General features: G+C 41.6%; 1 protein-coding gene across 1 annotated transcript; it reads left to right on the top strand.

The window, feature by feature from the left end:
- Positions 1-10,153: 10,153 nt before the first annotated feature.
- NES (nestin) lies at positions 10,154-41,807 on the top strand. The gene is made up of 4 exons (XM_069727665.1): positions 10,154-11,086; positions 22,615-22,739; positions 27,848-27,921; positions 28,976-41,807. The coding sequence occupies exons 1-4, from the start codon at positions 10,274-10,276 to the stop codon at positions 39,460-39,462; spliced, it is 11,499 nt and encodes a 3,832-aa protein (XP_069583766.1). The 5' UTR covers positions 10,154-10,273; the 3' UTR covers positions 39,463-41,807.
- The last annotated feature ends 30,282 nt before the right edge of the window (positions 41,808-72,089 follow it).

Genomic DNA, 72,089 nt, shown 5'->3' on the forward strand with positions numbered 1-72,089 from the left:
AGAGGATCCAGTGGGAAGAGTGGAAGAACTCATTAGCGGCACTCTCCAACCTGCATGTGCCAAGACCATACACCCCTGTGCCATCTACTGAGATAAAGAGCCAAAGACTGTACGTATTTGCAGATGCTTCTGTCAAAGCAATTGCCGCTGTTGCCTACCTCAAAACTGTAGACTCCAAATGTCAGTGCCACATTGGTTTCGTCATGGGAAAGGCCAAACTCGCACCACAACCAGAGCACACTATACCCAGGTTAGAGCTTTGTGCCGCAGTCTTAGCCGTTGAGTTAGCGGAGTTCATCGCATCCGAAATGGATATCGACCTGAAACAGGCCAAGTTCTACTCAGACAGCAAAGTAGTCCTGGGATATATCCACAACGAAACCAGGCGATTCTACGTTTATGTCAATAACAGAGTGCTACGAATCAGGAGATCAGTTCATCCAAAGCAGTGGCATTACATACCCACAGACAGAATCCCGCAGATCATGCAACTAGAGCAGTTGACGCAAGTCGACTAAGAAGCACAATGTGGCTCTCGGGACCAAAACTATTGTACATTGAGGAATGTTTTCCAGACACCTTTGAACTAGTAGGAGAGGACTCAGATGCTGAAATCCGCCCTCAGGTGTCTACCCTTCATACAGTGACCTCTGTTATCCAGCTTGGATCTTGCAGGTTCGACAGATTCTCAAGTTGGAAGTCACTTACTCGAGCCATTACCTGCCTGACTCATATAGCTCGCTCATTCAGGACCACCAGAACTTGTGGCACAGAAAAATGTAAAGTAACATAACATAGTAACATAGTTAGTAAGGCCGAAAAAAGACATTTGTCCATCCAGTTCAGCCTATATTCCATCATAATAAATCCCCAGATCTACGTCCTTCTACAGAACCTAATAATTGTATGATACAATATTGTTCTGCTCCAGGAAGACATCCAGGCCTCTCTTGAACCCCTCGACTGAGTTCGCCATCACCACCTCCTCAGGCAAGCAATTCCAGATTCTCACTGCCCTAACAGTAAAGAATCCTCTTCTATGTTGGTGGAAAAACCTTCTCTCCTCCAGACGCAAAGAATGCCCCCTTGTGCCCGTCACCTTCCTTGGTATAAACAGATCCTCAGCGAGATATTTGTATTGTCCCCTTATATACTTATACATGGTTATTAGATCGCCCCTCAGTCGTCTTTTTTCTAGACTAAATAATCCTAATTTCGCTAATCTATCTGGGTATTGTAGTTCTCCCATCCCCTTTATTAATTTTGTTGCCCTCCTTTGTACTCTCTCTAGTTCCATTATATCCTTCCTGAGCACCGGTGCCCAAAACTGGACACAGTACTCCATGTGCGGTCTAACTAGGGATTTGTACAGAGGCAGTATAATGCTCTCATCATGTGTATCCAGACCTCTTTTAATGCACCCCATGATCCTGTTTGCCTTGGCAGCTGCTGCCTGGCACTGGCTGCTCCAGGTAAGTTTATCATTAACTAGGATCCCCAAGTCCTTCTCCCTGTCAGATTTACCCAGTGGTTTCCCGTTCAGTGTGTAATGGTGATATTGATTCCCTCTTCCCATGTGTATAACCTTACATTTATCATTGTTAAACCTCATCTGCCACCTTTCAGACCAAGTTTCCAACTTATCCAGATCCATCTGTAGCAGAATACTATCTTCTCTTGTATTAACTGCTTTACATAGTTTTGTATCATCTGCAAATATCGATATTTTACTGTGTAAACCTTCTACCAGATCATTAATGAATATGTTGAAGAGAACAGGTCCCAATACTGACCCCTGCGGTACCCCACTGGTCACAGCGACCCAGTTAGAGACTATACCATTTATAACCACCCTCTGCTTTCTATCACTAAGCCAGTTACTAACCCATTTACACACATTTTCCCCCAGACCAAGCATTCTCATTTTGTGTACCAACCTCTTGTGCGGCACGGTATCAAACGCTTTGGAAAAATCGAGATATACCACGTCCAATGACTCACCGTGGTCCAGTCTATAGCTTACCTCTTCATAAAAACTGATTAGATTGGTTTGACAGGAGCGATTTCTCATAAACCCATGCTGATATGGAGTTAAACAGTTATTCTCATTGAGATAATCCAGAATAACATCCCTCAGAAACCCTTCAAATATTTTACCAACAATAGAGGTTAGACTTACTGGCCTATAATTTCCAGGTTCACTTTTAGAGCCCTTTTTGAATATTGGCACCACATTTGCTATGCGCCAGTCCTGCGGAACAGACCCTGTCGCTATAGAGTCACTAAAAATAAGAAATAATGGTTTATCTATTACATTACTTAGTTCTCTTAGTACTCGTGGGTGTATGCCATCCGGACCTGGAGATTTATCTATTTTAATCTTATTTAGCCGGTTTCGCACCTCTTCTTGGGTTAGATTGGTGACTCTTAATATAGGGTTTTCATTGTTTCTTGGGATTTCACCTAGCATTTCATTTTCCACCGTGAATACCGTGGAGAAGAAGGTGTTTAATATGTTAGCTTTTTCCTCGTCATCTACAACCATTCTTTCCTCACTATTTTTTAAGGGGCCTACATTTTCAGTTTTTATTCTTTTACTATTGATATAGTTGAAGAACAGTTTGGGATTAGTTTTACTCTCCTTAGCAATGTGCTTCTCTGTTTCCTTTTTGGCAGCTTTAATTAGTTTTTTAGATAAAGTATTTTTCTCCCTATAGTTTTTTAGAGCTTCAGTGGTGCCATCCTGCTTTAGTAGTGCAAATGCTTTCTTTTTACTGTTAATTGCCTGCCTTACTTCTTTGTTTAGCCACATTGGGTTTTTCCTATTTCTAGTCCTTTTATTCCCACAAGGTATAAACCGCTTACACTGCCTATTTAGGATGTTCTTAAACATTTCCCATTTATTATCTGTATTCTCATTTCTGAGGATATTGTCCCAGTCTACCAGATTAAGGGCATCTCTAAGCTGTTCAAACTTTGCCTTCCTAAAGTTCAATGTTTTTGTGACTCCCTGACAAGTCCCCCTAGTGAAAGACAGGTGAAACTGCACAATATTGTGGTCACTATTTCCTAAATGCCCAACCACCTGCAGATTTGTTATTCTGTCAGGTCTATTAGATAGTATTAGGTCTAAAAGTGCTGCTCCTCTGGTTGGATTCTGCACCAATTGTGAAAGATAATTTTTCTTGGTTATTAGCAGAAACCTGTTGCCTTTATGGGTTTCACAGGTTTCTGTTTCCCAGTTAATATCCGGGTAGTTAAAGTCCCCCATAACCAGGACCTCATTATGGGTTGCAGCTTCATCTATCTGCTTTAGAAGTAGACTTTCCATGCTTTCTGTTATATTTGGGGGTTTGTAACAGACCCCAATGAGAATTTTGTTACCATTTTTCCCTCCATGAATTTCCACCCATATGGACTCGACATCCTCATTCCCTTCGCTAATATCCTCCCTTAAAGTGGACTTTAGACAAGACTTTACATAGAGACAAACCCCTCCTCCTCTCCGATTTTTACGATCCTTTCTAAACAGACTGTAACCCTGTAAGTTAACTGCCCAGTCATAGCTTTCATCTAACCATGTCTCGGTTATTCCCACTATGTCAAAGTTACCTGTAGATATTTCTGCTTCTAGTTCTTCCATCTTGTTTGTCAGGCTTCTGGCGTTTGCGAGCATGCAGTTTAGAGGATTTTGTTTTGTTCCAATCTCCTCACTGTGGATTGTTTTAGAAATGTTCTTACCTCCCTTCTGAGTATGTTTTCCTGGGTCGTCTTTGTTCGAGTCTAATGTTTTTCTTCCCGTCCCCTCTTCTTCTAGTTTAACGCCCTCCTGATGAGTGTAGCGAGTCTTCTGGCGAATGTGTGTTTCCCAGGTTTGTTGAGGTGTAGTCCGTCTCTGGCGAGGAGTCCATCGTACAAGTAATTCACACCGTGGTCCAGGAATCCGAATCCTTGTTGTCTGCACCATCGTCTTAGCCAGTTGTTTGCATCAAGGATCCTGTTCCATCTCCTGGTGCCATGCCCATCTACTGGAAGGATAGAAGAAAAAACTACCTGTGCATCCAGTTCCTTTACTTTCTTCCCCAACTCTTCAAAGTCCTTGCAGATTGTCGGTAGGTCCTTCCTTGCCGTGTCATTGGTGCCAACATGTATCAGAAGAAATGGGTGGACGTCCTTGGAGCTGAAGAGCTTTGGTATCCTATCGGTCACATCCTTGATCATCGCACCTGGAAGGCAGCATACTTCTCTTGCAGTTATGTCCGGTCTGCAGATGGCTGCTTCTGTGCCTCTCAGTAGTGAGTCTCCCACCATCACCACTCTTCGTTGCTTCTTGGCTGTACTTTTTGCTGTCACTTGTTGCTGTGTGCCCTTTTCTTTTTTGCTTGCTGGTATTGCTTCATTCTTAGGTGTGCCATCTTCATCCTCTACAAAGATTTGATATCGGTTCTTCAGTTGTGTGGTTGGTGATTTCTCCATGGTCTTCTTGCTTCTTTTGGTCACATGCTTCCACTCATCTGCTTTTGGAGGTTCTCTGACACTTTTTGCACCTTCTGTGACCAGTAGAGATGCTTCTGTTCTGTCTAGAAAGTCTTCATTCTCTTTGATGAGTTTCAAAGTTGCTATTCTTTCTTCCAGACCCCGCACCTTTTCTTCTAAAAGGGCCACTAGTCTACACTTCTGACAGGTGAAATTGGATTCTTCTTCTGGTCGATCTGTGAACATGTAGCACATGCTGCAGCTCACCATGTAGGTTGTCACATCTGCCATGTTGCTCCTAGATCCTGCTGACTTGCTGTGTGTTTTCCTTCTTGTGTAATCTACTCAGCCAAGCTCTCTTGCAATAATGTCCTACAGGCTTAAATTCGCGCGCCGTAAGGCGTGCGGTTTGGTGATGCTTTCGAAGCAGCTGGTCCCGGCTGTACCCAACGATCTTCTAGCTTAGGGAGACTTCGCTTCTCCCAGAAGGCACCTGGAATATGCAAATTAGCCTCCTGAAGCTTGAATCCCTGGTTTGGTGATGCTTTCGAAGCAGCTGGTCCCGGCTGTACCCAACGATCTTCTAGCTTAGGGAGACTTCGCTTCTCCCAGAAGGCACCTGGAATATGCAAATTAGCCTCCTGAAGCTTGAATCCCTGGTTTGGTGATGCTTTCGAAGCAGCTGGTCCCGGCTGTACCCAACGATCTTCTAGCTTAGGGAGACTTCGCTTCTCCCAGAAGGCACCTGGAATATGCAAATTAGCCTCCTGAAGCTTGAATCCCTGGTTTTGAGGGATCTCAAAACCAGGTTGGCATTTAAAGGTTGGCATCTTTGTAAAAATACCTACGTTACCTCCGACTTAGAGTTCTCTAGAAATCACATCATCCTCACTGTTCAAAGAGAAACCTACTTTGCAGAAATCCAATGTCTTATTAACAAAGCTCCAATACCAGCGAGCAGCGTATTGAGAAAACTCGACCCATTCATCGACAACAGCGGCCTACTGAGAGTAGGAGGCCGACTCAAAGAGGCTGAGATGGAGTTTGTGGAGAAATTCCCTCTTATACTTCCCGGAAAATGTCATGTTGCCTACCTAATCGTACAACATTACCACAATCTGGTCAAGCACCAAGGAAGACTATTTACAGAAGGAGCCATCAGATCTGCTGGCGTGTGGATCATCGGTGCAAAAAGACTCATCAGTAGTGTCATCTACAAATGTGTTACCTGCCGTAAGCTTCGTGGTTCAACTCAAACCCAAAAGATGGCTGGTAGGATGGCTCCTTTTACTAGCGTTGGTCTCGATGTGTTTGGGCCTTGATCAGTTCTTACACGTCGTACGAGAGGTGGCCAAGCCAATAGTAAACGTTGGGCAGTCATGTTCACTTGCATGTCAATCAGAGCCGTCCACATAGAGGTCATCGAGTCCCTTGACACGTCAAGCTTCATCAATGCCTTAAGACGTTTTATGGCCATCCGTGGTCCTATCAAGCACATACTGTACGTTCAGACAGAGGTACTAACTTCGTTGGTGCAGCAAAGGAATTAGGAATACCCTCAAATCTAAACTATAAAACTCTCGAGAGGTTCCTCAGTGACCAAGGCTGCACATGGTCATTCAACCCACCTCACTCTTCACATATGGGAGGATCTTGGGAACGAATGATTGGTCTAGTACGGAGAATTCTTGACTCCACTCTTCTTCAAGAAGGAGCAGCGAGGCTCACCCACGAAAGTCTCATCACCTTCATGGCTGAAGCTGCAGCTATAATTAACGCAAGACCCCTGGTTCCAGTTCCTAACGACCCTGAGGAGCCTTTGTTATTGACTCCAGCTACTTTACTTACCCAGAAAACAGGACTGTCCAGTGCCCCTCCAGGAGGATTCGACGCTAAGGACCTCTACAAGCGCCAATGGAGACAGGTACAAAGTCTTGCAAATACTTTCTGGGACAGGTGGCGCAAACAATATTTGTCTACCCTGCAGCCACGGACGAAGTGGCAATCTACTAAACCTAATCTGAACATAGGTGACCTTGTTCTTGTGAAAGACTGTCAGATTCATCGGAACCAGTGGCCACTTGGCCTAGTTACCGCAACGTTCCCGAGCAAGGACGGCAACGTCCGAAAAGTTAAGCTAAGGATGACCAAAGGGAATGAACCTAAGACATTTTCCAGACCGGTATCTGAACTGGTCCTATTGTTGCCTTCGGAAGAAAGGAGTAGTGACATCCGTTGATGCCAGACGGGGAGTGTTCTGTCTCCGCCATCTAATATTGTTACCCTGATTATCTGTTTGCGTAATTACAGGTTTCTCAGTATGGATGTTCATATCTTTATTTGTTTTTAGTGCTTTGGCTCCCTCTAGCGGTCAGAGTTATGTTGACAGTTCAATCTTCTGTGTTTGTATTATCCATGTCTGATTCTCCTCCTCCTTTGCAATGCATTATGGTAGCTCAGCCTCCATTTCCCTCCATTTTTCCTTTCACTTTCTTCAGTTTGCCTTCAAGGAAAGATGCTTCACTTCATCCCCCTTGCGATTGCATTGCCGGTATGTCTTTATGCTTTCTCTAGATAATCCCTGCTCTATATTAGCCTAGCTTAACCAGTTGTACTTCTAGTTCAGTTACTAGCCTTCTAAATGTTATGCATAATGTACATCATGTGTAGTATGTATCTGTTCTATACCATGCACTGATTCTATGTATATCATTGTTCACAGTTTCACCGCATCAATATACCACTACGTTTAATAAAGCACAGACTCAACCACAGTCTCCTTATTGGACCCCGGTATAGCGGTTTAGCTGACTGTATAGCTACGTATGAGCCTTCCTCAGCTAGTGAGGACAGAACATTTTGTTTTTCTACCTCCCAACCTGGAATCTCACATTTTTTTGAGGGCTTGCATCAGTTCATGTAAAGAACATGCTTACAACTGTGAACATTTGGTTTTCTTTTTATTGTGAAGCAAACAATACATAGGACAAAATTACTGAAAACTTCAGTGCGCATAACTATTTACCCCCCTAAAGTCAGTACTTTGTAGAGCTTCCTTTTTTGGCAGTTACAGCTGAACGTCACTTTGGATAAATCTCTATGAGCTTTCCACATCTTGACACTGGGATTTTTGCACATTCCTCAAGGAAAAACTGCTCCATCTCCTTCAAGTCTGACAACAGGTTCTCAATTGGATTAAGGTCTGGGCATTGACTACGTCACTCCAAAACAATTACATGTTTCCATTTAAACGACTCGAATGTTGCTTTACCAGTATGCTTTGTGTCATTGTCTTGTTGGAAGTTGAACCTCGGTCCCAGTCTCAGATCACTTACAGACTTAAACAGTTTTGCTCAACAATATCCGTGTATTTCGCTCCATCCATCTTCCCTCCCGTCAACTCTGACCATATTCCATGTCCCTGCTGCTGCAAAGCATTCTCAAAGCATGATGGTACCACCACCATAGTTTACTGTGGGGATGGTGTTCTTGGGTTGATGAGCTATGTTGGTTTGGCGCCAGACATAGCGTTTATCTTGGTGGCCAAAAAGTTCTATTTTGGTCTCTTCTGACTACAGCATTTTCCTCCCAACATTTAAGGAGCATCCCACATGTCTTTTGAATGAGCCTTGCAACTTTTGTGTGTAAGTAAGGGTTTTTTTCTGCCCACTTTTCCATAAAGACCACCTCTATGGAGTGCATGGATTATTGTGGTCATAAGGACAGATATTCCAGTCTCTGCTTGGGAACTCTAAAGCTCCTTCAGGCTTACCATTCGTCTCTGTGATCTCTCTCTTATTAATGCCCTCCTTGCCCTGGGTAAGAGTTTTGGTGGTCAGACTTCTCTTGGCAAGTTTGTTGTGGCACCATGTTCTTTCCATCCGATGATAATGGATGTGATGGTGCTCCCGGGACTCATCAGATATTGAGATTTTTTTTGTAACCCAATTCTGACTTGTACTTCTCAACAACTTTGTCCCCGACTTGTTTGGAGATCTCCTTGGTCTTCATGATGTTGTTTGGAGATCTCCTTGGTCTTCATGATGTTGTTTGGAGATCTTGGTGTTCATGGTGTTGTTTGGAGATCTCCTTGGGTTTCATGGTGTTGTCTGGAGATCTCCTTGGTCTTCATGGTGTTTGGTTGGTGGTGACTTTTGTTAATGGTGTTACAGTCTCTGTGGCCTTTCAGAAAAGGTAAAGTGTATATACTGACAGACATGTGACACTTAGATTGTACACAGGGGACGTTCTGTCACTAAGCATGGGACTTATGAAGGGAATTGCATTCATCAGCAATTTTTAGAGGCTTCATTGCAAAAGGGGTGAATACATATGCACATGCCATTTTTTAGTAATTTATGACTATAAGTTTCTTACTTCACCAATTTAGACTATTTAGTGCAGATACATCATACACAAATAAGATTACACAAATATTTAAAATACAGGTTGTAATGTAACAAAATAGGTAAAAAGCCAAAGGGGCTGAATACTTTCTCAAGCCACTGTTCCTTTATGATCATATATGAGAGACCTTGATTCAGGAGGTGGTGGAATGCATTTCCATTGTACATAGCCTCGTGTTTGGTATTCTTCAGAGCTCATCACATCATAGTGGCCCTAGATGTGTTAATATTCTGTAAAATGTTTTACAAGTGTAGAACTCTTTTACAATGCTATAGCCGAAAATTAATGCCTAATTGAAAGAGTTTATATACCATTCCCAAGGTAGGTTCAGTGCCCATGTAGAATGGTGTGGTTCTAGCTTACGTTGGCCCCACCCTCGTCCCCATTAGTAGTGTGAACCTGTGGAGAGCTAAATCATCACCTATAGGTGGTGGTATACTGATCCAAGGTTCATAATGAATGGGTCATGATGAAAAAAATAACAGCAGAAACGGAAAATACTACGGTATATAAATATCGCACGCAGTCAAATCAATAGGCCACTAGATGGCAGAATAATACATGCACTGTTTAGCAGACTTGGGAGAGACTATTCGACTGCGTAGAAGAGATTTAATTCCTTTCATTTTTTTGTCTTTGAGATTGTCTTTTGGTGCAATTCAATAAGAATTTTACTTTACCGTATCCTAACAAAAAATAATCGCCATTCAACATAATAAAGTGATCTTTCCCTAAAAAAAAAATAGCTAACAACTAAGCTTTTATTTTTATTTTTTGTCATCCGTCCTATCCAGACTCCTGATTTCACTACTTATCAGCTTTCTGTTCTCTTGTCAGTGCAAATTAGCTGTTCAGGACTCCAAGGAAGCTGGGTGACATACGTCATGGAGCTACAATGATGACCAAATTAGTTGTCTTCATGCGTTTTTAAAAGTAAGAATATTTTACAACTTGATGGAAGATGATAACTGAAGGAACCACTCTTGATTTTAGTAGATATTTGGCTTTAAGTTTTGCAAAAAAGCTAAAGATCTCAAGAGAAAATGTGAGGTATTAGATAAGTCACTATGTAATTAGGATAGGAAGCGTCATGAATGAAAATTTGACGACTTGTGTTCACATGGAAGGAAATAGCTTTCTAAGGTATTTGGGAGAATGTATATGTTATAGTCGGAAGTGTTTGTGTATATGACAGTGTCATGGAGCAGAACTTCCTCTGAAGGGTTAATCACAGCCTTATAATGGGACACTCCCCTCCCCAGCCAGATGCAATGTATGAATAGCTTTGGGTCTGCTCCTCCAGAGCCATTCTCTCACTCACTGAGTATTCAGCATCACACTCCCACAGGCTGGTAGAAAAGTATTCTTGAAGAAGACTTAGAGCATATCGATGAGCAGAATGGAAACTTATCCGACATCTATATCTGTTGACGAAGAGTCTGCACAAATGTGGAGCCTCAACAAACGTCTTGAAGCTTATCTCTCCCGTGTCAAAGCCCTAGAAGAAGAGAATAATCTCCTCAGGGCGGAGATCCATCATCTCAAGAACACCAGGTCTGATAAATCCTTTATAAGAAAGTACCATGATGAAATTATGACATTGAGGGACGCCTTAGATGATGGACACCGGGAGATGGTCCAGATGGAAACAGACAGAGACTCCATCTATCAAGAGATAGAATATGTGAAGGAACTGTGCCTCCAAGAGAAGCAAGCCCAAGAAGATGTAAAGAGAGAACTGTCTGAGAGCAAGAGACTGCTGGAAGAGGAGAAAAGAGCCCAAATATGGTTGAAAGAAAGACTTTTTCAACTGGAGCAAGAGATGGAAGACATCTTCAATGCTCATGAAGAAGAGAAGGTTCTGATGGAAAAGGAGATTTCCAGTTACTCTCAAAGACTGGAGAACTTCAAAATTGCCCCCATAAACTTCAAACCAGTCAATGTGGAAGACTATGCAAATCAGCTGTCACAGATATGGCAGGGAGCTGTTGAGGAGTACAAGAATAAAGTGTCAACTCTGGAGTCAAATTTGTCCCAGGCCAAAGAAAACTTGAAGAAGGTGGTGGATGAGAACAAACAAAGTCAACTGCAACTGCAGAATCTAGATGGAGATTTGGAGAGTCTTAAGAACCGGAAGGAGATGCTGGAAGAACTTCTGACCAAGCAGTGGCTGGAACAAGAAGACGAAGAAGGTAGACTGCAGGTGTGTATCCAATCCCTAACCATGTACATGTAATTATTCACTTACCCCAATTTACAAATTAAATAATAAGTCAAAAGCATGTATTACATTTCTTTGAAGGTTCTCAGAGTTGAAAATATGTGATAGAAAGTCGCAATTATAGGGGCAGGGATAATATAATAATTAATAATAATAATTTTTATTTATATAGCGCCAACATATTCCGCAGCGCTTTACAAATTATAGAGGGGACTTGTACAGACAATAGACATTACAGCATAACAGAAATACAGTTCAAAACAGATACCAGGAGGAGTGAGGGCCCTGCTCGCAAGCTTACAAACTATGGGGAAAAGGGGAGACACGCGAGGTGGATGTTTTGGGATCATTGTTTATACTTGCTCACTTTGATGGCTTCAGTTCACTTAGGTTGGCTACTGACAATTATTGTTTGCTAATTTGGGGGAAGAATGTGAAGCTGTAATATGGTCGATTTAATAAAAGGTAAAAAGAAAACACATATCCTACTTCTGGCAGTCATGGAGAGGTAGGCTTCATCTGCTTCCGGGCATCAATTCTTCAGATCTGAATGCCATCCTTCTCCATACAAAGACCAAGTAATACCACCATCCAGTGGCTAAGTAGTTCCACCGTAATTCACCACTGTGCCTTTTACATGGTTTATGATCAGTAAAACCACTCATGAGCTCTTGTTCTGGCAATCATCATCCCATGTAAAAGGTTCTTACAAGGGTCATTATAAGAGTGATAAGAAGCCAATTGGGTCAGGAAGTTGATAGATTGCTTGGCAGTGTCTGGTATTGGACTGGGCTGACAACTCTCGAGTAATCTCTGGCAGGAGCTTAATGATGATCTATATATAGATCTATCTATGTATCCAAGCAGGGCCGGACTGGGACTCAAATTCAGCCCTGGCATTTGAAGGTACACAGGCCCACTTGTTGCATGGTGACTGTATAATATCTTTGTACACTTGTAGGTTACAAGAAGTGAGGGGAGTGTAACACGACTATATAACATATAATCACAGCTGTATCCAGCATTACAGCTCAGTCCTATTTATTGCTTTTAGTTTCAGTACCAAGAAAAGCTGCTACCTCACCTACATAACTGGATCTCGTAGATAATGAAGGGATTGAGACGACCAAAGGCTATGGAACCTCATTCTGATGCTCCATAAACTTTGCCTACAGCTACTTTTGGTTCCGCTGCGCAGCACGAGACCCGGTGACTCTGACGAGCGGTGACATCAGTAACGTCACAGCTCTTCAGATATTCCGGGTCTTGCGCTGAGCTCGGCAACTGTGAAGAGCGATATTGTTACTACCGTCACCGCTCTTCAGAGTCGCTGGATCTCGCCAGGTCTGAGCTAGTAGTGGGGGTGTCTGATAGACACCTCTCCATGATTTATACCAGGGATTGATAGCAGCTGACATTACGCAGCTGACATCAACCCTAAAAATCATTACACATACCAGAATTAAATGCTCTGGCGGCTGAGAAAAGCAACAGCGTTAGCACTATTCCCAGGCGCCAACTACAACTGTCATCATCCTTGCCTGGTCTCCCTGCGAAGCATTTCTGCTGTATTTACATGCGCTGATCTCAGGCCACTAAACGAGTGTGATCGACAATACTGAAGTCGTTCGCTTGTTTCCCGGCCTCTTTACACCAACTGAGAAAGAATGAAGGGAACAGAATAATCACAATTAGATCAATCTGTCCCCATACAGTATCATGCTATCAGCAGCACATCTACAGTTTACACCGGCGATGTGCTGCTGAGAACAAGGATTTCTGTTCCCACATAAACAATCCAATCACTCGATGAATAGGCAGCATTTTGCTTGTTTAGTATAATACACTGAATGAAGTCTACACGTCGGGTTCAGACAAGGTCCCGTGCACCTGCGGCTGGAAGTGGTGAGCTGGCTAGGGCTTTTATGCCCGAATCATGTTTTCTATTTAGTATAATACACCCCAAAGTCCTCCATATATTATAATGTGCACCTCAGTCCTCCATATAGTATAATACACACCTCACTCCTCCATATAGTATCATACACTCCTCAGTCCTCCATATAGTATAATACACTCCTCAATCCTCCATATATTATCATACACTCCTCTGTCCTCCATATAGTATCATACACTCCTCAGTCCTCCATATAGTATAATACACTCCCCATAGTCCTCCATATAGTATAATGCACTCCTCATAGTCCTCCATATATTAAAATACACTCCTCAGTCCTCCATATAGAATAATGTACTGCCACAGTCCTCCATATAATATAATACACTCCTCAGTCCTCCAAATAGTATAAATCATTCCTCATAGTGCCCCATATAGTATAATGCACCATCATAGTCATCCACATAGTACAATTCACTTCCCATAGTATAATGCACCCCATAGTTCTTCATATAGTATAATGTATTCCCCATAGTGCTCGATACAGTATAATGCAGCCCACATATAGTATAATGATGTCACCCCAGAGTATAATGCCGCCACCCCACAGAATATATTGTAGCCCCCTGAGTATAATGTAACCCCCAGAGAATATAATGCAGCCCCCTCATATAGTATAATGCAGCCCCTGCATATATAATATATGATAGCCCCCTCATAGAGCATAATGCAGCCCCCAAAGAATACAATGTAGCCCCTCCATAGAATATAATACAACACCCCATAGAATGTAATACAGCCCCCCATAGAATATAATGTAGCTCCCATAGAATGTAACACAGCCCCTCATAGAATGTAATGCAGCACCGCCCCCATAGAATGTAATGCAGCACAGCCCCCATAGAATGTAATGCAGCACAGCCCCCATAGAATGTAATGCAGCACAGCCCCCATAGAATGTAATGCAGCCAGCCCCCCATAGAATGTAATGCAGCCAGCCCCCCATAGAATGTAATGCAGCACAGCCCCCATAGAATGTAATGTAGCCAGCCCCCCATAGAATGTAATGCAGCACAGCCCCCATAGAATGTAATGCAGCACAGCCCCCATAGAAGGTAATGCAGCCAGCCCCCCATACAATGTAATGCAGCCAGCCCCCCATAGAATGTAATGCAGCACAGCCCCCATAGAATGTAATACATCACAGCCCCCATAGAATGTAATAAATCCCCCCACATAGAATGTAATACACAGCCCGGTCGACACAAAGCAGGTGCGCGATGATATGATGTCATCGCGCACCCGCAGTGTCAGAGGCAGAGCGGGGAATGATGGGAGAGGGAGCGACAGCGGACGCTCTCTCCTCCATCATTGCATTCAACTGTACCGGCGTCATAGATGCTGGTATAGTTGAATGCGGTGGCGCTGGCCGGGGGGGTGAGTTGGCGCTGGGGGGGTGGGGAGGAGTCGGCGCTGGCAAGCGGCCCACGACTGCCACCAGCCCTTCTGGCATTTGCCAGAAATGCCTGATGGCTAGTCCGGCCCTGTATCCAAGCTATGTTAAATATTTTAGTCCCACTTTCCATGAAGAAAAATATCGGCTTATACTTCCTGAATGCTTAATAAACTTCCCTCATACATTGAACTCATAAATAAAAATGCATTTCACACACACCTTCTCCCTACAGAATGTTGTAAAGATCTGGAGCCAGATCAATGCAATATAACCAATAATGGACAAAATTACAGTATCCTGCGCCATGGGTTATGACATCAACCAAAAAACATAGCTAAAGTAGTCAACAGAGGTAAAAGCTTCAGGCTGGGTTTCACCACCAGGTAGGCATCATACAATGGATGTGTGCCACAGAAAGCATGAGCACTGCTTAGTTACCCAACCACTTACCCAATGTCTATTTGACATAAGGTAAGGTTATCCTGTTGAGGTATCCTCAACTTGGTCACATATGTCTGGACAGGAGCATGTCTCATGCTGCTGTGCGTCTCTCTCCATTTACTTCTATAGGAGTCCTGAAAAATTGCTGTGTCCTCAGCAATTTTCAAGACTCTTGAAGAAAAATTGAGAGGGTCCTACCGTTATAAAGCCATATTATTGAGATAGGTGTATATCCTAGAGCTGAGACCTTCATCCATCCATTTATCTAAACTACATTGAATACGTAATAATAGTCCAGATGGGAATACCATTTAAAAAACACTGCTGCTGTTTTCCATAACCATACAGATACATAGATTATGCCTGGTATTGCAACTCGGCCCAGTGAAGTGAATTGGGCTGAGCTGAAATACATCACACCCCTATTTGGCCTAGCACATGCCTTAATTTAACAGTTCTGGCAAATTTGGGACTATTAGCAACTATGCCGCGTACAACCCACAACCTACGGAAAGGTGTGATGGTGTTTTTTGAAGAAAGCTCCAACGTTTGCTTGCACTTTTGGCTCAGTAGTTTCTGTACTGTCTCTTGGTGTTAACCTGATTGTGTGTTGTTATTGTTTACGATGTGCCAATGAATCTGTGGTTGGCACAAGTTATGAAGAATGTGGCATTATGAATATGCAGGTTTCTCTTCAAATATCTCTATGATCAACTCTCACCATTTGATTACCGTATGTTATTCCAATAGCCCCAAATCTGCATTTTATCTGTGAAAACAAAAACATGCAGGAAATCTCCACCCAGAAATGTGAATGTCAACCTATTTAACAAACTAGTGGTCACTAAACTGAGGGACTCCATTTAGTGACCACATTAAAGAAATCTTTAAAATAAGGTGGTCCTGGTGGTAGATGGCTAGAACACAGGGCAAGACTTATGTTGTGCCCTTTATCCCATGACACTGAGGCTTCCTAGGCCTACAGATGGAGTCTGGTGGAGCAGGGAGCCATGGGTTCTCTGCTCTTCTACTGGATTCTACTGTATCAGCATCATGTTGATGCCAATACAATTTGCCAGAGGTCTGGGGCACCTGACCACAAATTTGGGGCATGTGTATTTCTCCGGATCTTTGGCTTTAGCAATGTCTCTTCTTAGAGGAGCAAACATTTCAAAAAATGTTCCGGAGTTTTTAATCATTTTAAACCTGATTTTTTTTTTTTTTTAATTATTAGAAGTAGACAACCCTTTTATTTACCCAACAGTACTTTTTTTTTTCATTTTAAATTTTGCACCCGTAAGAATTTTGCGCCCAGGGCAGCAGCTCCTGTACACTACTGATAGAAACTACTGAGAAATAGGATATTATAAATGTCCCTATACACAACTAAGTTTTTGGTTGAGTAGAAAACCACTTTAAGTGTGTTTTCTAGAGCTGTATAAATAAAACTTATTGAAGACAGTTCAGTATGAGCCTGCCATTTTTAACACACAGTGGGGCAAATTTCAGAAAGTGTCTGAGATAAAGTGTCTTTGTCGCCCATTTAAACCAATCACAACTCAGTTTTAATTTGTGCAAAATAAAGCTGTATTGTGAATGTGATTAGTTGCGATGGGCAACATACAGTTTGAAAATTGTCCGCCAGTATCTGAGTTCTGATGCCAACTCAATTGTTAGACCACAACTGCCAGCACAGATGAGAAACGTGTATATACATATTACCTTAATACTCTAATTTCTTAAAAATCAGCTTTATTTATACACTTTTGGTAAATTCTTTTAAAATTTTTTTATTATTATTTATGTCAATCTAGGATTATAACAGCTTTGGTTGCAGCTTACTGTCCAAACACAATTCTGTAATCTTCTACAGCTCTGGCATCTGATACTGCAAAGTCACGGAACACATGGCGGCTCTTAGCTCAGTTATGTATGAAAGAACCCATGCTTTCCACATGCTTTCTAGGAAAAAAAATGCTGTAATCAAAAGTTAAGTTCAAACTCCACGCCTTGATGAACGGATGTTTTGAGGATGAGAATATTAAATCATAAAAATTCCCTTATAGATCACTACTGAAGGACCCAATTATTTATGCCACACTAATAAAGTGTTTATGAGTAGAATTTGTTGCCTAACATGCTCATTCCCTCTGTAACTCCTTGGGCTCCTTACCTGTGTAACTCCTTTGGCTGACCCGCTCGATAACTTGTTGGGCTCCTTCTCTCTGTACTCCTTGGGCTCCTTCCCTCCGTAACAGCTTGGGCCCATTCCCTCTGTAACTCCTTTGGCTCATTCTCTCTGTAATTCTTTGGGCTCCTTCTCCCTGTAACTCCTAAGGCTCCTTCCCTCTGTAACTGCTTGGACTCATTCTTTCTGGAACTCCTTCGACTCATTCTGTCTGCAACTCCTTGGGCTCCTTCCCTCTGTAACTCCTTGTGCTCCTTCCCTCTGTAACTCCTTGTGCTCCTTCCCTCTGTAACTGCTTGGGCTCATTGCCTCTCTAACTCCTTCTGAAAAATATTTAGAATTGAGAGTCCTCAGTGGTTGATACCTTTTAATGGCTTTTAAATGGCTTTTAAATGGCTTTAATGTACCGCATTACCAAGATATATTTCTTTCCTGTATCAAAATGGAGGATACCAGAATGTACCGCATCTTTATGGAACTAAAACCACTTCTGAAGAAACGTGCACAAATGGACAGCAACATTTTTTTCCTATCTAAATGCAAAAAGGAGAATCTAATTCCCAAATTAGCCATTAAAAGGTATCAACCACTGAGGACTCTCAATTCTAAATATTTTTCTATCTACTGGCTAACACGGTACCAAGATATATTTCTTTCCTGTAACTCCTTCTGCTCATTCTGTCTGTAACTCTGTCCTCTCATTCCTTTTATAACTAGGGCTCCTTCTCTCTATAACTGCTTGGGCTCATTCACTCTCTGACTCCTTGGGCTCCTTCCCTCTGTAACTCTTTCGGCTCCATCCTTCTGTAACTCCATTGTCTGTTTAAGTTGGTTGGCATACTTGCCGACTTTTACGGTTAGCCATTTAAAAGGTCCTTTTGCACCCTTTTCTCGTACCCACTAAGCCCTATTTTGGACCCCTGAAGTTGTAATTACATCACAAGCCTCCACTCAAATTATGGAGCATTCCAGAATCATGTGCAAGAAGCTTTCCAGAAGCTCTGGATTCCCAAAAATTTCATGAAGCTTTGGCACCAACAAGTAAGATTTGGTATCTCTAGTTCAGAAAGTCTTCAATTTTTCTACATGTTCCAATAGAGCTGGCATGACGTTATGGTTAATGTTTAGCACACTGGTTCAGCTTTGATTTGAGGCATACCAAGGTTCCATTTTGAGAATTTCTGGGCTAAGAGTTTGGCCCTTCACCATCATCATCCCAAATTAGACCTAAAATAAGGACCAAAACATCAAGAGTTGTAAGATATTTTCTAATACTTTTACAAAGTACTCTCTTCTGGGAAAATAGGGTGACAACTCTACTGGCCAACTTTTAGGGATGCCCTTGTCAGAGGAGATTACAGGGGTTGTCCAGTTTTGGGATGAAAGTCTGAATTCACTTTCATGCCAAGCCTGTTAATAAAATAACACAGTATACCCACAGTAGTTTTAAAATGATTTTCCTACCCCTTTAATTAGGAGATATATAGATTAATAGAATAAAAAAATATATATATTGTAAACCACCAGGGTGCGCTGTGCCAGATTGTAGAGGAACCACTACATAAATAATGCAAAAAGCAAAGCAATACCACACGGACCCAAAACCAGAAAATATATACAAGGCACGGGAATATTAAAATATGGCTTTATTAAAGGAAATGCCAAATGTTACATAATCAAAATTATATTTAAAAACAAACACTTCCGCATGACAACAGGATAATATTGCTGTAAATATTCACCAGCTCTCTAACCTCCAATTCACCAGGATACAAATACTAAGGCCGTACAAGAACTATATATTGCACAAAGACGGAGGGGGAAGGGGGTTAAAAAAAGTAAAAAATAAGGAAAAATTAAAGAAAAAATGGGAAGAAAGTATATATATAATTAAATAATGTGCAAATTCTGCTTCAATTAAAGTGAAAAAGTGCTGTGCAAAATCAATACTATTCAGCACATATGCAGGGCACACGAAAAGTGTAAAAACTTATATTTTACTTATATTTTATAAGTTTTTACACTTTTCGTGTGCCCTGCATATGTGCTGAATAGTATTGATTTTGCACAGCACTTTTTCACTTTAATTGAAGCAGAATTTGCACATTATTTAATTATATATATACTTTCTTCCCATTTTTTCTTTAATTTTTCCTTATTTTTTACTTTTTTTAACCCCCTTTCCCCTCCGTCTTTGTGCAATATATAGTTCTTGTACGGCCTTAGTATTTGTATCCTGGTGAATTGGAGGTTAGAGAGCTGGTGAATATTTACAGCAATATAATCCTGTTGTCATGCGGAAGTGTTTGTTTTTAAATATAATTTTGATTATGTAACATTTGGCATTTCCTTTAATAAAGCCATATTTTAATATTCCCGTGCCTTGTATATATTTTCTGGTTTTGGGTCCGTGTGGTATTGCTTTGCTTTTTGCATGCCAAGCCTGGACAACCCCTTTAAAGTATGCCACTGAAAATGTGTTCACTATGGCCAAGTACCCTTTCCCCCCCACTACACTTCTTCCACAACCCCTGAATGTGCATTTTGACTCTATATCCCCATCTGATGATGGAATGGCCCAGTATCCGGCACAAGAAACATTTCAGTGCTTTGCTTTCCTGGATATTTTGGGAGTCTTTGTTAGCACCTGGGGGATTTTCCAACTCGTCTGAGTCCCAGAGGTCTCATATTTTTCTAGGTCCTCCTAGACATTCCAGGAATGTTGGCAACTATGCCATTATAATACTGTGCCCACTAGTTCAGCCTTGATATAGCAACACCTGAAAAGCTCAGAGGGTGAAAAACATGGATAGGAGTTTGTACTTTTGCCAACAGCATTATGGTCCATAAGTAGGATTAAATTCCAGATCAAAATATCAGATGGTGTAAGAACTTTGGTCATAATTTTACAAACTGCCTGCTTTGGAGAAACTATGGTGACAACCCTAATTACCAATTTTTAGGGATGTCCTTGTGGATCATGTCACCGAAAATGCTTTACATGTGACCAACTCCCTTTTTAGGACCATGCCCTTAGTAATCAAATGGATGATATAGTGCCCAAGTATCAAACCCCAGAAAACGTCCTAAAGCTTTGACTTCCTAGAGGGTTCGTAAATCTTTGCTGGGTCATGGGAGATTTTCAAACTTCTTTGGGAATTTGGGAGCTCTCCTCTTTTTTGTGAGCCTCTGGGACTTCCCAGCAAAGTTGGCAAGTATGGTGCTAACTAATGTGGTAGCTACTCAAGATATGTGGTAGCTACCAGATCTAGATCGAATGATAGAGTTTTGGAAAACTCTGCCTTCTTGGAGGTTTTGGAAGTCTTCACTGGCACCTTTGAAATTTTTCAAAAACCCTGGGAGTTCGGGATGTCTCCTCTTTTTACGCGAGCTACTGGGACGTTCCAGCAGATTTAGCAAGTATGGTCCCAACTAATGTGGTGGCTATGATTATGGATACCACTCCAAGACTGATTAACTTTTAATTTTAGAGGGAAAATGGTCTTTGCTTTTTGTGAACTGTTTCTTTAAACATGTAATACCACTACTGTCTTGCCCGTGTATCATGCAGCACTATGATGACTCTAACATCTTCCATATGTTACAGTGAGAGCAGATGTGTCTGGGAAAGGAAGCCGGAATTGTCCAGGGAGCTGAGTCATTTGCTCAGAAAATGACATGGATGGTCCTGGCCCCTTTTCCATCTCTTTAATGGATATGTATTTGAGGAATCTTTGAATTCTCCCAAGGGAATGTCTGCTACTGTCCTGGCCTATAGAGATGTACAGATAGGGTTACTTTGGAAGTATGCCAAGGAATATTTCGTCCACTGACCTATTATTAAAAAAACAACTATACCATATTTTCTGTTCCTCTGCATAAGAACCAACTTTACATTTTTTGGCATCCAATTTGTGTATGGGGCCTATGGATGTGTCATGAGCCCTGCATAGTCAAAATGAGATTTCAGCATAGTCTAATATGCATGGGGCTGATAAATAAACTTACAGGCTGGCAGATATGGGTTAAACAAATTAGGTGGATGGGTGGATGGATGAATGGAAGGATAAAGTTAATTGGTGCATCTTGCAGCCCAAATTCTTATGCCAATGTAACACCTCACCCTATGAGCTTGCAATCAAATGACAGTACACATAACATGACTCAGGTCTATTTATTACCAGTCCGCTGTTATGTACTAATGTCATCCGGTAGTGAAAGGAAGCAGATGTCTCATTGTGCTGAGTTTTATATATATGGCATATGGCTCGCCCTTTTAGGGCTCTTAAGTTAATTTAGGCCACTTAACCTTATTCCATGGTCATGTTGGGAGATCTTCCTGATCCCTAAGGGCCAGAGGATGAATACAGAGTCCTCTGAAAAAGAACCCTGTGATTTGATGGGTCCTCGATGTTATCTATCACATAAATGTCCTAATTAAGAGAAATCAGTACGTTCATCTGCAAGGCAACCCTCAACAAACCCCATTCTCTGCTTAGCTGAGAAGGGTAAAATGCATGATCAAATGATCGGGGGGCTCTTAAAGGGACTTTCCCTATAAACATTAAAAGCATATTGATGGGACAGTAATATCAGATGTGTGGCGGTTTGACTATTCCTAATTCTAACGATTTACGTGTCGACTACTCATGGAAAAGACCTTTAAGACCTGAGTAACTTGGTGACTACTGAAATATAGTGCCCAATACTGATGGACCTTCCTAATCCTCCCCACCCGACCCTTCCTTAGTCAAAGATGGACACCTACATTGTAGTACAGTATATATTATAGAAACTATTAGATAGATCAGAGAAATATTTCCAATGCTAATTGTGAAGATAATTTTCTTTTCCACCGCTACCAGCTTCCGAAAGGGGCACTAGCAATATGGAACAGGTTTGTCGGAATTGGACAATCCCTTTAAGATGTGTAGTTGGGATACATATTTAAGGTAATTGTTTAACTTGAGGTCAATAAAATACTGTATTGGCTTCATTTAATTTGCATTCATATCATTTGAGGAGTATTGCCACCCATAACTTAAAGGTAAGTTAAAGTGTTCCTACCTTAGTTACCAACTTACCCAGTCAAAGAGGATTTCCGACGTTATCATCAATTTTTATTTGGCGTTAATGCCGCTGTTCTTCTGAATCCGGCAATGTTTTTCTTTTGCTCTTGCGCCTCTCCGTTCCTGAGATATGGCCCCACTTCCCTGCATATAAATTTAGTCTTTTTAGCTATCTGGGCGTGATCGTCAAGAAGAAGTTCACAGAGAAGAGTTTTAGACCTTGCCCCCTTAACTAATATGACTAAATTTATATACTGAAAAGATGAGGCCATATCTCAGGAATGGAGAGGTGCAGGGACAAAAGAAAAATATCGCTGGATTCAGCAGAACAACGGCTTTTACACCAGGTTAAAAATGACATTATTATGTTAAAAGACAGATCCCTTTTAAGGCAACATATGGAAGCAGTCATTCTGTCTATAACATTCAGGATTCATTAATAATATCATTATGTTTCAGCTTGAAATCGAAACTCTTGAGAAGAAGAAACAAGACCTGAGAATTCAGATTGCTCAAGTGCTGGAAGACAGACAACAGCTAATGCACCTTAAAATGTCTCTGAGTCTGGAGGTAGCCACATACAGGTAACGAACTTTTTGCTGTCGTATATAGATATTAAACAGTTAAACAACATCTTATAAGACAGGAATGATTAATGTCATGTTGGCAGTCTGTACTGGCAGGACAGGAGCCCGGTGAACTGCCTCCTTCCTGCTAGCATCCCCACAACCTCTCCTGATTTGCATGACATAATATGACGTTGTGTTGCTCCTCAAACCATAAGCGACACTTGTGATTCTAGTAGGTAAGAGGCGGTTTGCGGGGTTCCCTTCCGGACCAAAACCACGGTCCCGCAGATCCATTAGTTCATCTCTAATTTTAAAAAAGTCCTATATAAATTCATATCTCAACTATCCAATAATGAAAATAATAAAATTAAATTTATGATCGCTGATATAACCCCACAAAAGCAGAGGACCCAAGATCCTCTGCCTGTATGGAGCAATAGTGAGTATGTGCAATTACCACTCCTATTGGCAGTCAATGGAGCAGTCACACAGAGGACTTTGGGATTCTTTTTCTCTGGAAAAATGGGGACCAAGTAGTCGGACCCCCAACAATCATAAATCCTAAACTAAATCCTCAACTCGAAGTCTGGATATCACGATTGACGTTGGGACTATGGACGCTAACCAGGTCCCTAAAACTAGGCGTGCCCTAGTCTTTTCCTGGCCCCTGGATTACTCCTAAAGTTGGAGATGTTGGATTTTCGTGCCTTGCTATGTTCCTCTAGCAACCCCTACCTGTTACCTCCCCCGCCCAGGGTAGTGGGAAGTTCAAGTGTATGGGAAAACAAGGGAAGACGGACATGAATAAGCAAAAATACCAACCATACAAAATACACCCACACCAAACAACAGAGTGGGACACAAGGGAGATTAAGGAAGGAGAAACCAAATAGGAGAGGATGAGGATGTGCACACAGTCAAAACTCCAAGCAACAATCTACTGAACAATCTCCAAACATCTACATCAACCACAATCAACACCTCCACCTCCAGATGTAGGCAGTAAAAACTAACACTGGCAATCCCTGAGTGCCAGAGGCAAGCATGTATAGCAGAGGAGAGTGCAAACACTAAACAGCTGAGAAAATCCAAGCAGGAAAGCTCCAAGAGCTTCAACTGAACATATTAACCCTTGCACTACTGGCAAGGAAAAAACATGCACAGTTTAATACGATGTTGAAGCTCTTCTAACCAGTGCAGAAGTACATGATCTCAAGTGCTGCAGTCTTCTGGCTCCTCTCTTTCGCGGTATCCCCATGACACTGGATGAAAAAATTCAGCAAATAGAGTGAGACACACTGTAATGATGGAGCTCCCTTTTAAGTGAAATCTATCAGAATAGATGCGCTTTGTGCAACTAACCTTGGCATTGTATACTGTTGTGGGTACTATCTTATTAGGTAAATCTACTTCTTTTCCATTTATAAGCCACATCTTCCACTCCTTATTGGCTCCTGAACTCACATCCACTCTGTAAAAACAACTGAGCTCCATCTTTCTCGCGATAAGACGGACTTCCAGCACAGTGAGGTGTCAGGTTACACCTCCCATCATACTCTGTGAAGGAAGGAGGAGTTAGATTGAGGAACAGTTTTGGAAAAAAGCAAATGGAGACACAGAAATTGTGCTGAGCTTTCAACCATGCCTTTTATGTCACCAGAGCTGGATTCACAACTACACTGCTCATTACAGCTGAATAATTTCCTCCATTTTGCTTCTGATTCTCTTTGTGCGCTAGTTAAAGAATCAAGTGCAGGAATCTACCTGGTGTGCATTATATGTAAGAGATCACTGCAGTCTCCTTTCAATAGTTCAAACTCAATTGCAAATACAGTAAGAGACAACTTAACAAAAAAGTCTTTCTAGGATTCTCTATTTGAAGGCACATATGATTCGTCTATGTAAAACACTCACAAGTCAGTCTGAAACCCTGTCCAAAAATTCCCCCAAATACTCCTTTTCATGTACAATATCTTCTAGATTTTAGCCAATGTATACGTCGCTCTTTTTTCTTCATCTTTCCATTTTATCCATGGGAATTTGGTCTCGTCAATGAACTTCTACTTAAAGTTTCCCCCACACTTATTTTTTTTCTCTTTTCTCGCTCTTACAGATGGTATTAAACAAAAGGGAGTAGCTCATTAGCATCATAATGCTGACCACAGGGACTGCAGCTAAAAAAAAAATCACTCTGGAGACATTCCATTATGTCATTGAGCTACTTGTGTAACACAATATGAATTAGCTATAAAGTAAGAGCGAAAGGGATAAGGAGGCTCTCAAGAGCCAGCGTGTGTGATCTCAGGCAGGCTCAAAATCTTTTTTTCTTCTCTTTTTGTAAATTATTGAAATGGTTTGAAACTACATAAAAAATATCATAGTTCAATTTCACTTACCTTTATGGGTTTATTCAAAATATAAAATATATACATAAAAAAATAAAAAATGAGGGTATGATATGAATACTTTACAATAACTTTTAAATATGGTGCTAAATTCCCTAAATTGAAATATTGAAATTCACAATCTGTTTTGTCATACTTTTTTATCTTTTTATTTTTGTTTTATCAATTTTTACTGGTCAACATGAAAATAATATTTTTCCTTGAAGACAGGTCCCTTTTCCAATCAAGGGGCTCCACACCTCTTTCACACCTACTGAATGTGCATTTGAATGCCACCAACAGCTACCAAACCCTGTTTCCCATGAGGTTTGGTGGCAATTTGTCAACACTCAATCCAGGAGCCTGGAAGGTCTCCCCTTGTTTTGAGAGCCTCCCAGATGTTCCTGGGGAGTATAGGATTTGTAGACCCTAAGAATCATATTGGAGTTGTAGAGGTAACATCTGGCATTCTGCTGCTTGAAGGTAGCTTTGGAGCTATATAAGTTGACTCCAGCAGGCTCGGACTGGCCCATAGGGTAACAGGGGAATCCCCCCGGTGGGCCCCTGTGCAGATCTGGGCCTCCAATCCCACTGCATGAGCAGTACTTGGCATGATTCAATAGATTCTGTACAGAAAAAGCAACATTTCATCATTCATTAATCAAACTACCCAGTTTATTATTATATAGTGATATAGGTAAATTTGTGAACGAGAGTAGTGTAATATTTGTATGCAGGTGGGAATCCAAAGTCAGTGTCACAGGTGGGCCCTTGGCACCCCAGTCCGACACTGGACTCCAGTATTATATTCAAATCAATGGGGGTGATGTGCAGTACTCGGCCACTATCAGTAGGCAGAGCTGTCCGTCATTGAGCATTTCTGTCACCGAAATCAGTTGTTCGGCAGGGATGCCGGGTGTCGCACCCTCACCAATCAGACATTGATTACCTATCCTAAGGATAAGCCATCGATGTTAAAATAGTGGACAACTTTAAGTCAAACTTTGCATACATGAATAGTACACGCAAATAAATAGGAGACTTTCTAATATATGTTATTGGAGAAATCTCCTTCTTCACTTATAAGTCACTTCTGACTCTCCTCATTGGCTCCTAAACTCACCATCCACTCGAGGCAGATTGCTAGCACAGTGAGGTGTCAGGCTACATCTCCTATTATACTCTAAGGAGTAGGAAGGAGGAATGAGGAACAGAGTGAGAAAACATGCAGAAGGAGAAACAGAAAGATTATACTGAGCTTTCTAACAAGTCTTTTATGTGACCCTAGTGCTGGATTCACAACTACACTGCTCAGTACTGCTCCATAATGTCCTTCATGATGCTGATATTTCTGTGTGATAACTAAAGAATGAATAGTAGGAATACCTTTTTGTGCTGAGCTGTGCATGGCAAACATCATAGGAGCTAGTCTCCACATGCCAGCTCACAGTCAATTGCAAATTAGTGAGATCCTGCAGAGGAGAAAAAGTGTGAAAATACAGAATCCAAATAACACAGCGGAGAAAAATAACGTTATTTCTCATGTACAAACGACAGCTTATACTGAAATGTTACTTGAAAGAATGATTACCCTTTAATTCAGAAAATTTGTTCATGCTTAACTGAGCTGAACATTCATGTGTATGGGGGAGTCGAGAGAAAGAATTGATGGCTAAATAAGAACTTGGCTGTCAGCATTCGTATGTATGTGGTCAGCGTAAATCAGTTTCCTATGAAGCTTTTGTAACCAGTGCAAGGCTTATACTGTATTCCGTCATCTCCCGTTGTGTAGGTAGTTGTAGAGCCATACTCACTGGGTCAAGTAGTTTAATGTCCATGTAATTGGCATTCAGTGGTTTTATGATGCAGGCCCCAATGTTTAGTGGTTTTGATCTTATTCCTTTATGGTTAGTAGTGTATTTGACAATCAATAATTTTGACTTCAGTTCTTACTTTTTTTTTTACCTTAGTTGCAGATGTTCTGTGGCTTCAGTAGCAAACTATCATATTAAGCAGTTTTGTAATTTTGGTTCTTTTTTTCCCCAAAAGTTGCTTCCTTCTATGACGTTATGCTCCAAAGTAGTTACCCCTTGTAATAAAGATGTTACTATTCTCTCAAACCAATTGAGCGAATACCACAGAACTTGTCCAGGAGTGTGGATGTGTTTTTATTGGTCAGAATCAGAATAGAAAATGCTAATTCATACATAGAAGTTTTGTGGTATACGCCCAGTTGGTTGAAAGGAATGTTTGTATCTTTATTACAAGGGGTCATAACTTTGGAATGGAAAGTCAAAGAATAAAAAGAAAAACTGTTCCGGAATCAGTGGAGCGGAGCTATTGTAAGAGGTACCCAGTTTAAGTTTAAGAAAATCTAGGAAAAGATGACTTTGGATATGACAAATGTCCCAAAGGGAACAACCCTATAATAGTTGTGTTGACTCAAATCCACGTCGTTCGGTGGTTTTCGAAACATAGTTCTTGATGATCAATCAGTATTTTTTGCCGTTTTTAGTTGTTTTCTCATTCAATCCCTGGTGTCTATTGGATTTTTGTTACCAGTTTCCGGGATGTAGTGGTTTTTGGTGACCTGAGTCTAGTGCTTCATGGACTTTTGTTCCATCGGTTTAGGCAATTCCTCAACTCAACTGCGCAGAGACACATCACTTAATCATTACTGTTAAATATATTAAATCCTTGTCAAAAACGTACTGACATTTTTTTCCTATTTCCTTGCAGATCCCTTCTAGAAGCAGAAAGTACAAGATTATATTCTCCCGGTATGGATTACAAAATGTCTTCATCCATCAGTGGTAAGTTTCTCACGTTTGAGGTTACAATAAATGGGAATTTACAGTCATTGCAAAAGGTTTAATTCATGGCAGTCTGTGCATTTTAACATCATCCCTAAAATAATTGCTCTGGTCCATAAGAATAAAGTTTTCACACAAGATAGTCAAACAGTTTCCTTGAAACTTTAATTGGGCATGTAATGTCATTCCATATATATCATCGCCACCTCAGATAGATATTTTCACAGCCCGCTAATTAATATGCAGTTGTATGTAGCACCATCTATCCCTAAATCTTACTCAGATGACATATTACAACAGAACCCGCACATGTCACATGCAGAATTTGCTGCAGATCTTGTTGCAGATTTGGTGCAGATTTTACCCTTTCCAATTGCAAAGTCTTAAGCCATGTGCACATAATGCATTTGCAATGTTTTTTTTTTACCACGACTTTGAAAATGCAGTATTTATACCCAGTTCCTGAATAAAGTTGAGGCAAAATAAATGCATCAGGCAACGCTTTGTGTGAACACGGCTTTAAGGATTTCATGCAGATTTTACTAAACTGAAATCCATGCTTATTCATCTGTTTTTATTTACGTAGAAATAACAACAAAATAATGTCAGACCAGTGGGTTTAATCTGTTGATTTCAGGATTCCCATTGAAATGGGGATTGAAATTGAAATCCCCATTGAAATGCACAACAAAAAGTGCATTTATGCCACTAAAATTGACAGACTGCGGTGTTAAATAACTTAACCAGAGCCAATATCTGCACAGATTCTGGATCAAAAACAATTGCGTTTATATAAAATTTAAATTATAATCCATCCACTTTGCTGGTACTGTAAAATGCTGTGAACTCAAGAAATGAACAAAATTACATTTCATATGCTTATATGATTTTTTGTACAAAGATATCAACAGAATCTATAACATCGGGCAGATGTAGACTAGTAGATGTGTTTTCACTCCCTCACTCATTTGTATAGAGTATCACATCATTTTTAACTAGATTTACTGTCTGTAGACCACAGGTATTAAAAGGCATCTCTCCGTTTATCTCACAGATTTACAACTGGAACAAAATGCCTTCGGAAAAAGTCATTATGGAAATACTAAACAGCTGATTTCCAAGGACAACAGATTAAGCTCCAGCAAAAAGCAGGGTGCAGAGACACCAAGTACAAAACGCTACCTGAATGTAAAAAGTACCTCAACTGCAAATAGGACAAGTCCTGTAACCAAAGAATTTCAGAAAGTAAGCTCTGTGCTTCAATCCCAAGGCCTTAAATATACCAAAACATCTTTTGCTAAAACAGCTACAACAACACCTTTAATAGAAATCAATTTAAAAGGGAATCCTCAAAAAGCAGACATTTTCAAGAAAAATCAAGAGGATACCATTACGTGCTCTTCCAAATCAGTTACTAAGGAAACCTTGGCAAAGGACACAAATATCCAGTTTGTTGCAAATGGAAACACACCCAATACAAATAATAAAGCATTAAAGGAGATAGAGCATATGGTTGAATTTCTACCACTTATTGAAAAGGAAATTGTAAGTGCCCAAGTGGAGTCTTCTTTGAAAACTGAAGGAAATCATATTGAAGTCAATTCAAAATTTGGGTTCGAGAAGCAAAATAATGTTGTGGAAGAACAAAACAAATACAATGATGCACTCATTGTTGAGAAAAGCAGCAAAGAAAAGATTGACTTTGAGGCTCCACTAAGTCTTGATGAAGGCTTTGGAAACATTAACAAAGAACACATCATGGAAAAGCGAGAGGTTTTTGGACAAACTGTGACTTGTGAGAGACTTTATAATGAAAAAGAGGAGTTAGTAAAGTCATTAGCCCATCAAAATATTGAGACACCAATCAAAGTGAACAATGAGGATTTTAGAAAAGTTCTAGATTTTTCTAAGACAAATACGAAAGACATGAATGAAACAAATGAACCTACATCAGATGGTACCCCTGACTTGGACATTGAATATTCTCACAGCCAAGAGTTGGAGATTGACAATCAAGTCTCATTGAATAATGCAGATGTTGACAAAGAGGTCACAAATCATTTGGTTCATGAACAAAAGGAAAGATCCCAACTTAATAAGGCTTTCCAGTTAGAAGAATCTATGAGTTGTGCTGAAGCAACTCTTCAATATCAAGAAGTGGGTGTGGTTCAGAACCTCCAAGTGCTAAGTTCTTCAATGGAAGACAATACCTCTTTGCCTGATGATGGACAAAACTTCACAAAGAATATTTATGATGAACAGAAAAGTGCTATAGAACAGTATCATGTGCATCCTAAAAAAGATACAGAACAAGTTACTCAAAATACAAAAATCCAAGAGTATGATAATGAGATTGACCAACAATCCTATAACCAAGTTGAGGAAATTATTGAAGTTGACTCACAGGAAAAAACACAGTTCGATTTCAAAACAAAAGATAAGTTCGAGGTCCAGGATGTTTGTGAGTCAAGTAGCCACCTTTTAAAAGATGATGACTGTGGAGAAGAAAACAAGAAACAAGAAATGGAGGACTTTGAGGAGGATTGTAAGTATGAGGAAACTATAATAAGTGCAGAAGAAAACATCCTTGACTCCACTAGTGTTAAACAAACCAGGATACTTGTTGTCAAAGAAGTTTATCAGTCCAGCAAGCAGGTTATGGATGACCTCGAAGAAACACTACTTGTAAGCCAAGAAGAAAAAAACAATTTTGAATTCAGTGATTTAAAACAAATTCTTCAGAGTTATGATAATCAGCAGAAAACTGAAATTGTAGAAGCCACAGAGGAAATTACTCAAAATATCACTGACATTAACACAGAAGAATCAGAGGACCAGAAGGATAATGTTCAGAAAGAAAGAAATCAGTTATTTCAAAACAGTCTGCATCAAGGCCTTGCGGATCTCAAGACGGTGAGTGACACAGAACAAGAGCGTCAACTTGAAAATAAAAACATTGTCCAAACCCTGGATGTTGAAGAAGGTAGCAGTATGCTAGACATCCCGTCAAACTCAAAGCAGGAAGATTTATATGAAATTGTTCATGAAGAACAACCTCAAAATGTACAGTCATTACCTGAACATGAAATACAGTCATCAGAAAGTGAAGGGTTGGATAGAAATGGCCAGCCATTGGAAAACAATCTAATAGAAGAGGGGAACATACATACATGTTTGAGTGAATTGAAGAATTCTGAGTTAAATGACAGTGAAGAAGATAATAAAGATGTAATCGAAGAGAATTATGTGGTTTGCACAGCAGTAGGATTCACGAAAGCAATTAAAACTGAAGTTTGTGTTCAAGAAGAATATAATATTGCAGAAAAAGCTCAGGAAATCATGACACAGGAATGTCAATTATTGAAATACGAGACAAATGTGATACTGGATGAAGTGGTAGGAAATGTACTGGAAGAAAAAAATAGCTTTCATCAGGAAGAAGAAGAAAGTCAAAAGGATGATCTCCAAGAAGTAGACGACCAAATGGGCTGCGAGGTTATTTCCACATTGATTGAACCAGTGGTATCCGAGGAGGATAATAAAAGTAACTATTCATTTAAAAAAGATTCTAATGAGGAGCAATTTGTCAGAATATCATTAAACATTATCCCAAACAACCTTCGATTCTCAAGTGAAAATGATGCAGAAGCTCAAGCTGAACAGCATGAGCAGAACAGCAAGTTTGCTCATAAAGAAATCAAAACACAAAAAGATGAGAAAAATGATCTTGAAGTAGAATGTGAAAATTTCAAACAGAATAGTGATGGCATAATTTTGGAAGAAAAAGAAAAGGAGCAAGAAATTTTTGATACAGAAACAATTTGTCAACAGTCAACATTTTTGTTAGAACATCAGCGTGAAAATGTCATAGAAGATAGTAAATCACTTATGTACTTAGTTAAAAATCTTACTGAAAAATATGATTTTGATGGATCAATTGAAAAACGCCTAACAGAGTTAGATGCAATAGATGCTGCTGGTGATCTGGATTATGATCATTCTAAATCTGAGTATTCTATGGACTCACAAGATATTTCAATATGTTCACAAAAGAGTGAAGAATGTGAAATAAGTAAGGAATATCAGTTAGAACAGACCCTTCCTGATACAACTCCATTACCCAATCTTGATGAATTTGAGGATTTGGCAGAAGATGAAATTATAACAGCGTTAGAAGCTTCAGCAGAGGTTACCAAAACACAAAGTCTTGATGATGGTGAAGCTGAGGACACTTTAGACAGTAGCTTGGAGTCACAATCATCACAAATACTTTCAAAAGTAAGTGAACAGTCAATTTTATTCAAAGATGATGACAAAGATGCAGACTATACAGAAAAACAAGATGAAAATCCTAAAGATCTGCGTGAGAGTGAGAATCCTGAACATGTTGCAAAGACAAAGCTAGACACAGAAAACTCGTCTGCAACAGCGGATACTGTAAACACTTCCGCTGAACTGTCTGATGATCTAGTAGACAGCAAGATATATGATGCGAAATCTAAGTTTGAAGAGCTCAGAATTTCTCAGGGAGAAGGTGAAGCAAGCAAAGATCCTTTGTTGGAGAAAACCCAGTCTGAGACGTCTTCAGAGGATCAAGTACGGTTATCTTCAAAGCAGCTGTTCCATGAAAGTGTTGACGGAGACCATAGTGAGGAAAGTGAAGACAGAAGGCAAACTCTAAGTGAAGATACAAATGCAGAGAATATATTACCTGAAACCTTTGACTTTGTTCTTTCATCAAAACATAGTGAGACTGAGTTAGTTTCTGATCCAAGTCATGATGATAAAATAGAGAATGAAGAACATATAAGTAAGGAACATTCTGACTTAGTCCCACAGGATTTTGGACTGGAACAGAAACAAACCATTGATATGGAAGAACATGAAAGAGACTTTTGTAAAAAGGATACAATCTCATTGCCAAACCTTGATGATGAATCTGAGAATTTGGATGATGTCAAATTAATATTAGCAACAGAACAGGCAACGGAGTTTACCAAATTACAAATTCCTGTTGATGGTGGTGAAGCTGAGGAGGTGTTAGACAGTAGTTTGGAGACACAATCATCACTAATATTTCCTGAAGTAAGTGAGCAGTCAAATTTAAGGGAAAATAATGGCAATAACTATGACTATCGTGACCAAGAAGCTGAAAGCCCTCAAGATTTGCTTGAAAGTGTGAATCCTGGAAATTTTGTACAGCCAAAGTTGAACACAGAAAATTGTTCTGAAGATAAAGTAGAGCGCAAGGTTAATGAGGAAATGTTTGAAACTGAAGACTTCACAACTTCTCAGGAAGAAGATGAAGTTGTTTCACTTAAAGTGGATGATTATGAAACAAGTAAAGATTCTCAGTTGGGTGAAACCCAATTCGTAACATCATCGTCACAGGACCAAGTAACAGTATCTTCAAAACAGCTGGCTAATAAAATTGTTGAAGAAGAATATAATGATGAACCCAAAGAAAGGATAATAACTGTAAGTGAAGATGAAATATCTGAAAATGTTATTGCCATAACCCTTGACTTAGCTCCTCCATCAAAACATAGTGAGGTAGAATTAATTTATATATCAAGTCATGATGATACAAAAGAAAATGAAGAGTATAAAACAAAAGAACATTCTGACCTAGTCACAGAAGATTTTGGACTGGAGCAAGCCAAAATCATCTATTCTGATGACCAAACAAGAAACATTCCTAAGGAGAATATAACCCAGTGGCAAAACTTTAATGATAAATCTGAGAATTTGGGAGATGAATTAATATTAGCAACAGAAAGTACTGCAAATAAAGGTGAAGCAAAGCATGTGTTAGAGATAAATTATGGGTCCCAATTATCACAAAACATCCCTGAAGTAAGTGAACAGTCAAATTTACTCAAAGATGAATACTATAATGAACACGGTGAAAGTCTTATTGAACTGCCTGAGAATAAAAATCCAGATCAATTTGAAGAGCCCAAACTGGAGGCAGAAACTTGGTCTGAAACAGTAGATACTAAAGAATCTCCTATTGGTCTGTCTGGAAATCTAGATGAAAGCAAGCTGGATGATGAAAACTCTGAAGAATCCACAACTTCTCAGGAAAAAGTAGATATTTTTTCAGTGAAAGTTGATGAGTTTGAAGAAAGTAAAGATTCCCAATTGTGGAACATCAAGTTTGAGACAATAGCTTCAGAGGACCAAGTAAAGTTGTTGTCAGAGAAGCTGGTCAGTGAAATTGTTGATGAAGACAATAATGAAGAACATGATGAAAGGAGGATAACATTCAGTGAAGATACAAAGAATATATCAACAAAAACTCTTGACTTTGTTCCTTCATCAGATCATAGTGAGTCTGAGTTAGTTCCTGATCCATATCTAGATGATAAAAAAGAGGATAAAGAACATATAATGAAGGAACATTCTAACTTCCTCACACAGGATTTCAAATCTAAACAGATAGAAAGTGTGGATACAGAAGATCATGGAGAGTTTTATAAAAAGGATATCACCACTTTTCCCAATCCTGAGAATGAGTTTGAGAATTTAGAAACTAATGACATATTAGTATCAGAACAGTCAGCAGCAGTAACGAAAACACAGATTACTGACAATGAAAGTGAAGTTGAAGAGGTGTTAGACAGCAGTGTAAAGTCACAATCATCTCAAGTACGCCCTGAAGTAAGTGAACAGTCAATTTTATTCAAAGATGATGACATAGACTCAAACGGTAACAAACAACGAGATGATAATCCTAAAGATCGGCTTGAAAGTGAGGATACTGAACATGTTGTAGAGACAAAGCTGGACGCAGAAGATTCTTCTATAACACCAGATACTAAAAACCCTCCTAATGAACAGTCAGAAGATTCATTAGACAACAACATAGATGAGGAAAAGTCTGAGTCTGAAGAACCCATAACTTCTGGGGAAGAAGTTGCAGATTTTTCACCAAACGATGATGAGTTTGAAGTAACAAATGATTCACAATTGGAGAAAACTCAGTTTGAGAAAACATCTTCAGAAGACAAAGTACAGCAATCTTCAGAGCAATTGGTCAGTGAAGGTGTTCATGATGAGGACCAAAATAAAAAACCCAAAGGAAGAGGGCTTATGCTACGTGAAGATACAAATAGAGAGGAAAAATTAAGTGAAACCTATGACTTTATTCCTTCATCAGAACACAGTGAGATTGAGTTAGTTTCTGCTTCCTGTCTGGAAGAGAAGGAAGAACATATAATGAAGGAACATTCTGACTTTATCAAACAAGACTTCATACCTAAGCAGACAGAAAGCAGGATTATCAAAGATCATGAAAGAGACTTTTGTAAAAAGAATACTACCCCATTACCCAACCCTCATGATGAATTTAAGAATTTGGAAAGTAATGAAATATTAGCATCAGAACAATCAGCAGAGATTATTAAATTACGAAGTTCTGATGATAATGGTGATGAGGTGTTAGACAGCAGTGTGGAGTCACAATCATCACAAGTACTTCCTAAAGCAAGTGAACATTCAATTTTATTCAAAGATGATATAGATTCAAATTATAATGAAGTTGATTGTCGTAAAGATGTGCTTGAAAGTGAGAATCATGAACATGTTGTAGAGACAAAGTTGGACACAGAAGATGCTTCTGTAACACTAGATACTGAAAAACCTTCTGCTGAACTGTCTGAAAATCCAGTAAACAGCAAGATGGAAAATGAAAAGTATGAGTCTGAAGAACCCAAAAATTCTCCAGAGGTTGTAGTTTTTTCACCAAAGGATGATGAGTTTGAAGTTGGAAAAGATTCAGAGTTGGAGAAAACTCAGTTTGAGATATCTTCAGAGGACCAACTACAATTATCTTTAGAGCAGCTTGACAATGAAAGAGTTGATGAAGACCATAATGAAGAATCTGAAGTAATAGGGCTAACAGTTTGTGGAGATACAAATAAAGAGGAAGGAATAACTAAAATTTCATCTCCCTGTCTGGAAGACACAAAAGAAAGTGAAGAGCATATAATGAAGAAACATTCTGACTTTGTCACACAGGATTTCAAATCTAATCAGACAGAAAACATTAATACTGAAGATCATGAAGTAGACTTTTGTGAAGAGGATACAACTTCGTTGCCCAACCTTGAGGAAGAGTTTGAGATTTTGGAAACTGATGAAATATTAGCATCAGAATGGTCAGCAGAGGTTACCCAGTTACAAAATCCATGCGAAAGTGGTGAAGCTGATGAGGCGCTAGACAGTAGTTTGGAGTCGCAATCATCACAGATATTTCCTGAAGCAAATGAGCATTCGATTTCATTCAAAGATGAGGACAAAGACTCAGATTATAAACAAGGTGATATTCCTAAAGGTTTACTTGAGAGTGATAATCCTGAGTATTTTGTAGAGGCAAAGTTGGACACAGAGGGTTCTTCTGCAATATTGGATACTGAAAAAACTTCAGTTGAACCGTGTGAAGATCCAGTTGGTAGTAAGGTAGATGATGAAAAGTCTGAAAAACCCACAACTTCTAAACAAGTTGCCATTTTTTCACCAAATGTTGATGAGTTTGAAGGAAACAAAGATTCCCTGTTGGAGCCAACCCAGTTTGAGTCATCTTCAGAAAACCAAGTACAGCTATTTTCAGAGCATTTGGATAGTCAAAGTGTTGACAAAGACCATAAAGAAGAACCTGAAGAAAGAAGGCTAATGTTAAGTGAAATTACAAAAACAGAGAATGTATTAACCAATACCCTTGACTTTGTTCCTTCATCAGAACAAAGTGAGACAGAGTTAGTTTCTGTTCCATGCCATAAAGATATTAAACATTCTGAACTATTAGCACAAGATTTTGGACTGAAGCAGACTGAAAGCATTGATTGGGAAGGAAACTTTTGTACTGAAGAAACAAAGCCATTGTCCATCCCTGATAATAAAAATTTGGAAGATGATGAAATAATATCATCACAACAGTCAGCAGAGATAACCAAATTACAAAGTCCCACAGATGATTGTGAAGTTGAGGAGGTATTGGACAGTAGTTTGAAGTCACATTCATCACAAATATTTCCTATTGTAAGTGAGCAGTCTATTTTATTCAAAGATGATGACACAGTCTCAGACTATAATGAACAACAATGTGAAAGTCCTAAAGATCTGCTTGAGAATGGGAATCCAGAACAATTTGTAGAGCCAAAGCTGGAAACCGAACATTCTTCAGCAAGGCTTGAAACTGAAGAACCTGCTGCTGAACTCTCTGAATATCCAGAAGAGAGCAAGATAGTTCATGAAAAGTTTAAATCTGATGAGCCCACAACTTCTCAGGAACAAATTGCAGTTTTTTTACCAAACGTTGATAAGTTTGAAGAAAGCAAAGATTTCACGTTGGTGAAAACCCAGTTTGAAACAACATCTTCAGAAGATCAAGTACAGCAATCTTCAGAGCAGCCGGTCAGTGAAAATGTTGGTGAAGACCATAATGAAGAACTTGATGAAAGAAGGCTAACATTAAATGAAGGTACCAATACAGAGATTAAATTAGCTGAAATTCTTTTCTCTGTTCCTTCATCAGAACATAGTGAAACAGAATTTGTTCCTGTTCCAGGCCATGAAGATACAAAAGAGGAAGAAGAGTATATAATGAAGGAACATTTTGACTTAGTCACACAGGATTTCATACTGGAGAAAAAAGAAAGCGTTAAGACTGAAGACTGTGAAAAAGAATTCTTTAAGAAGGATGCAACCCCAATGCCCAACCTTGATGATGAATCAGAGAATTTAAAAGATGATGAAATAATATTAGCATCAGAACAGTCAGCAGAGGTCACTGAATCACAAAGTCCTGAAGATGGTGAAACTGAGGAAGTATTGGACAGTAGTTTGGAGTCACAATCATCGGGAGTACTCCCTGAAGTAAATGAGAAGTCAACTTTATACAAAGATGAAGACATAGTCTTAGGTTGTAATGAACAACAAGATGAAATTCTTAAAGATCTGCTTGAGAGCGAAACTTCAGAACAATTTGTAGAGCCAAAGCTAGAAACTAAAGATTCTTCTGCAACACTGGATGCTGAAGAACCGGCTACTGAACTCTCAGAACACTCAGTAGAAAGCAAAATGGATGCTGAAAAGTCTAACTCTGAAGAACCCACAACTTCTCAGGTAGAAGCTGCTATATTGTCACTCAAACATGAAGAATTTGAAACAAGCAAAGATTCCCATTTGGAGCAAAACCAGACTGAGATATCCCCTCCTGAAAACCAAGTACAGTTATCTTCAGAGCAGATGGTCCATGAAAGTGCCGATGAAGAGCATGAAGAAGAATCCAAAGAAAAGAGTCTAACCCTCGATGAAGATACAAATACAGACATTGTGTTAATAGAAACTGAGTTTGTTCTTTCTTCAGAACATAGTCAGACAGAGTTATTTCCTGCATTAAGTCATGAAGATAAAATAGAAAATGAAGACTATACTAAAAACGAACGTTCTAACTTAGTCAAACAAGATTTTGAACTGGAGAAGACAGAAAGCATCGATACTGAAGACAATGAAAGAGATGCTTGTAAAGAAGAATATATGCAATGTGATGTAGATCTGATAGATAGTAGTACAAAAGAACCTTCTACCAAGTCACTGGATGACTACAATAAAGACACTATAATCGCTTCAAATGTACCTGATATACCTAAGATAAAATCTGAATTACAAGTTGGAATGACACTGGGGACTATTCAAGATTACGTCAAGGTTGATGTTAAGCCATCAGGAAAAAGTTCTGAAAATGATGAATCAGTAACATCAGATGAAAGTTCCCCAAATGTGTCAATGATGAGCTATGCTCATGAGCAACAAGACAGTAGTGACACTGATTCTAAGATCTCAAAGCAAGTGGAACAAAATGACCCATTATTGACTCCAGAACCAGTTCCAGAAGGTAGTTTTATGGAACAGAGAGAGCTTCAAATACCATCAGATGACGAGAAAGACGTACTAAGTGAAAGAAGTGATTCTTCTTTTGATTCCAACAAAGAACATGAGGAGATATCCGAATTTACAAGAGAGTATAGTGAGAATGAAAAAACAATGAATGGAATATTTGGGCACACCATTGTTCAGGCCACTCTCGATTTTGACAATCATATGTTTTATGGACATTCTACTAAAGAAGACCATGAAATCATAATTTCTGAAGCAAAGACTTTTGTAGGGTTGGATGGTGGTTTAGTAAATCCACAATCCCAAGATAAAAACGAAGACACTGTTATTGAATTTACAACATCGGAAAGGAAGAGTGAGGGCCTTTTTCAATCTTTATTTGAAACATCTGAGCATAAGGAAAGTCATTTAGATGAAGCCTCCGCAATTAAGAATAAAACAGACTCTTCTGCTGAACAAAGTCAGCATACCAATAAACTAATAAACCCATATATTAGTGAAAAGGATTTAGTTGACCCAACCAAAATAACGTCATCAGTGATGGATGAATGTCTCATAAACACAAATCAAGAAGTCAATGAGGCAAACCAAGGTTTAAGAAATAGCCAACAAGAAGATTCATGGTCATCAGATGAGTAACTGGACTTATCGATGCTGATTACAAGATAACAGAAACTATATTTATGTCACAGTGGACATTTGTCCATTTTACTGACAAATGGAAGAAAGGTCCAATTCGGCTGAATGTGCCCAATTTACATGTGAAAGAAGAGCTGGAATATATTAAGGGCCCATCTGTAGAAACTGGATCAAAAATTAAAGAGCAGCCACAAAAAAATCTTGTAGACATTTAGTTAATGAGAGCAATCAAAGATAAAATAATAGCCATGGGAAGAATTATCCTGTGCATGGTTCAGAGTCCTTTAAGTCCTCCATATGAAGGATCTTATCTTTCTGCTTGAGATATATCTATGACTCATCTGCCAATGATTTTCTGAGTATTTCCCCCCACTATGTATTTATGTTCTGCATGGTACCTTACATATGCAAATATGAGTTGCTTAACATATTCCTTGTGTGCATTATTGTATTTACATTCTCATCATTGGTCACCATTTCAAAGTTACATAATTTATGGAGATGGAAGGATTGAGTCAGTAGTTTCTGGCCACCAGACGGGGGCCCTGTAAGTCTCTAACATTCTGGGATCCCCAACATGGCTTTTGTCTAGCCGAGCTGGTACAACATTATCATTGTGGTGTGACGTTGCGCCAGCCCAGCTAATCAAAAGCAGAGCTTAATCAAAAGAGTGGCAGAGTTTCTTTCCAGAGGCCAGATACTACTGACCTGGCTGATTGATCGGAGCTCCCGAATTGATCCACCTATCATAAATACTTTATATTTTAAGGTCAGTTAGTACATCGAGTAATGCCATAAAGTAGAGCAATGCAGTGATTTTTTATTTTGTTAAAGCATGACTTATACATCCAGTAATTAGGTGGAGGCAGCCATTTTGAATTCCAATAAAAACAAGATTTCTGTTTAAGGAGGAGGGACCTCACTACCCTCATAACCACTAGCTACAAGTTATTCTGTGAAATTGTGGTCAATAAAGACCCTATAGGCCATATGTTCACAAATCTCAGATTAATGGCATCTTCAAAATGACAGCTTCCACTTTGTCTCAGTATTTTGGTCTATATTTATGATGTAAATGTATTTATACATTCATTATATTTTATTATATTGCTTCAGTGCCTAAAGAAATGAATGTCTTAAAGGGGTTCTTCACTTTGGGCAATTTCATTTTGTTAGAAGTATTCCACAAAAAAAGCTGATCACAGGGTGTCTTGATGCTGGAATCAGTTTTTATCTGTGATTTAACCTGGTAGAAAGTCCTCAATTTTCCCTACAGCAATATCACTGGGGAATTGAAGTATTACACTTTTCTTAATGAAATAAGTGGCCTGTCTATGTAAAACATAGATGTGTTAAGTCCTGTACAAGGAGTAATGCTCTTTGTAGATTTCTTTTGACCCTGGCTAATATATAATCTTGACCTAAATTACATGAGAGTCTACTCAGGATCTTTTTAGAAATTAGATATTGTGGTTCAACATCATCTATAAAAACAGCTACTGACGTACCTCTGCTTGAAGGAATAATCCATCCACAGATATAGAATATGATTAATACACGAATTCCCATTTTCTAGGTGTTCCTCAAAATGTGTACCTCCAGGGAAAAACATCTTTAGTGTACACAAAGTGATTAAACCATTTCCCTGATCTTTGCAGTGTATTGCAAGTAGAAACTGTGGAGCAATGTGGATTTCTCTTGTATTTGAGGTGGTTTCAATTGTCAAACCAGATGCAGAAAAAACATGGCTTACTAAGTAAGGATTGCAATTGCAAATCATGTTATACGTATGCCATGGCTCTATCATAGGATATGTAAAAGATTTATTTTCACAGTACAAAAAGTTGCATTTGAATGGGATGGCAATGGGGTCAAATGACAACCCAGCTAACAGCTATGACCATGGCAGATATATATTACCCTTGCTATTTTACATTTCCTACGTGAGGATTATTACCAGTAATACCTAGTTATCATTGGTGGTAATTAAATGGCTGAACACAAAACTGGAAATTATCCCATGCTTGGTGTTACTCATATCCATAGAACGATGCTTGCAGCTCATTCATTGTGCCTTGTTTCAGCATGGAGCCTTTGTATCATTTAATGTCATTTTGTATGAAATTCTCATAATATGAGCCAGCACATATAATGTTACTATATTTTACATGACAAAAATGTATACACCGATAATGTGCCTAGTGGTATCTGGAATAGTGTTATGGATACCACACCCACTGAGCAAATGAATGTGCTGTATTCACCAAGGACGACCATTGGAGGAAATGCAAGATGGTGACAATGTGCCTTTATTATAATGATTTAATAAATCACTCAATATTTTATATTCTTTTCTCATGTTTCATGGATCTTATAAAGGCCGGTACTGAAAATATCCATACTGCAAACACACTGCCTGATACACAATTTTTGGTAAATATAAATTTTAAAATTTGGGTTTATTCCAGGGGGTGCCCAGGTTTTACCTGCATGATTCATATCACCAAATATAATAGTATGTATAACTACCAGCTGTACATTTATAATTTTATACAGAAGAAGAGATCCAGGTTATACCAGCATGGTCCATATCACTATATACAAGAATTTGCATAACTAATACCAGCTGTACAAATATCATTATGCACAGAAGATACCCAGGTTATACCAGTGGGACAGATATAATTACATGTAGGAAATACCCAGGTTATACCAGCTGCACCAAGGACGCACATTCAGCTGAAATGTATTGTGGAGCTGAGACCTGATGGGTTCCTGTGTTGCAATACACTCCTCTTGCCAATCTAAAGCCTGCAGCTGACATTGACATGCCCATGACGGGCTGCGCATGTCAGTGACATCATGCACCATGGCGGGCATGCCGAAGTCAGCTGTCAACTCCTGCGCCAGCACTAGAAGAGGACGCTGAGCGGTGTGTGAGCAGAAGAAGATAAGAATAAAGTTTTGTTTTTTTTAAAAATGTGTTGGAGAAGAGCAGAAGAACAGGGAACATTTTATCAGGAAAGGGCCCAGGTTGGGGGACATTATACCAGGAAAGGGCCCAGGTTGGGGGACATTATACTAGGAAGGGGCCCAGGTTGGGGGACATTATACTAGGAAGGGGCCCAGGATGGGAAACATGATTATTAGAATGGGCCCAGCATGAGGGACATTATATGAAAAAGGATCCCAGGATATGAGACATTATCCCGGGATGAGGGACATTATACCAAGGAGAAGCGTGGATGGAGAATATTATTACATGAACGGGTGCGGGATAGAGGAAATTAAGGTAGGGGTTGGGATTTGGGACATTGTACCGCGAAGGGGGCCAAGATGGGGGACATTATTACAGGAAGGGACCAGGATGGGGGATATTATTACAAGAATGGGCCAGGATGATGGAAATAATTATATGGGGGGTCAAAGACGTGTCTTCTTAGGATCTAGAACACTACAAGGGCCTTTACATCTGACCAACATGCAGGTGGGACCCAGGTCCAAATTTTGCTATGAACTTGGTTGAATCATCACCCATCACCCAATTCATTATAAGACCATGATAATGTTGTCTCCCACCCCCTAATTCACAATGACGCTATCAGGGACTTATACTGAATGCGTGGGCATGAAGGACACAGGACAGGGACTAAGGGCAGTCCCACACATCCAGATAATTCCGGTATCGGAAAAATCGGTACCGGAATTATCCGTGTCCGTGTGCCCATGCATTTTTGTGGCACATCAGTGTGGCACACGTGCGGCACACGTGTGCCACCCGTGTGCCCACTGGGTACCACACGCACCGTGCAGGAGACAGCACTAAAGTTTAGCGCTGTCCCCTGCGTCTGGTGCTGAAGCCCCATTCATATCTTCCCTGCAGCAACGTTTGCTGTAGAGAAGATATGAATATTCCTTTTTTTTTTTGTTTCTCGTGTTTCAAATAAATATCCATGTCCCCACCCCCTGTGCGCCCGCCCGCTGTTCTTAAAATACTCACCCGGCTCCCTCGCTGGCTGGCGCTGCTTCCTGTCCTGGCCGCACCTTCTACTGTATGAGCGGTCACGTGGGGCCGCTCATTTACAGTAATGAATATGCGGCTCCACCCCTATGGGAGGTGGAGCCGCATATTCATGACTATAATCGGCGGCCCCACGTGACCGCTCATACAGTAGAAGATGCGGCCAGGACAGGAAGCAGCACCAGCGAGGGAGCCGGGTGAGTATTTTAAGAACAGCGGGTGGGCGCACAGGGGGTGTGACTTTAATGGGTCCGTGTAATCCGTGCGCTCCCACGAACACTGACATGTCTCCGTGTTTGGCACATGGAGACACGGTCCACAAAAAATCAATGACATCTGCACAGATGCATTGATTTCAATGTGTCTACGTGTGTCAGTGGCTCCGGTACGTGAGGAAACTGTCACCTCATGTACCAGAGCCACTGACGTGTGAAACCGGCCTAAGGCTGAGTGCACACATTTAGGATTTGCATCAGAAAATTCTGCTGCAAATACTGATGTTTTGGCAGGGAAAACACTGCATAAAATACATGTTTTTGCCATGTTTTTTTTGTATGCATTTTTGTTGCGTATTTTTCCCCACTCGTTAGTATGGGTGAAATATGCTGCCAAAATATGGAACGTGTCCATGAGATTTCAGAAATCTAATTCACTTTACTGGTACTGTAAAACACTGCTAATATCCCACAACAATGCAACGTGTCCACATAGCCTTACAATGCATTGGGAGGGGGAGAGTTAAAGTTACTGATTAATTTATATTTATTGTGCAGCAAAAAATATAGATAATGGGGGGCACAGTGCTAGTTTATCACTTACTATTTCGATAAGCTAGTAGCATATTAATGATGGGGTACATATTTGTAGTCAAGGGCGCAGAGAGGAGAATTTTTAAACAGGAGACAAATGTATGTATACAATATATGTGACCTTGTTATTTTCAGGGCAGTGGTGATCATCGTGACAAGATGAGTCATGGCTGGGAGATGTCATCATGAAGGTCTGACCAGATGGAGAAGAAACAACAGAAAGCAAAGCAAACGAAATGTCAGCGGTCACTGGGTGGAAATATTTATTCTGTGTCTGTACTGAATAACTTGCAGTGATCTGTGTGAAATATCCGTGTGCTACCAGATTTTTTATTAGACAGCACACAGACTTATAGAGTTCCATAGATCCATTCAAATATCTGTGAAAATCACGGATCCGAGAATAGGATGTGTGAGACTCTGAACATGTCCATTTCTGGTCAGATTTTGAGTGTCAGAAAAGGACATACAGAATGGGTCTGGATGCGAAAAAAATCAGGTAGCATATGGACACCTCACAGGGATACAGCTTTATTACGTATAGCATTGTCCCTTAGTATGTAGTGCACTTACTTGTTACATATATACAACGCTGTCTCTTAGTATGTAGTGTACTTTCTTGTTATAAATAGCACCGACCCTTAGTATATGGAGCATTTTCTTCTTATGCATAGTGCTATCCCTTAGTATATAGTGTACTCTCTTGTTATCTAAGGCACAGTCCCCTATAGTGTACTTGTTATATATAGTGCCGTTGCTTAGTATATGGTGTTTTATATATCACATAATTCTTAATTACATAGTTTCCTCTATTATTATACACTGCTCAAAAAAATAAAGGGAACACTAAAATTTCACATCCTAGATATCACTCAATGAAATATTCCAGTTGTAAATCTTTATTCATTACATAGTGGAATGTGTTGAGAACAATAAAACCTAAAAATGATCAGCGTAAATCACAACTAATATCCCACGGAGGTCTGGAGTTGGAATGATGCTCAAAATCAAGGTGGAAAATGAAGTTACAAGCTTATCCAACTTCAGTGGAAATGCCTCAAGACAAGGTAATGATGCTCAGTAGTGTGTGGCCTCCATGTGCCTGTATGACCTCCCTACAATGCCTGGGCATGCTCCTGATGAGGCAACGGATGGTCTCTTGAGAGATCTCCTCCCAGACCTTGACTAAAACATCCGCCAACTCCTGGACAGTCTGCGGTGCAACCTGACGTTGGTGGATGGTGCAAGACATGATGTCCCAGATGTGTTCAGTCGGATTCAGGTCTGGGAAATAGATGGGCCAGTCCATAGCTTCAATGCCTTCATCTTGCAGGAACTGCTGACACACTCCAGCCACATGAGGTCTGGCATTGTCTTGCTTTAGGAGGAACCCAGGGTCAACCGCACCAGCATATGGTCTCACAAGGGGTCTGAGGATCTCATCTCAGTACTTAATGGCAGTAAAATAAAGAACTTGGCACTCAACTTAGTATGTCATTGCAAAAGGCATTTTTATTATTTTTGCAGTCTGTAAATGTTTCGGTCTTATCTAGACCTTCATCAGTCCAACTGCTTGTCACAGAAAGAATATGGTGTAAAATTGTATACACATAATTGGAGTAATGAGCTCCTCAAAATGTTTATGAAGTTCTGTAAAGGAGTTACTCCTATCAGAATTCACGTGTAGAGAATAGGTGTAATTGTAGCAAGATAGCGTATGGTAGACCTTATTGGGTTGCAGTCTTAGTACTGGCAGTCAACCTATAAATATATGTCCTCCAGGGGCTGCAGTGGTGGTCAGGGGTTAATGTGTGCCAGACAGACTCAACAGACCTTCTTGCCACAGTTCGCATTGACGTGCCATCCTGGATGAGCTGCACTACCTGAGCCACTGGTGTGGGTTGTAGAGTCCGTCTCATGATACCATGAGTGTAAAAGCACAACCAGCATTCAAAAGTGACCAAAACATCAGCCAGAAAGCATTGGTACTGAGATGTGGTCTGTGGTCACCTCCTGCAGAACCACTCATTTATTGAGTGTATCTTGATAATTGCCAATAATGTCCATCTGTTGTCTATTCCATTTACACAAAAGCATGTGAAATTGATTGTCAAACAGTGTTTCTTCCTAAGTGGACAGTTTGATTTCACAGACGTTTGATTTACTTGGAGTTATATTTTGTTGTTTAAGTGTTCCCTTTATTTTTTGAGCAGTGTATATAACATTGTTCCTTATTACGCAGCATCCTCTTTAGTTATGTATAGTGTTATGCCTTATTATAAAGCATCTTTTATATTCAGCGCTGTCACATTATTACATAGTATAATTGCTTGTTGTGTACAGCACATGGCGTATGCTGCTCATTATTTTATTATTCACAGCGGCCTCTCTTTATTACATAGAGTCCTCTCTTGTTAGACATAAAGTGACTTCTGATGGCGCAGCAATTGACCAGAAGACCAGTTCATCAGCTTCTCCTTCAGAATAAAGCTTTGCCATGTTCCATCAGCTGTCATTTCAGTTCACATCTAACGAGAGGGTCTGAAATGTAAGGAACAAGTGAGGGCACTATGTAATAAGGGAAGGCAATATACTTAATAGAGAGAAGACTATACATATATATATTTATATATATACACACAAATCGATAAGATATATATTTATATATATATATATATATATATATATATATATATATATATATATATACATATTTACAGTGGGTACGGAAAGTATTCAGACCCCTTTAAATTTTTCATTCTTTGTTTCATTGCAGCCATTTGGTAAATTTAAAAAAGTTATTTTTTTCTCATTAATGCACACTCTGCACCCCATCTTGGCTGAAAAAAACAGAAATGTTGTAATTTTCGCAAATTTAAGAAAAATTAAAGAAAAACTAAAATATCACATGGTAATAAGTATTCTGACCCTTTGCTCAGTATTGAGTAGAAGCAACCTTTTGAGCTTCTTGAGAATGATGCAACAAGTTTTTCACACCTGGATTTGTGGATCCTCTGCCATTCTTCCTTGTAGATCCTCTCCAGTTCCGTCAGGTTGGATGGTGAACATTGGTGGACAGCCATTTTGAGGTCTCTCCAGAAATGCTCAATTGGGATTAGATCAGGGCTCTGGCTGGGCCAGTCAAGAATGGTCACAAAGTTGTTCTGAAGCCACTCCTTTGTTATTTTAGCTGTGTGCTTAGGGTCATTGTCTTGTTGGAAGGTGAACCTTTGGCAAAGTCTGAGGTCCAGAGCACTTTGGAAGAAGTTTTCATCCAGGATATCTCTGTACTTTGCCGCATTCATGTTTCCTTCAATGACAACCAGTCATCCTATCCCTGCAGCTGAAAAACACCCCCATAGCAAGATGCTGCCACCACCATGTTTCACTCTTGGGATTGTATTGGGCAGGTGATAAGTAGTGCCTGGTTTTCTCCACACATACTGCTTAGAATTATCACCAAAAAGGTCTTTCTGCGTCTCACCAGACAAGAGAATCTTATTTCTCATAGTCTGGGAGTCCTTCATGTGTTTTTTTAGCAAACTTTATGCGAGCTTTCATATGTCTTACACTGAGGAGTGGCTTCCGTCCGGCTACTCTGCCATAAAGGCCAGACTGGTGGATGGCTGCAGTGATAGTTGGCTTTGTGGAACTTTCTCCCATCTCCCTACTGCATCTCTGCAGCTTAGCCACAGTGATCTTGTGGTTCTTCTTTACCTCTTTCACCAAGACTTTTCTCTCACAATTGCTCAATTTGGCTGGACGGCCAGGTCTACCAAGACTTCTGGTGGTCCCAAACTTCTTCCATTTAAGGATTCTGGAGGCAACTGTGCTCTTAGGAACCTTGAGTACTGCAGAAATTCTTTTGTAACCTTGGCCAGATCTGTGCGTTGCCACAATTCTGTCTCTGAGCTCCATGGCCAGTTCCTTTGACCTCATGATTCTCATTTGGTCTGACATGCACTGTGAGCTGTGAGGTCTTGTATAGACAGGCGTGTGCCTTTCCAAATCAAGTCCTATCAGTTTAATTAAACACAGCTGGACACCAATGAAGGAGTAGAACAATCTCAGGGAGGATCACAAGGAAATGGACAGCATGTGACTTAAATATGAGTGTCTGAGCAAAACGTCTGAATACATATTACAATGTGATATTTCAGTTTTTCTTTTTTATTAAATGTGCAAAAATGTCTACATTTCTGTTTTTTTCAGTCAACATGACGTGCAGAGTGTACATAAATGTGAAAAAAAACTTTTTTGAATTTACCAAATTACTGCAATGAAGCAAAGAGTGAAAAATTTAAAGGGGTCTGAATACATTCTGTACCCACTATATACAGTTAGGGCCAGAAATATTTGGACAGTGACACAAGTTTTGTTATTTTAGCTGTTTACAAAAACATGTTCAGAAATACAATTATATATATAATATGGGCTGAAAGTGCACACTCCCAGCTGCAATATGATAGTTTCCACATCCAAATCGGAGAAAGGGTTTAGGAATCATAGCTCTGTAATGCATAGCGTCCTCTTTTTCAAGGGACCAAAAGTAATTGGACAGTGGACTCTAAGGGCTGCAATTAACTCTGAAGGCGTCTCCCTCGTTAACCTGTAATCAATGAAGTAGTTAAAAGGTCAGGGGTGGATTCCAGGTGTGTGGTTTTGCATTTGGAAGCTGTTGCTGTGAGCAGACAACATGCGGTCAAAGGAACTCTCAATTGAGGTGAAGCAGAACATCCTGAGGCTGAAAAGAAAGAAAAAATCCATCAGAGAGATAGCAGACATGCTTGGAGTAGCAAAATCAACAGTTGGGTACATTCTGAGAAAAAAGGAATTGACTGGTGAGCTTGGGAACTCAAAAAGGCCTGGGCGTCCACGGATGACAACAGTGGTGGATGATCGCCGCATACTTAATTTGGTGAAGAAGAACCTGTTCACAACATCAACTGAAGTCCAGAACACTCTCAGTGAAGTAGGTGTATCTGTCTCTAAGTCAACAGTAAAGAGAAGACTCCATGACAGTAAATACAAAGGGTTCACATCTAGATGCAAACCATTCATCAATACCAAAAATAGACAGGCCAGAGTTAAATTTGCAGAAAAACACCTCAAGAAGCCAGCTCAGTTCTGGAAAAGTATTCTATGGACAGATGAGACAAAGATCAACCTGTACCAGAATGATGGGAAGAAAAAAGTTTGGAGAAGAAAGGGAACGGCACATGATCCAAGGCACACCACATCCTCTGTAAAACATGGTGGAGGCAACGTGATGGCATGGGCATGCATGGCTTTCAATGGCACTGGGTCACTTGTGTTTATTGATGACATAAGAGCAGACAAGAGTAGCCGGATGAATTCTGAAGTGTACCGGGATATACTTTCAGCCCAGATTCAGCCAAATGCTGCAAAGTTGATTGGACGGCGCTTCATAGTACAGATGGACAATGACCCCAAGCATACAGCCAAAGCTACCCAGGAGTTCATGAGTGCCAAAAAGTGGAACATTCTGCAATGGCCAAGTCAATCTCCAGATCTAAACCCAATTGAGCATGCATTTCACTTGCTCAAATCCAGACTTAAGACGGAAAGACCCACAAACAAGCAAGACCTGAAGGCTGCGGCTGTAAAGGCCTGGCAAAGCATTAAGAAGGAGGAAACCCAGCGTTTGGTGATGTCCATGGGTTCCAGACTTAAGGCAGTGATTGCCTCCAAAGGATTTGCAACAAAATATTGAAAATAAAAATATTTTGTTTGGGTTATGTTTATTTGTCCAATTACTTTTGACCTCCTAAAATGTGGAGTGTTTGTAAAGAAATGTGTACAATTCCTACATTTTCTATCAGATATTTTTGTTCAACCCTTCAAATTAAACGTTACAATCTGCACTTGAATTCTGTTGTAGAGGTTTCATTTCAAATCCAATGTGGTGGCATGCAGAGCCCAACTTGCGAAAATTGTGTCACTGTCCAAATATTTCTGGCCCTAACTGTATATATACAGTATATGGAATGCGCATGGAGGCATATCTGTGATTATGATGGTGAAACAGTGACCGTCAGAATTGTAAATGGCCGGTATGTGTCACAGAGGGAGTCTGCGCTGTAAGCCTGAAGTAAGGTTGTTCTGGGATCTGTAGTCTAACAAGTATTTGTATTGTTTGTAGAGGGAAGCTTGCAGGGTTAGCTAGAGAGCTGGGCGGGTCTAACTATCCACACACACCTCCCACCTATGGGAGTTGTTACAGGTACATAATGTGACCATGGTGCGTCACATGGTCTCTATGATGAAGAGTGTGTAGATCCTGGATGGCTTGTGTGTTGGGAGGTCCTGTGTGTGGGCCGGATCCCTGAATAAAGCACTGAGAGGCCATGGATCTGAAGACTTGTCTGTTGGGAGATCCTGGGAGTAGGATCGGATCCCTGAATAGCGCACTGAGAGACTTGTGCGTTGGGAGATCCTGGGAGTAGAATCGGATCTCTGAATAGTTCACTGAGAGGCCTCTGTTGGAAGATCCTGGCAGTAGGACTTCCTGAAGAGCATGTGGAAAGGCATGTATGCGGAGTCTGTGATGGCACTGCATTGGGGGAGCTACAGCTCGTCTGATGATCTGGATTGTCAGGTGGCCTAGTGAGCAAGGCATTGTCCGGGACAGTGATCTTAGTTCAGCAGCTTCACTGGGAGAGAAAGTACTGACAGGAGTGTTGTGGATTCTGTTTTTGGGCTCCCTCTGGTGGTTACAGATGGTACTGGGTGACTTGTGTTCTCTGCGGTCTCTGGTGTCCACCTGTTCTATCAGGATATGGGAGTTTCCTATTTAACCTGGCTTTCTTGTCATTTCCTCGCCGGCTATCAATGTAATCAGTGTGTCTTGTTACCTCTGCTTCCCGCTTCTGTATTCTTCAGGACAAGCTAAGTTTTTGATTTTCCTGTTCCACGTTTTGCTTAATTTTTGTCTTAGTCCAGCTTGCAGATATGTGATTCCTTTTTGCTGGTTGCTCTAGTGGGCTGATATTACTCCTCATGTTCCATGACTTGGAACATGAGTTCAAGTAATTTCAGGATGGTTTTTAGTAGGGTTTTTCGCTGACCGCGCAGTTCACTTTTGTATCCTCTGCTATCTAGCTTTAGCGGGCCTCATTTTGCTGAATCTGTTTTCATAACTACGTATGTGCTTTCCTCTCATTTCACCGTCATTACATGTGGGGGGCTGCTATTTCTGTGGGGTGTTTCTCTGGAGGCAAGAGAGGTCTGTGTTTCTTCTAATAGGGAAAGTTAGTTCTTCGGCTGGCGCGAGACGTCTAGAATCATCGTAGGCACGTTCCCCGGCTACAGCTAGTTGTGTGTTGAGGTTCAGGATCACGGTCAGCTCAGTTTCCATCACCCTAGAGTTTGTTTTCTTTTTTGTGCTTGTCCTTTTGTGATTCCCTGCCATTGGGATCATGACACAGGAGTCAGCATGTGGAGCAGAAGCTCCAGGAAGGTAACCCATAGCTGAGGAACTGTGTTCACTGACAGGGGGTCAGTTAATGAACTGTGGGGTCACCCATGGTAACTGGACGGAGTAAGGTCCAGCATGTTTAGAGACTGCAGCCTAATGTAATATGTTGGTGCTTGTTGTATGCCATGGACACTGATGAACTGACGAAGTGAGAAGTCCGACATGTTTAGTGACCGTGAGTTGAAGCCGTACAAAATGTATATAATGAACTGTGCATGACCAGGTTTATGCTGCATAAAATAAACCGGATAGTCTGTTTAAGTGGAATCCCGTACCTTTGTGATTGAATCCCGTGCTAAGCGTGTGTCCCTCAACGCATGCAGTAAGCTCTAGCTTACATATGGTGGAGAATGCGAGCAATGGTCCAGGAAGCACGCGTGGAGTTCATTTCTGTAATTTGGTGGGGTTACGAAGTTTGCTGCTGTGCATCTGCGGGTCCACGGAGCTTACAAGTCTCTGGCTGTAACTCGGCTAGGTTACGAATAGTTGCTGTGGATCAGTGGGTCCACAAATTCTGCGGTTCAGTGCCTTGTGGAGAGGAGCTGCAGTTGCAGCAAGAGGTTCTGCAGCATCGGGAGCTGCAGTGGCAGCAGCGGCTTGTGATCGGCAGCCGGAAGTGCCGGCGGTTTGTGACTGCAGAAGGAGCTGTGATAGCACCAGCAGGAGTTGGTGTGGTGTCGTGAGAGAACATTGATCCAAATGGTGCAGACTCGTAAAGGGCCAGTTCCGACCCAAAGAGACTTTTTTTTTGTTTGTGTACTGTGCGAAATGGTGCCTGAGAGTACCGTGGGGAGTCCACAGGGTGTACCCCAGGGAAGAGGCGGTGTCCTTAAAAGGGGTGGTGTCTCTAAAAGTGGGCGGTGACCCAAACAGGGATGGTTGCCCAAAAAGGGGTGAAGCCCCAAAAGGGGGTGGTGACCCGAACAGGGATAGTTGCCCAAAAAGGGTTGGGGTCCCAAAAGGGGGTGGTAACCCAAACATGGATAGTTGCCCCAAAAGGGGTGGAGTCCCAAAAGGGGGCAGTAACCCAAACAGATCATTGCCCAAAAAGTGGTGGAATCCCAAAAGGGGGCGGTTACTCGAACATGAATAGTTGCCCAAAAGGGGGTGGAGTCCTGGGGAATGGTAGTTTCCCAAAAGGGGGCGGAGCATCCCAAAGGGGTGCTGCAGGTGAACTGTTGCCAGGAGCAGTTGTATTATGTGTGTCCAGTCTGCTATGTGAACTATCCACCCGTCGCGAACTTACAGGGGTGTGCCCTGTGGATGCACGAGAAAAAAATGTGCGGTATGGTGGATTCTGCGAGCCCGGTGACTCTAATGAGGGTTACACCCAAGGAATTTGAAATACCCAATAGGAGAGTCAGAGTCACCTGCTTCCATGGGCGCAGACAGCCAGGGACAGTGCAATCCATGATGTTGCTGTAGTCTCAAACTTAGCCTGTTTGGTGATATTAGGCCGGGACTCTGGGCTGTTCTCAGTCTTGTGGGAGAGGGGAGCTCCTCTACAGCAGGAGAATGGAGGGCTCTCAGCTGATGGAGTTGCGTACTTAAAAGCAATAATACCTTTCAAAATTGACGGGTCAGACGTCGGGTTGATCAGTGTGAAGGGCGCGTCTGCCCAACTGACGGACATGATATCACCTGACGTGTGCCACAATATGACTGATACTGGTGTGGTAGTTAAAAAAAGTGGAGCTGACACCCAGATAGAGAGTAACTTGAGGGTTCATAATACTGTGGGGTGTGACACAGACTCCGTGGGTGACTGTGACTCTGAGAAAGTAAGGGAGTACAGTAAAGGGCAAGACCTCCTGATAGATAAGAAATGGAGGGCAACGCAAATAAATGACATCAAGGAAGGTTCACCATGGGCCTGGGATTAAAACATAGCAAAAGGCAAGACAAAGATCATGCCCACATATACAGGAACACCTCCACATATGAGAATAAGAAAATTGTATTTTATTGGCAAACCTCAAGAGATTACAAGTGAATAACAAAACACACAAAACAATTAAAAACACTTAAACATTGCAAACGTGCAAAAAGTACCTATACATATGTCCTGCCCTAGTATGGGGGCAATGACAACCCACAAAACATGTATCACCCACAACAAAGATGCCAAGATGGTGTTACTGCAAGATACAAATAATGCAAATGTTCAACGCCCCATTATGAAATATGCATGATAGTATCAATATTACAGTACCATACAGACCCACCATAAGGTGCATAATTTTAGCGCAGTAATGTTGAGCAAATCAAGACCTCAAACACATGACAAAAGGTGAAAAGGTTAAAGCTGTGGAGAGAGGGGCAGGGGGAGAGGGAACTGAAAGGTACAAGAACCCAAACCTAAAGCCAAAAGCAAAAACCTTCCTCATACCAACAGTCTAAAATATACTGCATGAAGTCATGTGAAGTGGGGAGACAGGATGTGGGATAGGGAAAGACCTCCCGTCGCAGGAGGAGCTATGGCCACAAAGAAGTTGTTCAAGTGGCACTGGCTGATAATAGAAGGTCGTGTACCTCTTCCTCCCATGTGAGTTCTCTTTCAGACACTGAAGAGATCGGGAAGGAAGGTGATGTGTCATTGCCCGTAGCAACCGCTAGGGCCAAGTATGGTGAAGGCTCCAGAAAACCTGATGCTGAGGAGCTGGAGTGTGAAGTACTCTGAAGTTCCCAAGAATCGGGACGAGGCTAAGGTTGTCACTACTGAAACCCAAGAAAGGGCTGAAGCTCACTGTTGAGACCCAATGGAGGGCTGAAGATGACGACAGTGCTGAGTCCAAGGGTGCAGAAGTGGAGGAAGCCACCAAAGGATTGGGCCCTGAGTCAGAGACCTCCTCAAGTGATGGAAGCTCAACCAATCCTGATGTTGGAAGAAGCGAGTTAAGAAGGATCCAGGAGACAGTAGAAGCCCATATGAAGCAAGAGGATCTTCGGAGACAGGCTGCTGAGTGCGGAATGGGGGCCTTGGAGAAAGAGGTGTCTGAGTTCAGAGTTCACCTGTCAATGTGGCAAACCATGACCAAGGCCCTAAGGGAAGATGTGGAAGTGCTCAGAGAAGCATTAAGAGGTCCTCTACAAGAGAAAGAGGTAGTAGTCACAGACTTACCACGGCAGTGCCAGAGTGGTAACGAGGTGAAGCTGCCAATGCCCATCTTGACCAGGGGTCTGGAAGAGTGTAAAGCGGAGAAAGAGTTGGCGCTAAAAGCAGAACAAGACAGTCACCCCGTCTTGGCAGATGTCTTGCTGGAAATGTCCAAGGCAAGATGGGAGCCATCCATCCAAGAAGAAAATGAGACTTCGCTCTTCAAGTGTGTGATAGATGTACCCGAGGACATGCGGGATGCATGCACCAGTGAGGGTGTGCATGAGGCTTTTAAAAAGGCAGAAGAAGCCTGTAATGTGAACTGGGCACCAGAGGCGAAACATTTGGTGATACTGTCGACTAGAGAAGACACAGTGAAGTGGGTGGCTATCCTGAGGGATATGCACCTACAATGACTCTGCACGAAACAGATGATCCTGTTAAGAAATAAGGAAGCCACTCGACGTCTGGAGCTAGCAAGAGAAGCTCAACATTGGCTGGGGTTTGTGGAAGACATCGTTTTGGTACCCAGAAATTTGGTGAGGAAGGTCATCGGAAGATTTGGGAAAGTGATGCAGGAGATTGCGAATAAATCCGGAACGCCCATCAGGCCCGTGGGGTACTTGGTACCGGGTCTAGTACTCAAAGGGGATGTGTCACGTCAGCTTTGACCCAGTCTGTGGCCCTGGGCACTCAAGTGAAAGGGACGGTCTTTAAATTAATTTGAATAAAGTTTGTAGAAAATAGGAAATGTTCGTGACACTACCTGTGGTACTCGGTCAGGAGTGACCGACGCTGCTTAAAGGGGTCCTCTGGGGGTGATAGTACTGCAGCAAAGATGGTATCACTTCCCACAGGTGAAGCTAGGTCCCCAGGGCTCCCGGTGTGTTTGGCAAGGATGGTGTGGTGCCAGAAATATACGGAGGACTCTACCATGGAGAGTCTTGGGAATATCCGTATGCTCCTGGGGGGTGGTGTACCTGAAAGAAATAGAGCAGCTAAGACTGGACCGAATGCAGGTTAAGAAACGGCTGCAGAACATAAGGTGGTGGCCGCCTTCAACCCAAGGAAAAGGGAACAAAAGGGACCCTCCAAATAATGGAATGGCTGACCCCCAAAGATGTTCAGAGAGACAAAGAGGTCGAGTATCTGGAAGTGGCAGTTCTACTCCCAGTACAAAGCTAAGGGACATGGACAACAGCGGACTTAGTAATGAAGGGTCAGACTCAGATAAGTCACTAGGCTCGACTGGAGGGTGGACTCATGACCGCAACAACCGTGGGTGGCGGCCATGGAAAGAAAGGTCACTTGAAGGGGTGCACCAGGAAAGTGTGGTGACTAAAGGTCTAGTGACACAGGTAGACTATGATTTAAGGGCCAAAACTGAAGGCCTACATGTTGACCGCTGGGGGTGGGGAAAACCTAACAAGGGTGTGATGATGTATGATGCTCAAAACCGACTGAGTCGGTTCTCTCTACTGGTGTGGCAAGGTAACGTGCGTGACCTGCCTCGAGACCCCGGGTGTATTACAGGTGTTCAACTCCACAAGTTTGAACAGAGGGGTAATATGTGATGCAGTGACCCCTGTTACAGCAAGGGGGCGCTGTAGGTGCTCCTCATGATGCGCATAGAGGCGTATCTGTGATTATGGTAGTGAAACAGTGACTGGCAGGATTGTAAATGGCCAGTATGTGTCGCAGAGGGAGTCTGCGCTGTAGGCCTGAAGTAAGGTTGTTCTGGGACCTCTAGTTGCACAAGTATTTGTATTGTTTGTAAAGGGAGACTTGCAGGATTAGCTGGAGAGCTGGGCTGGTCTGGCTAACCACACACCTTCCACCTATGGGAGTGGTTACAGGTACAAAATGTGAGCATGGTGTGGTCACATGGTCTCTATGATGGAGAGTGTGAAGATCCTGGACGGCTTGTGTGTTGGGAGGTCCTGTGTGTTGACTGCATCCCTGAATAGTGCACTGAGAGGCCGTGGATCTGAAGACTTGTGTGTTGGGAAATCCTGTGAGTAGGGTCGGATCCCTGAATAGCGCACTGAGAGACTTGTGTGTTGGGAGACCCTGGGAGTAGGATTCGATCCCTGAATAGCGCACTGAGAGGCCTGTGGTGGAAGATCCTGGCAGTAGGACTTCCCGAAGAGCATGTGGAAAGGCATGTATGTGGAGTCTGTGATGGCACTGCTTTGGGGGAGCTACTGCTTGTCTGACGATCTGGACTGTCAGGTGGCCTAGTGAGTAAGGCATTGTTCAGGACAGTGATCCCAGTTCAGCAGCTTCCCTGGGAGAGAAAGTACTGACAGGAGTCAGCGTGTGGAGCAGGAGCTCCAGGAAGGTAACCCAGAGTTGGGGAACTGTGTGCACTGACAGGGGGTCAGTTAATGAACTGTGCGGTCACCCATGATAACTGGACAGAGTAAGGTTCAGCATGTTTAGAGACTGCAACCTAATGTCATGTGTTCGTGCTTGTTGTGTTCCATGGACACTGATGAACTGTTCGGCGTACGGTCACCCATGGTAGCTGGATGAAGTGAGAAGTCCGGCATGTTTAGTGACTGTGAGTTGAAGCCATAAAATATATATAATGAATTGCGCATGACCTGGTTTATGCTGCATAAAATAAACCGGATAGTCTGTTTACGTGGAAACCCGTGTCTGTGTGACTGAATCCCGTGCTATGCGAGTATCTCCCAACACATGCAGTAAGGGCTAGCTTACAATATATACAGTATATATATACTCTGTAGCTTTTTCACCATAAGTGGAGAGGGACCCAGACACATTTCTTGCACAGAGGCCCCAGGCTGTCAGGGCCCAGACTATGCCAGCTGTACATATATAATTATATACAGAAGGTACCCAGGTTATACCAGCTGTACATATATAATTGTTTCCTTTAAGTTATTTTTTGTATTGGCTGTACATTTACATCTATCACTGTCTGCTTATTGCCTGCACTTGGTGTAGTTCTCTCGTGGTGGGGTGATCTCACATATTGGCTGTCTCTAGATCTCGAGACGCTTCCATACTGGATATACCTTGCATGAGTGAGCCAGTTCATATTAAGCAGATTACTCAGAATTCAGGAGCCCTTGTTCCCTTTTTAATGTAAATCTTTTAAGATCAGGGCCGGAGCGGACAAGAATGGATGGAAGGGATGACGTCAGGTCTGGCTGTGGCGCAGCACACACTTGGCAGGTTTCACTCCTATGGTAACCCACAAGAATATAAAGGAATGAGCCCGGCTCCCTGGCGAGGGACTGGGGCTAAACATCTCCCGGCACAACGCCGAAACTTCTTACTCCATTATCAAAGAGAAAAAAGAAATTCATTTCCACAGAGTGGAGGGATCGTACAGCCCGCAGGATTGGAAAGGAACAAAAATACCGCTCATTTCATTAAGGTGAAGAACATAAAAATACTCATAAAAAAAAAGTCATTACAAAAAAGAAAAAAAAAAAAACTGGGAAACTAAAAGAAAAAAGCAAATATAAATAAAAAAAGACATAAACTACAAAAATATGTATAGTGTATGTACAAATGGAAAAAATAATATATCAAATAAAGTGAAAAAAACATACAGAAAATCCTAAAACAATCACCTAAAATAAAAGCTAGAGCACCACAAAAGATGGCATAACTCCAGATGAATAAAATACTTAAAGGGGTGGTCCAGGATGGCCACGGGGTCCCTCCATTGTGTGTGGGCCAATGGGTGCATGTAACGCTTCTCACCCCAATATGACAGCAGCATTTAAGGTGTTAATAGTCGCTGTTATAGGAAGATGCCCAATCCATACAAAGCCCAATCCAAACCAGAGGGAAAATATAGGGGCAGTGCCTGCTGGGTGGGGTATGACAACAGGATGCCAGGCATAGTGACAGCCATGGCACAGATCCTGCAGCCCATGTTGCTTGCCCTGTGTGTAATATTTATTCTGGTGTCATTGCTGCTATACGCAGAGGTCATGGGACTGCGCTGTGACATTTTCTGTGCATAAGGCACGTGGCCTTTAGCAGCTGTACATTCCTCCTGTCATGTGTGTGCCACCTTGGGACGTGCGGCATCACTGAGTGATTGGATGACACAGGGTGCAGCCGAACTTTCCTAGATATATGGTGTCTGACCAGCCCAGTGACTTCTAATGGTCTGTCATTTTCCTGATAATACAGGTCACATCTACTGCAGAACATCTTCTCAAAGATCAATTGGACAGTGATGTCAATCACTGATTGAAAAAACAACAACAATGCCCTATTACTATGCCAGCCACAGTATTACATCCACACCAGTAGCGTAGATACCACGGGGGCAGAGGGTGCGGTCACCCCGGGCCCACCGCTCACAGGGGCATACCTGAAGCTACACTACCCTTAATTATATCGGTGTGCACAACCCACTGATAAAGTTAAGCTCCTTGGTAGAGGGGAGCACCATGATCTCCCTGCACTACCACGGGCAATTGCCGGGGAGAGGTAGAGGAGCCCAAGTCCCCCCGGGACACTAGGTGCCGGTACTGTACTGGTGACACCTGCCTTCATGCAGGACAGGAGACAGTGGCGCTGTAAGTAACAGCTCACACTTCTGCCGGTACCCAGGGTCGGAGGTGTCTGCTCTGTGCAGTGAGGAGGTGGCAGGATACTGATCTCCTGTTCATAAGACGGCCGGATTCTTGTGCTGTATCTGCCATCTCTGAGGCATAGTAGCTTATGGCGGCTGCTTGAACTTTTAAACAGATTAGTGTCTATCAGGGCAAATCGCCAGCGCGTCACCCAATCTGTAAAAGATTTCAAAGCAGCTGTAGCCGGGGTCAGGGCCCTAACAGTCCAGTGTCTGTATGATCTTGTATCAGTAAATCCAAGGTGGTAAACATGAAAAACAATGTTGGAAAACCTTTTATTTAAAAAAGAAGTTGAAGATGAATATCTACTATATAATTGTCTAAGGGTCACTTCCGTCTGTCTGTCTGTCTGTCACGGATATTCATTGGTCGCGGCCTCTGTCATGGAAATCCAAGTCGCTGATTGGTCGCGGCAAAACAGCCACGACCAATCAGCGACGGGCACAGTCCTGAAGAAAATGGCCGCTCCTTACTCCCCGCAGTCAGTGCCCAGTGCCCGGCGCCCGCTCCATACTCCCCACCAGTCACCGCTCACACAGGGTTAATGCTGGCGGTAACGGACTGCGATGTGCCGCGGGTAACGCACTCCGTTACCGCTGCTATTAACCCTGTGTGTCCCCAACTTTTTACTATTGATGCTACCTATGCAGCATCAATAGTAAAAAGATCTAATGTTAAAAATAATTAAAAAAACAAAAACTCATTATATACTCACCTTCCGCCACATTTCTCGCTCCTCGCGATGCTCTGGTAACCGCTCCATGCAAGCGGCAGGTTCCGATGGCAAGGATGGTATGCGACAAGGACCTGCCAAGACGTCACGGTCATCATAGGTCCTGCACGCCTGCGCGAGAAGGATCTGCCATGACATCACGGTCATGTGACTGCGACGTCATCACGGGTCCTGCGCTACCAACCCTGGGACCGGAAGCTGACGAGTGCACCGCACACAGGCAACATGACTACAAGGGCTCCCTCAGAAGGTGAATATATGTTTATTTTTTATTTTTTAACCTGTGACATACGTGGCTGGGCAATATACTACGTAGCTGGGCAATATACTACGTGGCTGGGCAATATACTACGTGTCTGGGCAATATACTACGTGGCTGGGCAATATACTACGTGGCTGGGCAATATACTATGTGGCTGGGCAATATACTACGTGGCTGGGCAATATACTACGTGGCTGGGCAATATACTACGTGGCTGGGCAATATACTACGTGGCTGGGCAATATACTACGTAATACAACCAGGGAAAACTCAAACATAAGAGACCCAAAGGAGTATATAACAAATATTTATTAATTGCAAAATACCAGAGCAGAATAAACACTACCAAGCAGGTAAAAGACAAATACAGGTGGTCCGCATAAAATACAATATCCCAAACCCTGACCATATACTGAGAAAAAGGGAAAAACAATTGCACTATACTAGAAAAATAACAAAAATAACCAAAATTGGTATAACTGTGCAAATAACAAATGTAAACTCTAAAGTGCAAATGCTAGCTAAAGTGCTGTAGTAATATAGGTGCTGCACTAATTAAGCCACCAAGACCCCACTCAAATACCTATGCTGGAAGCACACCAATCCTTAATAGTATGCAAAGTGCCAGGAGTGCCAGGATAGGGAGAAATGGGATAAAGTGCACGCTATCTATAAGGTCAGGGAATACCAGGAATTAAGGATGAGTACATAAGAGGGAAGAATACCTACATGCGGAGAACCATCTGAAGTCCTAGCCTGCCGCCTCAACGCGCGTTTCGCCGGTCTTTGTCAGGCACGCCTCCTGACGAAGACCGGCGAAACGCGCGTTGAGGCGGCAGGCTAGGACTTCAGATGGTTCTCCGCATGTAGGTATTCTTTCCTCTTATGTACTCATCTTTAATTCCTGGTATTCCCTGACCTTATAGATAGCGTGCACTTTATCCCATTTCTCCCTATCCTGGCACTCCTGGCACTTTGCATACTATTAAGGATTGGTGTGCTTCCAGCATAAGTATTTGAGTGGGGCCTTGGTGGCTTAATTAGTGCAGCACCTATATTACTACAGCACTTTAGCTAGCATTTGCACTTTAGAGTTTACATTTGTTATTTGCACAGTTATACCAATTTTGGTTATTTTTGTTATTTTTCTAGTATAGTGCAATTGTTTTTCCCTTTTTCTCAGTATATGGTCAGGGTTTGGGATATTGTATTTTATGCGGACCAGCTGTATTTGCCTTTTACCTGCTTGGTAGTGTTTATTCTGCTCTGGTATTTTCCAATTAATAAATATTTGTTATATACTCCTTTGGATCTCTTATGATTGAGTTTTCCCTGGTTGTGTTATGTATTGTTTGGAGTTTCTACTATTTTGATCCTGTGGTTTATCTTGTGTTTCTAATATACTACGTGGCTGGGCAATATACTACGTGGCTGGGCAATATACTACGTGGCTGGGCAATATACTACGTGGGCTGGGCAATATACTATGTGGCTGGGCAATATACTACGTGGCTGGGCAATATACTACGTGGCTGGGCAATATACTACGTGGGCTGTGCAATATACTACGTGGACATGCATATTCTAGAATTCCCGATGCATTAGAATTGGGCCAACATCTAGTATATATGATACATAAATAGCCAGACAGAAGAAAACAGAAATAGAAAGTAGGGGCATATAGACAATCACATATGGGTGCAGACCCCTGAATGTGTAAGTAGTCTAGACAACAAGACCCCCAAAGGGGGAGAAGTGGAAAAATAGATGAACAGATGAGCCAGGGGGTGTACTTTCTTCTTTAGATTGGTAATATTCTACCTCCCCCTCTTTTTTCTGGTTCCCTCCTTTGTTTCCCTCTTTGGGGTCCTGTCCAGACAAGAGTATTCCTATTGGGTTACCTGGACACATTCAGGGACCTATACCCATAGGCCGGCCTCTATACACACCTACTAGCTGTTTCTAGTTTCTTCTATTTAGCATACAGTGTGGGAGATAATGCGGGGGTCATTATACAGTGTGGGGGATAATGCAAGGGCTGTTATACAGTTTGAAGGTTGCTGGTGGGTCATCATACAGTGTAAGGGCCTATATACAGTGTGGGAGCTACTGTGTGGGGCCATTATACAGTGGGAGGACTGCTGTGGGGGCCTGTAAAGAGTTTGGGACTACTGTCAGGGCACATAAGAGACATTTTACTTTGTAAGGGCACAGTGGTGGCCTTATTTTGTCAGTAAGAGGAGCATTGCTTTTGTACCACACAGCAGGAGCAGTAATAGGGACAAACAGCAGTGGCTAAGTATTGGGGTATCAGCAGGATGAGGCGTTTGTGCAGGTTGGGGAGAGATGGGTATGGTGCCTGAAATGTGAGAAGTCAGATGTGTCTTTGTTTTAATCGCTGCAGCCGAGTCCTGGCTGGAGAAGTCGCCATGTCGGTCTGGGCCACAAGGAAAAGATGGGAAAAGTGAACGATTCCATCAGAAAGAACATCCTCTGTAAGTCCCCATCTGTAACTGTGCTGTAATCACTTGTATGTTTTGTAGGACTGGTATCTACTACTATATGGTCACCATATGGCGGTAATATCAGTGTTGTTCTTTGTGGAGATGATTTTTTTAGTTACAGCAGGATCATCTGCTGAGGTTCTCCTATACCCACGATTAGAGTGTGCAACCATAGTTGTAATCAGGAGTTACGGGCCCACTCAGATGTTTCGACCCCCCCTGAGTTGAACCCTTAGCTACGCCTCTGATCCACACCATGTTTGTCACGATGCCCCCAAAATCATATGGAACAACTGTGGTAAAATATACTCCAATAGAGCCACGTAGACCCCATACTATGCCGCCAAAATGGCTGTCACAGCCTATGGAACAAAGACAGCCACAAATCAGCCAGATGTCCTCACAAATTACGATGCCACAGAGCTCCAACTGGGCTACACCAGCCACAAAGTCCCCAAAGTATGCCAGCTACAATGTGTCCGGAGTATGCCCTCCAAAGTGCCCCTACATCAAAGGAAGCAATGACAGCGCCATGACAGCTGTAACATCCTCATATAGTGCCAGCCACAGTTACCTAATACAATGCCAGCCACAATGCCAACATACAATGCCAGCCACAATGACCCCATACAATACCAGCCAAAGTGACCCCATACAGTGCCAACCACAATGCCCCATACAATGCCAGCCACAATGACCCAATATAATGCCAGCCATAATGACCCCATAAAGTGCCAGCCACAATGACTCCATACAATGCCAGCCACAATGCCACCATACAATGCCAGCTACAGGGCTAAATGCACAACACTATCCAAAGTGTCTTTGTAGTAAGCCACAATGCCCTGTAACATGGCTAAAGGTTGGATAGTCGACGGGAGGTAGGTATCGCAGAGAAGGCTTGTCGCTGTGATGTGACCCGGAGTGTTTTCTGTAATGCACATAAAGCAATAAGAAATTGTTTAGGATATTTGGGTCCGGGTTACGGGTAGCTATGAGAGATGGGAGGGTCTGGCTACCGATATACCTCACCCCTGGGTAAGGGGCATAACCGTGCCTATCTATGTTTGTTTCAGGACCTGTGGTGATGTCAGAACCACATGTCTAATCATGTGATGGGTTCCTGGGTGTGGTTACACCTATGTAAAGAGGTGTGTGTGTAGCACATGGTGAGAGTGTTTTGGAAGTCTGTCAGAGTGGACACACTTCCATGTGTCCTGGCCGGACACTGCAGAGTGGCCTGTGTGTTGGACGGTTCCACGTGGGGACAGGCGTCCTGAACAACACACCGAGACCATCTTTAGGCTGGAGAGCCTACGTGCTGGACATGGCACAGCCTGAATGCTTACAGGTCTGAGAGAGAGCGGAGCTCTACTATGGACACTGAGGACTTTTCCATCTGATGTAAGACTGTTTACCCTGGTGTTGCTGACTTAAATGGTTTATGGAGTGAATAAACCTACATGAACGCTGAAGAGAATGTGCCTCCTGTTTCCTCCTATGCAACTGAGCGAGTACAACCCCTACAGCCCCCATGTATTGCCTGTCATCATGGCACTGTACAATGTGAGCTGCACAGCTACACCTGCACTATACCATGCATAAATAACCTAACATTATACATAACAGAGGCAGTCATATACCAGACACTATTTCTCCGTAGAATACCCTCCACAGAACTACACCCATACCATGACAGCCACAGAACTATATTCATTCCATGACAGCCATAGAACTACATCCCAACCACGACAGCCCCAGAACTACATCCATACCATGACAGCCACAGAACTACATCCATACAACAACAGCCACACAACTACATCTATTCCACGACTGCTACAGAACTACATTCATACCATGACAGCCACAGAACTACATCCATATCATGACAGCCACAGAACTACATCCATACCACGACATCCACAGAACTACATCTATTCCATGACAGGGAAGGGTGGAGTGCTCGGTCAGTAAGCTAACATACAAATGACAAAAAACTGAGTTGCACATCCAAACTAATGTGAATAGGTGCATAGCCCTTCATCATGTGGTGATTTTAACTACAGCAGGTTCCTACCTATCCATAAATGCAGGCTTTGCTGAGAGAGGTGTCCCCATTCCCCAGGAATTCAGACATCAACCTAAGAAAGGTATTCATACACATAGGGACCCATCAGTGTTTGAGACCACCTTGACGTTGGTTGATGGGCAGATATAATTTGGCCAAATTGTATGCAAATCATCTCGTTTTTTTCCCTAATATTCAAAAGCCTTATTGCTATTCATATTTCATATATTTTATATTACCATGCTTTAGCATGATAGAGTGCAACTTTTTTTTGTATACATCCATACCATGACAGCCACATAACTACATCCATACCACGACAGCCACAGAACTACATCCATTCCATAACAGCCACACAACTACATCTATTCTACCACTGCCACAGAACTACATCCATACCACTACAGCCACAGAACTTCTTCTATTCCATGACTGACAGCCACAGAACTACATCCATACAATGACAGCCACAGACCTACATCCTACCATGACAGCCACAGAACTACATCCATTCCACCACTGTCACAGAACTACATTTATTCTACCACAGCCACAGAACTACAGCCGTACCATGACAGCCACAGAACTACATCCATACCACAACAGCCACACAACTACATCCATACTACGACAGCCACAGAACTATATCCATACCACGACAGCCACAGAACTACATCCATACCACGAAAGCCACAGAACTGCATCCATGCCATGACAGACACATAACTACATCCATACAATGACAGCCACAGAACTAAATCCATACCACAACAGCCACAGAACAACATCCATACCACAACAGCCACAGAACTACATCTGTTCTAAGACAGCCACAGAACTACATCCATACCAAGTCAGCCACAGAACTACATCCATTCCACGACAGCCACAGAACTACGTCCAAACCACAACAGCCACAGAACTACATCCATACCACAACAGCCACAGAACTACATCCATTCCACGACAGCCACAGAACTACATCTATTCTACCACAGCCACAGAACTACATCCATACCATGACAGCCACAGAACTACATCCATACCATGACAGCCACAGAACTACATCCATACCACGACAGCCACAGAACTACATCAATACCATGAAAGCCACAGAACTGCATCAATGCCATTACAGCCACATAACTACACCCATACCATGACAGCCACAGAACTATATCCATACCATGACAGTAACAGAACTACATCCATACCACGCAAAGCCACAGAACAACATCCATACCACAACAGCCACAGAACTACATCTATTCTAAGGCAGCCACAAAACTACATTCATACCAAGACAGCCACAGAACTACATCCATTCCACGACAGCCACAGAACTACATCCATTCCATGACAGCCACAGAACTACATCCATTCCACGACAGCCACAGAACTACGTCCATACCACAACAGCCACAGAACTACATCCATACCACAACAGCCACAGAACTACATCCATTCCATGACAGCCACATAACTACTGTACATCCATACCATGACAGACACAGAACTACATCCATACCATGACAGCCACAGAACTACAACCATACCACAACAGCCACAGAACTACATCCATACCACGACAGCCACATTGCCCCCAGAACCATACAAAACAAAGTCATAACTTCACCAATGCCATAATGTCAGCCATAGGACTACATCTGTTCCATGCCAGACTTAATATTCAGTTATTGTAAAAGAAGAGAAGGTGAGCTGTGACATCACCTATTATGAGTGGTGGATCCTGTGATATCTACTGTTTATAGATGTGGTAGATCGGCTCACTCAGCCGTACACGAAGGTAGACACAGGAACACTGTCGTTTTAGGAATGTCCTTGTTTATTAAATGCGGTATTAACCAAGGTGAAGCACAAAGTAAATTCGGCCCTCTGGGCAAAGAAGGAAAACAAAACAAAATGGTAGCACTAAGTACAGTCCTTGCATTCCCGGGGATCAGCTCGCTCAGGATTAGCAAGACTCACAGTGCAAACTATAAAAACTTCCCTGGAATGTTCCTCTCCAGACACTGAACACTGGTGCCTTTGGAGGCCAGTTACTTAAGCCCCAGATCACACTCTGGGCTGGAGATAAGGTGGACATCCTCCCACCTGTTCTATGGATGTCCACATAAAACTCAGCCTATTATACAAATTAGCTGTTAACCCCTCACCGCACTTAGTGTGCTGGAGGAAAATCTCTGGGTTTTATATAATTGATGCCATTAAGTGTAGTGAAACATACAGTACAGACCAAAAGTTTGGACACACCTTCTCATTTAAAGATTTTTCCGTATTTTCATTACTATGAAAATTGTAAATTCACACTGAAGGCATCAAAACTATGAATTAACACATGTGGAATTATATACTTAACAAAAAAGTGTGAAACAACTGAAAATATGTTTTATTTTCTAGGTTCTTCAAAGTAGCCACCTTTTGCTTTGATGACTGCTTTGCACACTCTTGGCATTCTCTTCTTGATGAACTTCAAGAGGTAGTCACAGGAAATGGTTTTCACTTCACAGGTGTGCCCCGTCAGGTTTAAGAAATGGGATTTCTTGCCTTATAAATGGGGTTGGGACCATCAGTTGTGTTGAGCAGAAGTCTGGTGGATACACACCTGATAGTCCTTGTGAATAGACTGTTAGAATTTATATTATGGCAAGAAAAAAGCAGCTAAGTAAAGAAAAACGAGTGGCCATCATTACTTTAAGAAATGAAGGTCAGTCAGTCCAAAAAATTGGAAAAACTTTGAAAGTGTCCCCAAGTGCAGTTGCAAAAACCATCAAGCGCTACAAAGAACCTGGCTCACATGAGGAAAGGAAGACCAAGTGTCACCTCTGCTTCTGAGGATAAGTTTATCCAAGTCACCAGTCTCAGAAATCGCAAGTTAACAGCAGCTCAGATTAGAGACCAGGTCAATGCCACACAGAGTTCTAGAAGCAGACACATCTCTACAACAACTGTTAAGAGAAGACTTTGTGCAGCAGGCCTTCATGGTAAAATAGCTGCTAGGAAACCACTGCTAAGGACAGGCAACAAGCAGAAGAGACTTGTTTGGGCTAAAGAACACAAGGAATGGACAATAGACCAGTGGAAATCTGTGCTTTGGTCTGATGAGTCCAAATTTGAGATCTTTGGTTCCAACCACAGTGTCTTTGTGCGATGCAGAAAAGGTGAACGGATGGACTCTACATGCCTGGTTGCCACCGTGAAGCATGGAGGAGGAGGTGTGATGGTGTGGGGATGCTTTGCTGGTGAGACTGTTGGGGATTTATTTAAAATTGAAGGCATACTGAACCAGCATGGCTACCACAGCATCTTGCAGGGGCATGCTATTCCATTCTGTTTGCGTTTAATTGGACCATCATTTATTTTTCAAAAGGACAATGACCCCAAACACACTTCCAAGCTGTGTAAGGGCTATTTGACCAAGAAGGAGAGTGATGGGGTGCTACGCCAGATGACCTGATGGTTTGGGGTGAGCTGGACCGCAGAGTGAAGGCAAAAGGGCCAACAAATGCTAAGCATCTCTGGGAACTCCTTCAAAATTGTTGGAAAACCATTCCTGGTTACTACCTCTTGAAGCTCATCAAGAGAATGCCAAGACTGTGCAAAGCAGTCATCAAAGCAAAAGGTGGCTACTTTGAAGAACCTAGAATATAAGACATATTTTCAGTTGTTTTACACTTTTTTGTTAAGTATATAATTCCACATGTGTTAATTTTTTTTAAATTCGTTTATTGGTTCAGATTAAACAAACATTACACACATCATTAATTATACCATGGAATACAAATAGTTGCAAAACATCGTCATACCAAAGATTACAAAGGTAGTGTAGTGTGCATGTTAAATCATTAGATCCTTATAAGAAAATACCTATTATACAACATTAACAACTTTAACCATTAATAGTGAGTCGCCAAAAGGAAAACAGATTTAACCCTTTTCTGACCTCGGACGGGATAGTACGTCCGAGGTCAGATCCCCTGCTTTGATGCAGGGCTCCGCGGTGAGCCCGCATCAAAGCCGGGACATGTCAGCTGTTTTGAACAGCTGACATGTGCCCGCAATAGGTGCGGGCAGAACCGCGATCTGCCCGCACCTATTAACTAGTTAAATGCCGCTGTCAATCGCAGACAGCGGCATTTAACTACCGCATCCGGCCGGGCGGCCGGAAATGACGTCATCGCCGACCCCCGTCACATGATCGGGGGTCGGCGATGCATCTCCATTGTAAACATAGAGGTCCTTGAGACCTCTATGGTTACTGATCGCCCGTCGCTGTGAGCGCCACCCTGTGGTCGGCGCTCACAGCACACGTGCAATTCTGCTACATAGCAGCGACCAGCAGATCGCTGCTATGTAGCAGAGCCGATCGTGCTGTGCCTGCTTCTAGCCTCCCATGGAGGCTATTGAAGCATGGCAAAAGTAAAAAAAAAAAGTAAAAAAAAATGTGAAAAAAATAAAAAAAATATAAAAGTTTAAATCACCCCCCTTTCGCCCCAATCAAAATAAATCAATAAAAAAAAAATAAAATCTACACATATTTGGTATCGCCGCGCTCAGAATCGCCCGATCTATCAACTAAAAAAAAGCATTAACCTGATCGCTAAACGGCGTAGCGAGAAAAAAATTCAAAACGCCAGAATTACGTTTTTTAGGTCGCCACGACATTGCATTAAAATGCAATAACGGGCGATCAAAAGAACGTATATGCACCAAAATGCTATCATTAAAAACGTCATCTCGGCACGCAAAAAATAAGCCCTCAACCGACCCCAGATCACGAAAAATGGAGACGCTACGAGTATCGGAAAATGGCGCAATTTTTTTTTTTTTTTAGCAAAGTTTGGAATTTTTTTTCACCACTTAGATAAAAAATAACCTAGTCATGTTAGGTGTCTATGAACTCGTACTGACCTGGAGAATCATAATGGCAGGTCAGTTTTAGCATTTAGTGAACCTAGCAAAAAAGCCAAACAAAAAACAAGTGTGGGATTGCACTTTTTTTGCAATTTCACCGCACTTGGAATTTTTTTCCCGTTTTCTAGTACACGACATGCTAAAACCAATGATGTCGTTCAAAAGTACAACTCGTCCCGCAAAAAATAAGCCCTCACATGGCCAAATTGACGGAAAAATAAAAAAGTTATGGCTCTGGGAAGGAGGGGAGCGAAAAACGAACACGGAAAAATGAAAAATCCCATGGTCATGAAGGGGTTAAATCCTGCTCTATAAACGATGCCCCCGAAAGCCACAAGCCCACCTTTCTATGTAGATGTCTAATCAGTGCAGACTATAGAATACGATAAGAGGAATTCCATCTGCCCCATATCTTTTCGAATTTACCTGGACAGCCTCTATTTTGATACATTGTTTTTTCATATGGGATAATCGAATTCACCAGATCAATCCAAACTCTAAGGGTCGGGGGGAGCCACCCATCCATCTTAACGCCAACACCTTCCGTGCCAAAAAGAGTGTCTCTCGGAGAAAGATCCCATTATAGTGATCCCAGGACTCCTCATCCCACACCCCGAACAAACAGGTCAATGGCTTGAGTGGGACAGGGATTGACAGTATAGACGTTAGTAATATCGTGACCTCTCTCCAGTAATGAAGAACTACAGGGCACCTCCAAATCATATGAATAAAATCTGCATCAGGCATATGACATCGTAAACAATCTGACGAATGTAAACGACCCATTTTAAAGAGTCGTGTCGGGGTCAAATAGGCCTGATATACTATATACAACTGAGTCATCCTATTATTGACTGAGGGGGAAACTTTAGTTGGAGATTCTAGAATATCCTCCCATTCTTCTCCCAGTACATCAGGAAGGAGTTCCTCCCATTTCCCTCTGACAGAATTGATAACAGACCCATCTCCCACGGATAGTAGATATGTATATAGAGTGGAAATGAGTCCTTGAGGACCCTGTGAGTTGAGGATACCTATTGTCGGGATCACACTCAGTCGGAGCAGCCTTTGGAAGTGGGGATTCACCAGAAATAATACACAAGACACGTCTTGTATAGTGTATCACTGGGAAGTCTCTGAAGCACGCCTGCCTTCAAAGTGCTATCCCTTCTTTATATAGTTGTTTCAGTAGGTTTAGTGGTTATACAAGTTTTGCATGTTTAAACAAAGAGACAAAACAGGAAAGAAAGAAAAGAAAAGAAAACAGTTTCGTGGGCGGCAGTTTCACAACAAACAGTACAAAGGCAATTCCACAGACAAGAAAAACAGGATTTCATACTATAGCTAAAATGTCCTTGAATGGACAGGTCAATATTTATCACAAATTCTTTTTTTTTTATTTTTGTTCATTGAGGTAATCATTTTTGTTCTGCTCTTCACAATCCCCCCTTTGACATATTCCATTCAAAACCTTGTCGATCATTTTAGTCATTCTTTTTGTGATATTACAAAAAAAAAACTTTATATTCTCGCATCCATTACACAAAATTTATTTGTGCATACCGAGATACCCTTGAGTACAACCTTGAATAATACATATATAATTACAATAACCATAACTGTATGTATTAGGCTTTGCATAATCCCGGTAACCCACCCACCGATCCCTCTGAACCAATTGGCCGGGTTAAGAAAAGAAAAGGTATCTGACCACCAGCTATCCTTATTTTGGTCATTGTCTTTGTCATACTGATCCCTGAGTCGTTGTACGTCTTTTAATTTAAATCTCATACTCATAGTACTATTCGGGTCTATATAATGACAGCAGGTGGGTCCGATGATTTGACACATACCCCCTTGTGAGGCAGTTAGGTAATCCAATACCAGGGTATGTTGGTTAGTGACTATTATAAGCTGATTCTGTACAGCTATACTAGTATTTAATATGTCCAATATATCCCAAATCTGATCATCTAGATAATCCGTGGTTCTAACTAATTTATCCCACATTTGTGTTAACATAGGATAAATAAAAATGGTACTAGCAATTTTGTTGGGAATTCCCATTT

Source organism: Ranitomeya imitator, chromosome 1, assembly GCF_032444005.1.
Source record: "Ranitomeya imitator isolate aRanImi1 chromosome 1, aRanImi1.pri, whole genome shotgun sequence".
Taxonomy (NCBI): Eukaryota; Metazoa; Chordata; class Amphibia; order Anura; family Dendrobatidae; genus Ranitomeya; species Ranitomeya imitator.

Bases quoted from the DNA above. Each gene is read 5' to 3' on its own strand.
- NES (XM_069727665.1), top strand. From the start codon at position 10,274: ATGAGCAGAATGGAAACTTATCCGACATCTATATCTGTTGACGAAGAG. The intron at 11,087-22,614 runs GTGTGTATCCAA...ATTATGTTTCAG, and splicing joins ACGAAGAAGGTAGACTGCAG to CTTGAAATCGAAACTCTTGA. The intron at 22,740-27,847 runs GTAACGAACTTT...ATTTCCTTGCAG, and splicing joins CTGGAGGTAGCCACATACAG to ATCCCTTCTAGAAGCAGAAA.